At 40.9% G+C, this 72,089-nt stretch overlaps 2 pseudogenes; both read right to left on the minus strand.

Moving 5' to 3' along the window:
• Positions 1-13,665: 13,665 nt before the first annotated feature.
• LOC109675341 (stromal cell-derived factor 2-like) lies at positions 13,666-14,441 on the minus strand (annotated as a pseudogene).
• A 1,506-nt stretch (positions 14,442-15,947) lies between these two features.
• Positions 15,948-18,398, minus strand: LOC109675340 (transducin-like enhancer protein 4 pseudogene; annotated as a pseudogene).
• Between the last annotated feature and the right edge of the window lie 53,691 nt (positions 18,399-72,089).

Consider the following 72,089-nt stretch of genomic DNA (forward strand, 5'->3'; position numbering starts at 1 on the left):
AGAACTGGGCAAGGCTGGAGCACCATTAGACCTCAATAGAAGTGTGACCTCTACGTGAAGGAGAGAGGGGAAGAAGGTTATTGGAAGTGTCCTTGACTTCTGCGCAGACTAACATTGGTTGATGAAGCTGCCTGGAATCTTGAGTCAGAGTCTACCATGAGGAAAGTTGTTTCTTCTAGCAATGGGCTATCTTAAGCCCCCCCACCACACTTGGTCAGCAGCAGGCAACATGGCCTCAGTGCAAATACTTTGACAGATTCCAGAGACAGCCACTGGGCCCGTTGGTCACCCATGCTCTCTACTTAGAGGTCTGGAAGGTATATCCTAATGGCTGTCAGAGGCCAGGACAAATATTTCTCTTAGGATCTCCTATTTAAGAATCACCTATTTTCACCATGGGAATTGATGAACCAGTTGACTTTCAGCTTTGTCTTTTTTTATTTTCAGTGCTGGGGATGGAACCCAGGGCTTTCACATAATAGGCAAGGGTTCTACCGCTGAGCTTCACCCCCAGTCCCTGTCTTGTCTTAACTAATCTCTATTTGCTTAAATCAACTATTTACAAAGTGGTACATAGTACATTTCCTGGGGGGGTTAATTATTCAGAGCTAACTTTTGTGTTATTGCTATGATATTGTTAATAAGGCAACCCTTTCTGTTGTTGTTAAGAGAATTAAACTGGTGAACTTTGGCAATTGAAATCAAGTTTCTGGTGTGCAGATGAAGCAAATCAAGTTAAGAAATATTCCATATAACATAGATTCTGACAAGGCCTGCATCTTTGGGTGTGTAAACATGGCCTAAGTACCGGTATGGAAAAAGACCAAGGCCAAAAGATGGTGGAGTAGTGGTAAGCTGATGAAGGAAAGGTAAAAGTAGACTCCTGGGTGAAGCTGAAAATGCATATGAGAAAAATAGCGGACCCTCATGGGGAGTGGAAATTCTCCAACTCTGCCAAATCTCTTCAGTCTGCTCTAAGGGCTGTGAACTGGGGCAGAACTGCAGTGCTTCAGCAAAATCCCTCTGAAGAGGACTAGGAATGCTTTATTTGCATACATTTGAGCTAGAGTTTGTCTCCTATTTCATGGTTCATTCTTCTAGTTTGTATGAGAACAGGAGATTAGAAAACTCAGCACATTCACGAGAATGGACTACAATGCTTGTCTGTGAAATGAAACCCAGAGAGACTGGGGTTTTTTCTTCAATGTGGAGTACTGGCTTGACCTACACAGCTCCCCTGATAGCTGTATGAATAAAACTCAGAATCCACTTATCAGAGCATTGGCAGTTTCTTACCTCTCAGCACTTTCATGAAAGTTTCAATAAACATGGCTCAAGTCTTCTTTCTACATCCAAAGCCATTTTGAAAGAATGTAAAACTGCAGCAAGAAAAAGGTTTCTGGAATTTGTGGTTCTGCACTTATCCATTTAAAATTTATTTACTTTTAACTTTTAAATTTATTTGTAGATAGAAAAATTGCAAAATGTACAAAAGGATATGCCATAGAAAGTACTGCTCCTTCTTTCTCCATTGACAACATAGAACTTCACCCAAGCCCTGTACATCTGGAAAACAGCAGGAAGCTCAGAAATCCCCCACCCTTCTGTGTTCCAGGAAATGGCTTAGTACAAAGAATCACCTTTCCCCATACAAATTTCATAAGACTAGGACAAGGTCAGACACAGACTCCTCAAATCCCTCTTCTTTACCTTAAAAATAAATAGCTGAACTCTTTTGTCCCCACTGATCAATTGTTAATCATAGCTTGGTCTGGCTTCTTTCTTCCCAAGTCCCAGAACTTTGACCAACCTGAGCCAGTGCACAGTCTCCTCCTGAGATCAGGCTGGCCTCTGGGTAAAGCCTTCTCTGGTCTACTGTCTAGTGGTGACTTTCCCAATCATTCTATTTTCCTAACTGTGGTTCTTTTTAGCCTTACTTACTTCTCCCTGTAGAAAGAGAAAATGGTTTTTTGCCTGCACTTTGAAAAATTTCTAGGTCTATACTCGGCACGTTTTCTCTATTGCAATAGTTCCTTTCCCTCTTTCAATAATCATACTCTAGTTACTAAATATGAATTTGTTTTTAATTTGATACCAGTCTCCTCATTATAATAATTTTCTTATAGACCCTTACCAAGACAGTCTGTGTATTTATTAAAACGTGTTCATAAATACTTACACTGTTCCTACCATCCTTATTTTCATCTAATAATGTAGTTTACTGATTGTTCCTTACTGTGTTTAAAAGCTGTCAAGTCTTCTATAGCATTTTATGGGTGCACCCTCATTTACTTAACCAGCCCTGTATTGATGGACATTTAGGTTGTTGCACAAACTGCAATGTAATGAATTTTGTATATATTTGTCATTTTGCACATGTGTATGTTTGGGACTTCCTGGGTCAGTGCACTTAGATACTATTTTCATTTTGGTGCCTAGTGCTGAAGTTGGGCCCCAGCTCAGATTTACTAAATCAAAATTTGCATTTTGTCAAAGTCCAAGGTGATTTGCATGTCCATTAAAGTTTGAGAAGCTGCTTCTAAAGTAGCAGTTCTCACCCCTGGCTATATGCAGGAGTAGGCAGGACTGAGGATGCTATTCAAGGGTCTTAATATCTGAAGGTGGAAGGGAGGGCACAGAAAGTGAGGCCGGAGAATATTCTTGAAATTGTAACACCACTGTTCTCCCTCTTTTCCGTCAACAGTTGAATGAAGTGGAAGAATAAGTGGTATTTTAAAGTTACTGACTTTTGAAGGAGTTATATTGCCTTTTTGTTGTGACACTGGGGTTTGAACTCTGGACCTCATGCTTGCTAGGCAGGTGCTGTTACCATTGGAGCCACTCTGCCAGCCTACCTTGTTTTGTTGTTGTTGTTTCTATGTTGAGATTTGTATATCTGTTGGGATGGGATGGGTAGTATCTTTTTCACTTTTATGTGAGGGCTTTCTTAATGAGCAGTCTTCTCTTGATATGTTCTGGGATATCAGTTTGTTGTTCAGTGCTGAGTTTAATTACAACTGGACATCATAGCATAGTTTCCTTGTGGCTTTTTTGGTTGTGGTTAGTGGGTTTTGCTACTGTAAATAGTATGTCAGAACCTGAAGGTCCCACTTTCTCTGCAGATCTCACAGGAGTAGGGTCCCTCTGGTAGTTCAGGCAGGTGTGATGTAGGTAGCAGAAAATATGGGGTACACCCTCTGCAGATATTACTCCAGACTTGTCATCAATGTGTTTTCTGATAGGTGTTGGAGCAACCTATACTGAGATCCTTCAAGGTGCAGTGGCTGCAATCTATATGTTATTTCTTTCTCAGTTGCTGTGGGACTTAATGTCCAGGAGTGGGTCTTCAGGTGCCTTCTGCCCCTTACCCCCCAACCCATACCTTCTTGGGGCTGTGTTATCAGCTGGTGACTATTCTCTCCCCTATTCTTTATGTTGAAGTATGCATAAGGGTTGGATCAGGGCTAGGTTGTGGTTGAGTAAGGTATGATTTTTCCCAGGTAGGCTGGGAGTAGTTCATTGGCCAAGCATCCATTCAATGTGCTGGAAGTATTGGACTGGACCCCCCAATACTACATAGAAAAAGAAAGTCAAACAACACCAACAAGAAGAAGCCTGGTGCTGGTGGTTCATGCCTGTAATCCTAGTTACTTGAGAGGCTGAGATCAGGAAAATTGAGGTTTGAGGCCAGCCTGGGCAAATAGCTCATGAGATCCCATCTCCAAAAAATAATTTGAGGAAAAATTGATAAGAGGTGTGACTCAAGTGATAGAGTACCTGCTTTGCAAGCACAAAGCCCTGAGTTCAAAACCCCAGTCCCACCAAAACAACAACAGCAACAACAAATAAAAGCAAACCAGATAAAAAACAAAGTAAAAAACAAGTAAAAATTAGCAATGCTCACCACCAACAACAGAAAAAAAGGGGCCAAAACAATATAGAACTAAAATGTTTTTAAAAGTGAAAATAAGATTGATTTTAAAAGGAGGAAAATAAGAAAAGAAAAAAGGGGAGAAGAAGAAAAAGTTTAAAAATTCATAAAAGAGAAAAAAGAAATAAGAAAGAAAAGAAAATGGGGAAGTAGAAGTAATGTAAAAAGTAAAAAAATATATAAAGGATGAAAGGCAGGAGAAAAAGAAAACAAATATTAAAAGGAAAAGAAAAAAGAGAATGAGTATATACATACATATATGTAGATATACAAGCAAAACAATAATAAACAAAGTAGTCTTAACAGAAAATAAAAATTTCCTCTGCTGAGATTGTGGGGAGCAAGAGTGGATGTTTGCAACCCATATTCTTCAGAGCTTCCTTCTGTGCACTGCACCCTTTGGATGGAGCAAAGGCTCAGGGATAGTCACCCCTTTTTTCATTCTTTCATTTTTCTTGCCAGGTGCCAGCAGAAGTGCTATGTGGCTGGGGAGTCAGTTGCAATATCTCTCAGCTGCCCTACTTGCCAGTATGAGCGAGGGAGGAATGTGGAGCTCTCCAACAACAATTCACTCCAGAGCTATTCACTTTGTACACTCCAAGGGCAAGGTCACGCCATGTCAGGGTCCCTGGTGCCTTTTGTGCTGCCCACTTGGAAGACACGGAGACTCTATAGAGGTTCTTTTTTTATCCATGCCATGAGGAAGGGTTCCAGTGGGCTCCATGCAATCCACCACCCATGAGTCTGGTATTCTGAGACCCAGTTTCCACATGATATCACACTCCTGATGAGGCTCTCACTGACTAACTATGGTAACATTTGAGTTTTAATAGTCATAGGTGCAATGGGTTGAAATTCATCAAGTCTGTTTAAAATCTGTGAGTTCATAATCGTATTTAGGATGATGATGATGATGATTGGTCACCTTTAGAGAAGGATGGAAAACCCATTTGTTGTCTTCAAAACTGATCAATAAATAAAGGAAATGAATCAACCATTTGTCCCACCTGTCGTCTATGAACTGTACCACTGGGTAACAAATAGTAGATGAGAAGAAACATCTTTCTATAAAAATATTCCAACTGATAAGTAAAAAAGAAGGGTACAATTAGGGAATAATTATTTGCAATCTCCAGTGAATGCGTAGCTACATGCAATAAACACTAATTGCTGGCAACATCATTAAAAGGGAGCCTTCCGATAGGAAAACACACCGCCATCCTGTGGTCTTGCCAATGGGCTCTCACCTGAGTGACAGGTCTCTAGATCTAGAAACTGATTTTCAGGAAATACAAAGAGGAATGTATTGAATTACACCAAGAGTATTGCATTATTTATTTATTGCAGCATCACAAATTTCTCCGAACTTAGTGACTTAAAACAATCCTCACTTATTGTTCTCATGGAATCTGTGAGTCAGGAATTCAGGAGAGTAGTTTAGCAGGGTAGTTCTGGCTCACAGTCACACATGAGGTCACAGTCCAGCTGTCAGTTGAGGGTGGAGTCCTCTGAAGTGTCAACTGTGGCTAACAGGACTGCTTTATCCTCCATTCAGGTGGCTCACCAACTCAGGTGGTTGGTGGGAGGCCTCTACTACATAAGCCTCTCCCCGAGATGTGTGAGTGTCCTCCTGACATGGTAACTGGCTTTCCCTGGTGAACAATTCGAGAGAGAAAAACAAAAGCAGCACAATACCTTTTATGATGAAGCCTCAGAAGCCATGCACTATTGCTTTAGCGATTCCATATTGATACCACATTGGAGGGGCCTTCTGCTATAGGAATATCAGGAGGTGTAGATCATGGGTAGCCATCTGGAAATCTGGAAACCACAGCACAAATTGGCAAACTCCACTCAGTGAAAACTGCTGTTCAAATAGTCTAGGTTCTTCATCAGACAAGTTGTAGGGAAAAGAAAGGTATAGACAGGGATGTAGATTGGCAGAGACTGAAAAGAAAAATCAACTTAAAATATATGGGCAATACCATCCACAGTATCTAGGGACATGTACTTGGCTAATAAAGCTGCCTATATCTAAAAACACAAAGAAGGGATAAGTTGAAAACATAGAATTGTGGTTCTTTGAAGGGAGGAGAGAAGGGACTGCCACTGGGATTGGGCACATTGGCAGGGACTTGTGGGGTGGCTAGAAAAATTCTTTCTTGACTTGGGAATGGTTACAAAGGGCCTTCACTTAGAACTCTTAGTCAAGGCATGCATTTGCATTATATAATTTCTGGTACTTATGTCTTATTTTATAATGAAAATACCTTAAAAACTAAAAATTCTAATGTTGAGGTACAAGATTAAATGTTCTTCAGGTTATTTGACTTGATGCAGAAGGCACAGTTCCTTTCAATACTAATAAATTAGGGCCAGAGCACAAAATCTTTTATGCTATTTTTGACAGTATGAAATGAAATGAAATATACACATGCCAACATACTTACATCTCTACTCTTGTTTTTTCCCTCCCACCATTCTTCAAGGTAGTAAAAATAGGAATTTCAAATGATTTCTCATGAGCTATCCCAGCATAAATATTCTCCTTTTCCCCAAACCAGGTTATTGTTTTGAAATAGGAATGGGAAATTGAATATGATGGAATGCCCTGCCACCTGTCATTTAATTCATGAGAGGAATTGTTATTGCAAGAAGCACCAGAATTGAGACCCTCCATTTTGAATATAAGAAGGAAGTCCATCTCCGTCCTCCTTCTCTGTCTAAAGGCATTAGTTTTCCCAAACATTAACAGAGACAACCTTCCATTAAAAGATGTAGGCCCTCAGATTTCCTTAAAACCCCTGAGCAGGGGGAATAAATCACCCTAATTCCAAATAACTCCAGAGCTGTACAACTACAACAGAAAATTGAATCAAGGAAAAACCCACCTTTTTCTTAAGTGGCAACAGTTTTACAGTAGGAGCTCATGTTATTTGTACTGGTAGATGACTGAGTGAGTTGCCCCCAGGCGGTTAGTTTCCCTAACTGAATTAGTCGATAAGAGTGTCATTCATGTCATTATTACTACAATTTATTATTATATATGAATTTAATCCAAATCAATTCAGTAAACATCAAAACTATTTTATATGTCAGGGTTTTTAAAGGCACCAAATATACAACATCAATATGGCATATTTCACCAATGGCATTTCTAGTAGGGCTTCCATGTATAGAAGCAAGTTCTCAAACCAAGGACACTTCCGAAGGTCAGCAGCTTACAGAAACAGATGGAATCTGGATTCTGACCAATGAGACTCCGCTGTGTCCAGGACACATGTCTAGGCAGAGGAGGGAGGTTGCCCATTAAAAATGCCCCTTTGTTGGTTTCCCCTACTTTAATCAGAGGCCACATCTGCCATGCCTGGGTGAGCTAACTGTTAACACACCACAAGACTGATAAATAGTAGGGTGGAGTGGCAGTCCAGCTGTGCTCACTGGAGAGGATAGTTTGGAATTCATTCTTATTGAAAAATTTTGAGAAAAATATTTGGGGAAGCTTACTTAAACAGTACATGGTTCATCCATTACTCTAGGTTAGGGTTTCTCAAAGGAGTTCTGCATCATAACCATCTGGTAAGGGAGTTAAGATTATATGTTCCAGCACATTGACTTTGCAGTCTATGGCGGGGGGGGGGGGGGGGGGCGGGGTCTAGACAGGTGAAGTTAGAGAAAACTCCCTAGATAGCTCTTATGATTACACATGGTGTAATCATGAAGCCTCTGTTCTTCATGAGGGTCCCACCCTAATTCATGTGAGGGAGTCAGGGAAGACTCATTGTTTATACACTGGGGGACAAGCATCAAATCTCAGAGGATGATAGCAATGGGAAGGGAGCGTGCTTATGTATTTTTGTGGTCTTCGGACTTGCTAGGCAGTTGCTCTACTGCTTGAGCCATGCCTCCAGCCCTTTCTCTTCTGGTTATTTTAGAGATTGGGTCTCACTTTTGCCCAGGCTGACCTGGACCACAAACCTCTTATTTTAAACTTCCCACCATAGCTGGGATGACAGACAGCCACCATCACATCCAGCTTTTTTCTGTTGAGATGGAGTTTTATGAATGTACAACATTTCACATTTGTCTTATTTTATTTATTTTTGCAGTATTGGGGATTGAACCCAAGTCCTTGCACATGCTAAGTGCTCTACCACTTGAGTCACGGCCCCAGCCCTTTTGTTTGTGTTTTGTTTTTGAGATAGGGAGGATCTTTCTAACTTTGCCCAGATTGGCTTTGAAGTGGTGGTTCTCCTCCCTCTGCCTCCTGCATAGCTGGGATTACAGGTGTGTATTACCATGTCTGGCTACATTTGTCTTAAGTCCATACTTGAAAGATAGCCCAACATAAATAAATAAAAATGACAGATAGATAAATTGTTTCCTGGATATATTGATGAAATACTTGGTAACTGAAAAGGAACATGGCTGATTGTTGAAAGAGAAGTGGGATCCAATAAACATTTACTTTAGTCAGTGGCATTTCTGCATGGTTTCCACCTAGGGTCTCTGAAAAGATGATCACTTGGGGGAAATGGAGACATTTGAATGCTTTTTAAATTTAAAATAACTTGGGTCTGTCTGCTCAGCTGTATCCAAACTAATGACCCTAATCTAGGGCTCTTGCTGATATTTACTCATCATCGTCTCTGGTGTGTTCTTTATATTAATGGGGAGCCCACAGGAAAAAAGTTTCATTTTTTGTTCTTACTCTTTCTGTCTGTTAAGTGTATTCCTTTTCTAATAAACTTTACTCTTTTACTACATCTTTTGCATCTTGCTTGAGTTCTTCTCCTTTCAGATGCAAAAACCAAGGTAATTATCATTTCTCTGGTAACAATAAAACGTCTTGAATCTTTAAAAAAAAGTTTCATTTTTGCATACACACTCACACATATGCATATGCATATATGTTGCATGAGCTGTATTTTAAGAAGCATCATACTTAAAAGGGGCCATTCCTCTCTAACGATATTCCTATTCCTCCTTCGTATACCCAATTATGGTAAAGGTGTATGCATTTTCTTTAAAAATCAAAGAATAGCTATTCCAAGAAAATTTGCTTTGAATCTGGATTTAGTTTCTTCTCTACTCTGGTGAGATCCTTTATAATGTGCTATAAAATGAGGCTCTGATTTCCTCAGCCTATAAAATATCTAGAGGTATTCAAAGCTGCCATCAACATGTTAGAAACCACAGCATCTGAGACCCAGAGGAATGGCCTGGGCCTCACGGATGGAAAGATTTTTAAGATCCATGTCATAGTGCATGGTTTTCCTTCACTCTAGAAATCTTGCTTTCATTTGTGTGAAATGTGTCCTGTTGGAAACAGGTTGTGTGATGCTGGAGGGGACTCCTGAGCCACATAACAGAACTTGAAGATGATGAATTTGCATGGCAGAGTTTAGTCAGTGTGAATTATGTTCCATTCCATTCAGAGTACTGATTTTAATAGGCCAGGCCTCCTGGGGATGTCAGACAACAACCAGAAATGCTCTAGGGACATACTGAGTGAAAAGAAAAGAGCACAAAAGCCTGTTTTCTCTCAGACCAGTGCTGTACAGTGGAAGTTTCTGTGATGATGGAAGTGTGCTTTGTGTGCTCTGTCCTATATGGTAGCCACTAGCCATGTGTGGCTATTGAGCACTTGACACGTGGCTAGTGCAACAGAGGGAAGGAATATTTCATTTTAATTAATTTAAATTTGAATCATCATGTAAGGATAATGTCTTGGATAGTACAGCCTTAGGCAGTTTCATGAGGGCAATGAAGTATGATTTGGCACATGAAAAATGCTAGGCCTCTTTGGGATATATTTCTTAGCTACTTTCCATGTGTCTAAGGCTGTGGTCCCTGAAGATTTGTATCATTCAAAACAAGTATGTCTGTGCTCCAGCTTGTCCATCTCTGTCATTCTTGCTATAGGTCCTTCCTCTACAAACAGACTTGTTTTCTTTCTTCCCAGCCTACTTTGGGAACAGAGAGCCAGAAAACAGGGCTGCCTGCCAGCATGCTACACCCTCCCCCCCTCCAAAGGCTTAATTCAGAAAGGATGAGAGCTTGTCCCTTGGGGAGGATTTGCTGAGACAGATCTCTCCATCAGGGAGGGCTGGAGCAATCTGCCATAATAAGACTCAGTTACCTTCTCCAAACAAAGTGCCAGGTGAATTTAAATTACTTACAGATGAAGAATGTAGGTCAGCAGCAAAGCAAGGTTTTGAACACAGTGTAAGCTTGACAACAGCTACTTTGAGTTTAACTCCAGCCAGGGCTATGTGGCTGTTGAAAATCAAATACAGGACCTTCAGTTTGGATGCACTCACTTTAATGCCCTGCAAGTGGTAACTCTGGCAGTCTCTGCCTAATTAGGAATTTGGCTCAGAATACAAGCTGTGGTAAACCATTATGACCACATTTTGAGCTCTGGTTTGGGCCACAACATGGCCTCCAAATTACAAAATCAGATGGTAGCAGCTAAAAGCTAGATCTACAGTGCATGAAAAAGAACATGTGTATATCTATTAATAAAAGGATTCATTAAAAGCATGGATTAAGTGGTTACTATATGTCAGGCCACCAGCTGGGAGCTGGAGATGCAGAAAGGAAGAAACAAAACATCTGCCTTCAAGTTGCTCACTGTCCAGTGGATGAAATAGCAGAAAAAGCACAAATATTGCAATAGACTTGCAATGGCAAGACAGTCACCACAGAGTGAATGGAATACTAGGGTTGTGGAGCCTGGATTGAACGTGGACTTCTCCAAGGGAGGCTTCTTGGAGGAGGTGGCATGCGAGCAAGGAAATTCTGGACAGTGACATTTGTCCAAAGGCACAGAAGCAGGAGAAGCTTGGTGGTATATTTGGACCACTATGATGTCAAATATGCTTATTGTAATGATTTGGAACCACACAGAGCTATCTAAAATAGAAAGTCAGATGAACCCTTTTGACTCAAATTCCATGACCAAGATCTAACCACTGTAAACTGTTCAATGTGTCTGTATAGACCATATGTACAACTTTTAGAAATAGCACTTTGTATGTAGTAACTGCTCAATAAAGTTGATTCAATCAATGTCAACTCTCTGTGTGTGAACACAATACGTATAGAATGGCCACAAAGTCCAGATGAGGCTCCTCCATTCTCCCTCAAACATGACCTTCTGGTGTTCTTGATGTCTCCCTCCAGTCCTGTACCTAAGAAGAGTCAGAGCAAGTGTTGGCAGTAGATTCAGGGTCTTGTTGGCAGATAGTCTCAGGCATGGAGCTTTCTGGCCACTGGGGATTATGGTTTTGCTGAGAGATTGGTTTTAAAACCTTCCACCAGGAATCCCATCCTGTCCGCAGTTATACCCCATTTGAACTCTGAAGGAACTTCCCCCAGTAGGGCTGCCTGGGAAGCCATAAACTGCAATTTTAAGTGATTCTATTAGATTAGTCCCTCACTAATCATAGTGTGGTCCATGGACCAGCAGCATCAGCACAGACTGGAGCTCATTAGGAATGCAGGCACTACTGAATCTGCAAGCCTACCAAACCCCAGGCAACTTGTGTGCCCATGTCACAGTTCAAGTAGTTCCAGCTCAGTACAGGCAACCTGGTTCTCTCACAGAAACAAAAATGCTGGCCTTTGACCTCAGATCAGCCAGCCCCTTCCATTCTCCTTTACTTGCTCTGGCTTTTGGGATGAAGCTAAACAGAAAATGATGAATTTCTGGAGGCTCTGTTGTAGCTAATGTCTTCTTGTTGTAGATAGGAATCCCTCATTCTCTTCCTGACCCTTCATGGACCCCCAGTTCTCCTTGGAATTGCCACTCTGCACCATGAGCCTCTGCTGGTCCAGTGTGGCTTCTGTCTTTTGCATCTCCTTCACAGGAGTGTATGATCCATGGTGCTCACCTGCCATGTTTCCAACCCCTACTAGTGTCATGGCCTTGGGCAAGTTACACACCTCTCTATGCCTCATATGTAAAAATGGGGGCACTGATAACTCATGCCTTGTGGAGCTGTTATGGAGAAGATTAAATGAGTTAGTAATTACAGAGTGTGTTCCAAGCTCTTTGTGGCAAAGATTGCTAGCTAAACACCAAAATCTACTTTTCTCCCTTCTTTCTGACATATAATGAAACTTAAAATTTGGGCATGTGGCTAAATCTTCCAGCTTTCCTTGCAGTTAGGTGTGGCCATGAGAGTGAGTTGAGTTATGGGAGTGTGAACAGAAGTGAAGAACATTATTTCCAGGCCTGGCTCATAAAAACCATCTCCCATCTCCCATGTATGTTTCTTCATTTTCTTCCACTTGGCTTGAACGGAGACTGCCTCTGGGGTGGACTTGGAAGCTACATGTTGAAAGAGCAGAGACTGCATTAGCTGTTCACTCATTCTGAACTATTATAGAAGGAAGAAATAGATCTTTTTGTGTTGAAACCATTATACATTTGTGAGTCTTCTTGTTACAGCAGGGAGCCTATCCTATGTAATATGCTATCATTGTGGGCTTTGGTTAGCTCTCCTGCATTCCTTGTCCTTCTGCACCATCCCTCAGATTTGGCATTATCTTATTTCAGCTGCCTCCAACCATTATATGGCTGTCTTTATTGTTCACAGTATACTTAAGGGTCTTCAAACTTCTGTAAAGGAGTGGAGAGTAAATATTTTGGGTTTTATAGGCTAGACAGTCTTCTTGCCACTCTATCATTGTAGCATGAAAGTAATGATAGCCAATGTGTAAACGAATGGGTATGGTTGTGTTCCAATAAAACTTTATTTACCAAAACAGGAAGTAGGCCAGATTTGATCTGTAGGTCATAGCTTGCCAGCCCCTGCTTTAGCTCCTGTTTTGGTTGAAACTAGTGCCTTAGAGAATTATATTTGACTTGATTGGCTTTTATAACTGCCATGCTAATCATATGTGCATTTCCTCCCAGAATCCAGAAACTTTACACTCTCAATCCCTGATCTAGTGAGTAGTTATGAATCTCTGCTATAGACTCAGCTTGCTTTTCTAAGATAGATGATAAAAAACCTATAGTAAACATATCACTCTGTTTATTTCACTTTTTATTTTGTAAAGTAGCTATTGCCATTTCCTCATTTTTCTACATTGTTCTCTGTCAAAAAAGTTATTCTGAAAGAGGCTACATTTCTCAGAAGACTGTTCCCTCTGTGGCTATAGGTTACTTTTGGTCCAAAGAGGAACTTGTGTGAGATTGGAAGGGCATAAGCGAAGCAGTAGCTCTTACCCCTGAAAAGTCTTTGAGGCCATAGAAGGTGATGGACAGACGTGGAGGTTCCCAGCAGCTTCTGGCTTATCATTTCTCTACATCACTGAATCTAGCTCTTCTTTTTTTAAATTCTTTTTTCTATATCATTTTGGAGAAGGAAAAATAGGGGAAAAGCCACACACATTAACAATCCATGATGCCAAGGTCCTGAGGAATAAAGAATTTCCAACAAAGAGGTAAGATCTCCTATTTTCTTTTATCAGTATGAATAAAACACATCTTTACCTTCACCAGCAAGTCCTCTACTCAGAACTGACTCAAGTCTGGAAGAGCAACTAATTCACTGTGAAAGGCTACAGCTTCCAAACACAGCCACTGCTTTCTTTGTGAATATTTGTCTCCATAGAGAATCTGACCTCTGCCCAGGGAACTTGCAACAGAGATCCCAAAGCGAAGCAGCAACAGATGTCTATGAACACTTTATGATGACAGTGGCTCGGAGCATCTAGACTCATAGCTCTATGTGGTAGGTTTCTGCCTTCAACTCACTGGGCTTCATGAAGATGGACTTCCAGTAGTTTTTCTGGCTTTGCTGGGCCATGCCATGTATCTCTTTTGCCCACTGATGGATTGACCATTTTGCTCTCCTGTGACAGATAGCAGTACCTGAGTAGAAGAATGTTTGAATCACAGCTTACCGTCTCTTAGCCAGCAGGGCCCATTTCAGAGCACTATCTAATCATCCAGGTCATCAACTTCAGCTTCCTCATCAAAAACACTTACTTTCCATTCTGTCTTCTCTCCCCATTTCTTGATTTGGTCTCAATGTCTCCATTTTTCCCAGAAATAATTTTTGTCAATTTATGAAACAGTCATTTCTCTAGGTTTGTAGAAAAGAGATCATTTATACCTGGTTTCCAGAAAGAAATGAAGTGAAATGGTGACTATGAAGCTTTTGTCCAGTATTGACATGTGTCAGCCAGATGGGCTGGCCACATTTTGTGGGGGTTCCCCTGTCACACACTGTGGTGGTTTTCCCCTGTATCCTCCAGTAATCATTGCTGTCATCCACAGAGATTATACCTGTTACTGGCTGCTGCCCACTACCTCAAATGTAGTGTATATTGTGTGAGTCAGCGGGCGCTGTGTTGACTAGTGAGTAGCTTCACCATCAGAGCAACAAATGATGACTACCAGATTGGATGTTCCCACAGTGCTCCACAAACCTTTGAACAACAGTACCGGCATGATGGCCCTAGCTCTTCTTAACTCCTAGCTGCTGATCATCACCAGTCCCAAGTCCACTACTAGACACTGGTCTGCATATCCAGAGGACTGGCCATTACTAGAGGCAGCTGCTGCCTGTAGACCTCACTGTAGCCTGCCCTTTTGCACTCTGGACACTTTGTTTTTAATGCTTAAAAGTCTGAATGCACAAACAATCTACCATAATAGAAGTACTGGTGGTCAATACAATGCATTAGAACTATGTACAATGCACAGTTTAGTATCAAAATCTTTCCACACTGTAGAGTTTTTACGACATCAAACACTAAGCACTTAAGACACCCTTTTTTTTTCTGCTACCACATTAGGAACGTCAATGGATAGTCCATTTCAACTTGCAGCATCCATCCATTTCTAGTATGAAATGAAGTAATTTTCTACTTATACAATAAAGTTTATCTACACGGTTCTTTTGATTTTGATCCATAGCAGCAAAGGCACTGTACATCAGCAGATCCACAGACTTAAAAGATTTTTTTAAAGCATTCAAACAAAAAATAATAATAAAAAAGGAGTCACATATTATAGTTTAACAGCAACAACAACAACATAAAAGATAACACAATGTTTCTGGCACAATGGCACAGCCTGTGTCCATTTCAGGGACATCCAACTAAGACATGGAAGGAACTGGTGGTAAAGAAAGCAAGTCCTCATCCCAGGAGAGAGTCCATTCTTTGTGTCTTTCAGAGAGAGGTCTCTGCATACCCTCCTCTGCTGTCCTTGTTTTGTGAAAGACTTGACTTGCACAGCAGTAGGAGTCCTTCCCTTATCTGTGCAGCTCCCAAAGAGCATGACACAAAATAGCGCATAATTTCTCACAACAACAAAACTGCCTAAAGATATACATCTCCCTTTGCAAAGAAATGTGGCAAAAATATCCAGAAGGGATTAAGTTCTCTCTTTGAGGCCCAATTTAATTTGTTCATCTGTCTATAATACAATAAAAAAGGGAATTAAAAACATATTACAAAGACACTTGTCAACAAGTCAAAAAAAGAAAAAAGAAAAGTCCAAGTACTTTTGCCGAATATAATCTAAAGCTATAGATATATTGGTTAAAGTTGTCCAAATAGATTCAACTGAATAAGACTTGGCCAGTCAGGTTCTAATTGTTCAGTCAAATTTCCAAACATATTTAAAATGAGTAGAAGACAAAAGCAAAAAACCTAGTAACAACACAGCAACATATTGCTTCCATGTGTAATTATACATTTCACATCTCTGTACAGTCAATAGTCTACATTTAGTGACATTTTTAATCAATTTTTTAAGCCTTCCTTTCCCAAAAAAGGGGGGAGGGTATCAAATACAATGCACCTTCATTATCAATGCAGGAGCAGACAGCTTTATTTAGTCAGTCATTGTTAGAAAGCCTTCTTTAAATGAAATAAATATATTACAGATATAATACATAATTAAAGACTCCGTTCACTGTTAAGTATGCTTATTGCATGTTCTTCCAAGTAGATAGCTGAAGATTTGGTACCACAGGTTCTTAATGAGTATTCACAATTAATAGCAAGGAGGAAGAAGGGTTAAGAAAAGGAATTAAACTCCACAACTGCAATAAGTATTTGAAATCCTTGGTTTTAGATGTAAGGGGAGGGGTGAACAAAAAAGAATGACATCGCAAAGTGCTACAAGCAGAAGGAGTCCAGTTTGCATGAAGATTTGTCCCTAATAAGTAACTTCATAAACCATGGCCTTCTTATCCCCAGAGCCAGTGACAATGTATTTGTCATCCACAGAGATGTCACAGCTAAGCACCGATGAGGATTCTTTGGACTGGAATATACTGGCTCCATAAGGTGTCCTCCAGGCATTCAGAAGGTTGTCCTTTCCAGTACTTACAAACCATTTGCCACAGTGGGCAAACTTGAGTGACAGCACACAGCTCTCATGAAGATGCAACTGGTATTTGTCTGGCTTGGTGACATGCAACACTTCCACATTACTGTTCTCCATCCCCACTGCAAGCCACTCTCCAGTAGGGCAGTAGCCCAGAGAAAATATCTGTGAGGTGAAGTCATGCTGCTGCAGCTGCCGCCCTTCGTGCAGGTCCCAAGACCTGACCGTGTTGTCCAAACCTCCTGTCCAGAGCTTGGTGCCATCATTAGAAATGTCAATACAGCTGGCTCCATCTGTGTGGCCCTGGAATTGCCTAACCAGGGTCTGGTTGTGCAGGTCTCACACAGCAACATTGCCATCGCTGCAGCACGAGAAGCAGACTTTGGAGTCGGGGCTGATGGCCAAGGCGTAGCAGGCAGGGGCTGAGGATGTCAACTCTGCCTTGATGCGTGGGGTTGGAGCCGCCAGGTCCCAAATAGACAGAGTACTGGCTTCCCCTCCAACAATTAGGGTGTGACCATCAGGGAGCAATCTGCAGGAACGGATGTAGTTATTCCTGTTCAGACAGTCTAGCTGAGAGACGGGGCTCTTGTTGCCAGGGTGGCTGATGTCCCAGACCTTGACGCAGCCCTTGCCACCCGTGTACACGTGTCTCGTGGGGTTGCTGATGGTCACTGCACACACCACCTCCCCGTGGTTGAGGGTGTTGATCTGGCGAGCGTGTCGGGGGATTCCAGGTCCAATGAGGGCATCAGGGGGAAAAGGGACAGGTTGCATCTGGCCGTCTGCACGAACATGGAAGGAGTATGCTGGCTTTCCTCCCAGAATGCCTGTCAGGTTTGGAGGTATTGCTGGCACACGCATATGATGATGTGGGTCAAATCCCACCACTGGTGATCATCCATAGGCTGCGGTGGCGGTGGCAGCAGCAGCGGCTGCACTCATCTGTGGGGAGATATTGTGCAGTCACGCATAGGCAGCTCTAGGACTGGTCAGCTCCCCATTCATCCCAGCATGGGGTACAATCCCAAATGGGGTCGGATATGGACAAGGTACAGCCATTGGGGTCCTTAGGCTGGATGCCAAGGGGTCCACTCCTGGTGGTTTTCCAGGAACAGGCCTCAATCCTGGAGTGGAGTTACTGCCTGGGGTGGGCGCATCAGTTCGAGGAGTAGGGGTACTGGACTTCGAAACAGGGGTAGTAGATTTTTCATTAAGGCTAAGTTCTTTGGATTTGGAGGAAGGAGTACTGCTGGAAGACACAATGGAGGCGGGGCTGATGGGGGCATCTTTCTTGAGCAGACATGTCTTGTCCAGGCCATTCTCCCGTGGAGAGTGTGCTGGGCTTCCTCCGGGGGAAAGCGGATCCTCATTGGAAACATCAACCACCAAGTTGTCATCACTCTTCTCACCATCACTGTCATAGCGAGCTGTGATTTCCTTTTCTTCTGTTTTCTGCTTTTTGCTCTCTGAGGAGTAGTCAGCGGAAACTGGCTGATGGGGACACCGAAGAGCTCTTGATGGAGTCTCTGTCTCTTTGGTGATCATTGTCATGGTGCTTTTTCTCATCTTTAATTGGAAGGTGAGATTGACCTCCCAGGGCACTGGAGAGGGCCAGAAGCCCGGCACTGCTACCAGTGGGTGGAATGGCAGGGGGCTGAAGTCCTGAAGGGGTGTGGAGTCAAAGGCACAGGCAGACCATGTCCATGTGATAAATGCTGAGCCTGAAGTTGTTGCTGCCCAATGATGGCGTTCAGTTCTGCCACGGTCACCTGCTTGGCCCGTTCCATAGCCTGCACCACTTGTTGCTGGTGCTCTTGGGACAGGAAAGGAATGACTTGTGCACAGATAGCATTCAGCCTCTTGACAATCTCTGCCTGCTTGTGCATTTCTATATTCAAACCATAGGACATTTCATAATACATGACATAATGCCGCTGCATCTCCGTCTTCTCACTGGCCAGTTTCTCACATTCCAGCTTTAGACTGTGGTATTGAGCCTGTAAAAACTGAAACTCTTCCTTAATCCAATCACAGGATTCGGAAATTGTAAATTTAAAGGGTGGAGCAGGCTGATGCGGTGCCGGGGAGTCGCGGCGCGGGGAAGGCCAACGGCTCCACGAGGCTTCCAGGGGCTTCAAAGACAACAACAAGAATCCACTCTGGACATTTTGAAGGTGGATGATCTTGGCCTCTCAGGTTCCTTGGTTAGTGACTTGTCACCTGATCCTCCAACTCCTACTTTGGACCTCTACTTACCTAGCCAACCCTCTCCCACCATAACTACATAATGAATGAACCCTAGTACACCCACAAGAGTTACAAGACCTGGTAGGAAATATAAATGGAACATGTGGGTTAAGACAAGTTCCTGGATTAGATTGCTAATTACTAGTGTTTTAGTTTTGCTGGCTTGGGTCTTTAGACCCCTGTCCCAATGATGGTCCCATCTATTGGTCCCCAGTCCTAATCCACTCCTGCTCCTTGGTGTTTACTGCTTGGTTCTTTTCTGCCCAGCACCTTATCATGTCCTCTCTCTTTGTTTTCTCAGACATATGTCCACACTGGTATCTAAATCCTAGCTCCTATATGGTTCTAAGCGGGCCAACTCAACCATACGTATGATCTCCCATGTAAATGTGACTCATGGAAAACCATTCCAGAGATAATAGATTCATTGTTTTCCAGATTGTGATTTCTGTAGACTGCCTAGCTATCGGCCCTATCCACACAAGGGTAACCAATTATTATTTTTTTTTCTTTTATTATTCATATGTGCATGCAAGGCGTTGGTCATTTATCCCCCCTGCCCCCACCCCCTCCCTTACCACCCTTGCTATACAGGGCATTGACTCACATTGATTTCCTGTGCATGTGTGTTACCTTCTAGGTTAATTCTTTTTGATCTAATGTCCACATATGAGGGAGAACATACGATTTTTGGTCTTTTGGGCCAGGCTAACCTCACTCAGAATGATGTTCTCCAATTCCATCCATTTACCAGCGAATGATAACATTTCGTTCTTCTTCATGGCTGCATAAAATTACATTGTGTATAGATACCACATTTTCTTAATCCATTCGTCAGTGGTGGGGCATCTTGGCTGTTTCCATAACTTGGCTAATGTGAATAGTGCTGCAATAAACATGGGTGTGCAGGTGCCTCTGGAGTAACCTGTGTCACAGTCTTTTGGGTATATCCCCAAGAGTGGTATGGCTGGATCAAATGGTAGATCAATGTCTAGCTTTTTAAGTAGCCTCCAAATTTTTTTCCAGAGGTAACCAATTATTTTTGTTGGTACTACTTAGACCTCAAGTGACTATTTCAGCCACTTTGGTAGCTTGCTTCTCAGAGAACCACAGGCTTTGATGAAGTTAGGTTCATGCATACTTTCCTGGCATTTTGTTTATCCAAAGTGGTGAGAAGATGCACAAAGCTGGATCTGGATACACTAAGAACTACCCAGATCTGTCATTTTGCTGCTGTATAAAATGTGTAGATATATATTTCAATTTTAAAAGGAAAGTTCTTCAAAAACCAATTACATGTACATGTTTATAATTAACCTCCTTGAAGTAAGACACTGAGAAATGTAACCCAAGCTTAACCAAACTGGCAAAAGAACAATGCAGTGTGAGGTGGCAAGAGGGTGGGGTTGTGGGAGTGGAGAAGGGGTGGCTACAACTGCCACAGAGAAAAGTGAAACAATCACAGAATCAAAGTGTGTTTGTGTGTGTGTTTGTATATGCATGTGTGTATTTAAGAGGTAAGCATTGCTTTATTCATGTAAACAATTCTGAAATTCAGCAGGATTTTCACTACTGATTAACCTAAAGAAAGAATTCAATCACCTGCCTAAAAAGAAATCAGATGATAGTGATGCCTAGTTGCTGCTCACTCAAAACTCTTCTTCACTGCAGGGATGAAAGTGTTTTTGTATCAGGAAGAAACACATTGTCAGGCCACTCATTGTCCCTCTTGTCATGAGACATAAGTCTCTTACATAAACCTTGAACTTTAATTCACAATGATATCTCTATGGCTTTTGAGAATTATGGATTGATCCTAATAAATATAAAGTGAAGGTTAAGGAAATAACCCACGTTCAGCTTCTTATCAGTTGTGTGGCCTGTGGCTTTTTAATTTCATTAAGTAGCCTAGGAGTTGAATGTAAAGTTCTTTGCATCAAAATGTCATATTGCCATGGATGAATCTTAAAAACATTATGTTCAGTGAAAGAAGACAGATATAAAGACCACATATTGTATTATTACACTTATGAGAAATTTCCAGAAAAGGCAAATCTATAGACAGAAACTAAATTGGTGGCTCCCTGGGACTGGGGGTGGAAATGGGGGTAACCAAAGATGAATAATTTGGGCCTTTTGGAGTGATGGATATATTCTTAAACTGGATTGTGGGGATGGAGGTACAACTCAGTAGATTTATTAAAAAATATTGCATTGTACCCTTTAAATGGGAGAATTTTATGATGTGAAATTTTACCTCAACAAATTCACACTTGCTGCACTCCCCCACCTATGGCATGAAGGTGACTTTCTTTTGGACTCAATGAAATTGCTGCTGCTCACCTCAGCCTTTTAGCTATACATTTTTTGTCTTTTGATCACCACTTTTAATTAGCAAAATGCACAGTGAATGTGGGGTGATTTGGAATTTGGGGAGAGCAGTTGGTATTGGAGACATGTCTTCTGTGTAGTATTTAGTGGATTTTGAGGACCCAGGTGCTATTATCTGAAGGTGTCCCCCAAAATTCATGTGTTGGAAACTTAATCCCTAGTGCAACAGCATCAAGAGGTGGGGCTTATTAGGTCATGAGGGCTCTGCTTTCATGAATGGACTAATGCTGCTATAAAATTACTTGCAAAAATGGACTTGCACTGTTCTGCTCTTCTGCCATAGGAGGACACAGCATTCATCATCATCATCACCCTCCTCCTTCTTTTCTCTCCCTCCCTCCCTCGCTCTCTCCCCCTTCTTCTCTTTCTCCCCCTCCCTCTGTCTCCCCTCTCCCTCTTTCTCTCTCTCTTCCTCCCCCACTCCATCTCCCCCCTTTACCTTCATCCATGTGAGGACACATTAAAGAAGGCCCCTGCAAAATGCTGGTGCCTAGTTCTTGGACTTCCCAAAATCCATAACTGTGAGAAATTAACTTCTATTCTTTATAAATTACCCAGTCTCATGAATTCTTTTATAGCAGCACAAAATGGACTAAGACACCTAAAATGGGGAATGAAATTGTTCTGGCAGCTGGAAGCTTATTTTTTCCACTTGTGTCCTTCTCTATGTGGGGCTAGATTCTGAGCTAAAAATTGTTGGAAAATGATGGGCATTCCTGTAAGAGAGCACATGGTTTATAGAAAGAGTCATGAGATGCCTGATGTGTCTAGTTCCCTTAATTCTCCTATTCCCTTTCAGAAATTTGTCAGTTCATACGACTGAACTGCTAATAAGTTTGGAAGGACTTGAGGGGAAATCCTGATGTCCAAACCTCACTTCACTGTTGTTAAAAATGATGTGCCACTGTTGCTTGGAAGTTATGTATGATCTATAGTTGCTATTTTGCTTTTCCTTACCCCAGTGTGATTTGTCAAGGGGCTTGGCTGCCAAACTTTCTCCCTACTTTGGGGAATAATTTTATAGCACATAAAACTAAGAGATAAAAAACACGTAGGATGCCTTAATTAATAGTGCAGAATATGTGCCAGAATGGATTTCAGAGCAAATAAAAGTGATAGATAAGAGAAGCAGTTTCTTCTTGTGGAACATCTTGGCAGTCCTTTATTTATATAATCCAGCAGATATTCGGGTAGTACATAAACTTGTCTTTTCTTAGTGACCTGAAATGTTTAGCAATAGCTGCAAGAATTTTTCTATAACCTAGTTTCCTTAGCTTTTGAAATACTCTTGATTTTAATCTTAACACAGTAATCTTGAGCACTTTCTGAAATTATCATTTTGTCAACATCTCTCATAACTAAAGACCTCCTTCAGTGTCTTTGGGACCAAGTCAGCCGTTGAAACCGTGAATGGTCTGAGATGTCATCCATCTTATAAGCCAAAAAAACTGGCCTGCCATAGTCTCCTCGAGGTGGACAGAATATGGAGACTCTGGGTTAGAAACAAAGGATTTGATTACTCACAGGGCATTGTAGGCAACATGAGTTTCCTTTTTGCATTAGTTCTTCTTGCTGCCAAATCCCACAGGGTGACATGGAGGTAGGCCCAGGTAGATACCACATATGTAGTGCCTCTGTGTCAAAGCCCAAGAATCCTGAGCTTAGGATTCACCCTCCACAACCTACTGCAAGCAAACCCGCTCAACTTTTGCCATGAGGGAGACATTATCTTTGTTATGCTGAATGTGTGTTATGCTCCGCCCTGTGCCTCAGAGAAAGGCACCATCTCTATCTTCCAAGACAGTTTGCTATACAAACATTGTTTGACAGAGAATGTGGAAAAAAAGCTGTCAATGCCTTTGCTTAAAAGATGGGCAGAAATGCAAGAGACCTGTGGAGAATTGTCTCCAAACATCACCATCCTCATTAGGAGTCTATTCGAATCACCCCTATCACCTATCCCCCTACTTTGCTTTATTTTTCTATACAGCACCTATCATATCATGATATCACATTACAGAGTTATCATTTTTCCTCCACTGGAATTCAGACCCTATGTGGGCTCCCCTATACACTGATTACTTAATACTCACAATTATAGGCTTTTTTTCAGAGCTGAGTGTACCCAATATACCCATCACTCCCTTGTTTAAGAATGACTTTGGATTCATAAAGAAGCTTCAAAAGATTGAGTTGATACTTCCACTGAAAATAAGAGGAATAGGTATCTGTTTAGAAAAACATAGTGTTCCATTTAATAAGCTATTGTGCCTCAGCCCCCCAGTCACTCTTCTACATTTCTGCCTTGCTAATTGCTTCCTGGTAGGCTCTGTCATGAAGGGACCCTAGAGGGATGTGGCAAGACTGGAAGAAAGATAAGGGTGTCTTCCTTCTTGTTTATTGAGATCCCTGTTAATGTCTAACCAAGGATGGTTCTTCCTAGAAGTTGATTTCAATTATTGATTTTCCCCCTACATAATCAGAACAGTTTTGTTCCACTCATTCCGCTATATCAGAAATGTAAGATTTCTCCCCTCTGATCTCTGGGTAGCAGCCTATGGGGACCCTCCTCCAATCTTCTAGGTTTGGGTAACCCCAACCTCTTCTCCCTGTTCCCATAAGCCCTAGGGGTAGTGGCTGCTTCATGCAGTTAAAATATCTGAGATAACCCAGGGGTCCCTTTATTTGTTTTCAGTCTGCCAACACTGGTTTAACCAATTGCTTATATTAAATTCATTCTGTTAAAATAACTGGTATGGGTTCTGTTTTCCTGATGTGACTCTGGCTAAGACAGGGAGTATGATGTTGAAGATTGGTTTTAAAAAAAGTCATGGTATTTGTTCACATGAGTGAAACATCAATGGCCTCTTCTTAGTTGATTTTTTTAACTTTTAAAATAGATGCATGAAGCTAGTGATTTTAGAGGGATCGACTTCATCCATGAACATCAGCTCATTCACCTGAATTGTATTTTTCCTACTTATTTCATTGAATCAGTGAAGAAGTGATTATTGAGTACTTTATTCATCGTGGGATGCAAGTAAAGAATCCTATGGTCTAGTTATAACAGTTTCAGTACATAAGTCTTACATTGCAAAAGGCCATGCATTTTCATCATATCACAAAGAACTGTGTCTGTGCCAAATGTACCTATGCTCTAAGTTTTTTCTAGATGACAGGCATTTCTATTTAAGAAAAATCCATATAAAACTAGTGGAAAAGGAAAACTATTCACAGAAATGTAAGGGAAAGGAGACCTTTAGCAATTACAAGTTCACATTCCTGTTTTTTTGCACTTCAGGAAGGCTTCCTCAACCATATTTTCTGGATTTCCTCTGGGTGGCATTACCTAATCACAGATGGTCTCCTCAGGGGTTGGGGATGTAATACTTAAGCCAATATTTCACACCTGAAAACAGACAACATACATTTTTCTTATAAAAATGGCTCAAGAGAAAATGAAATGGAATATGTCCCCCGAGACAAGAACACACCACCACCTACAGACTTGCCAAAGCCATTGAACTTGAGTTCATGTAGACCTCTGGATTCAGATGTCAGTGGGAGAGAGTAAGGACAAAGAACTGCTTATGAATAGGAAACAGCAAAATCCAGAAATTGAGAAATTTTATGTCATTTGCCTTGGTTTTTCGACAAATAAACTGTTAGGAAAGAGGGATTGAGGAAAACCTATGGTTTCAGAGAGATTAAAAGACTTAGTAATTTTTCAACAAATGAGAAAGATCAAACTCCAATATCTATGGGTAGCCACCATGTGATACAATGATAAAGAAATGCAAGGAATTGATGTCTGTGGAAATGAATATAGTGGCTACTTTTGAGACTGTGACTAAGACAGGGCCCCTGAAGGGCTTCTGGGATGACTGGCAAAGCTCTATTTCTTGACTTGCGTGGGATGTTTATTTTATTAAAAAATCCATTAAATTATACCTTCCTTATGTGTAGGCATTTGTTTCTGTATTTTATTTCATGTATGGATTTTTTTTATTATTGTGCTGGGTGGGGGTACACTGTAGCATTTACAAAGGTTCTTACAATGTATCACATATAGGGAAGAGCATTCTCTGACAGTCTGGCATGATCAGTAGGCCAAAGCTGGCCTGGCACAGTTGGGGCTTGTTCTCTTATGAAATGTAAATATTTCCCATCAATGTCAGATAAGAACACTATGTGACTGTGATGGATAAATAGAAACAACAGTGCCCTGTAGTCACATGTCACAGAAGAAAAAATGTGAGTATTTTAAGGACATAAAATGACCAAATGTGTTCCTCTCATGGATAATAATAATGATCCATGCTTCTCCACTTACAGATTTAGCCTCAATTTAGTCCATTGCTTAATAAATACAATTTAAGATACCCAATAATAAAATCATCCTTGTTTCTAAACAGCAAAGCCCTACTTTCTTCAACCTTCCCTTGAATCACCTAACACAGCCCACCTAACACAGCCCACATTCCCCAACAACTCCTTTCTAAAAAGGAGTCCCCAAACTCCTTGTGCTGTGTAGGCTCCTATGTTGCAAGAACGAACAATCCAACAGACTATACAGGTGTTCCTAATGGACCTGAGCCGGCAGAGGGGTCTTTCACAAGATGGAAAAATCCAATAACTCCCCCCGAAGAATGAAACAAATAGAGGTGCAAAAAGCTCAAAGGCTAGCAGTCCCTGTCTGTCTGAGAAAGAATGTTCTATGCATCCAAAAACCTCTCCAAGTCACTGTGCATGTTTTCTGTGACTGGGGGTATATGATGCTGTGTGCTAAAACATTTCTATTTCCTGATTATTTGGGGGAAATGGAGAAATACCACTGCAGTTGAGTGTAAATTGGAAAACATGTTCAAAACATCTCCAGAAATATCTGGCTTTTCTACTAGTTTCATCCAGAGGGAGGAAGCCAGACTGCTTTGGACTAATCAGCAAATCATTTAAAAATGACCTGGTGGTTACCAAATTTAGGAATCTGAGTTAGTATGGGTCCCAATACAGACATATCCTGAAATATTCCCATTGATTTCAGGTTCAAAAAGCTATGTGCACATCGTATTCACAGTTCCTTACATTTGTGAAGCTTTATAGATCATAAAGAGTTTGCATATATCTTGTATTATTTTATTTTCAGAACCCTGAGAAAAACTGAAAGCACATTTTCATCCCTATTTTACAGATGGAGAAAACAGAAATGTGAATTGAAAATATGAGGTAAACCTGCTAAAATCACCATAAAAAGGGGACTAAGGTAGAAAGAAGAAAAATAGAGGGAGGAACCAATTCAGGTTGTAATACATATATACACGGAAATGTCACAATGAAACACCCTGTATAGCTATCTTAAACAAACAAAAATGTAATTTTTTAAAAAAATGGAGAATGGAAGGCAAAATAGGTCCTGTCTGGGAGTTGGTACCAGTGGAAGGAGGGAGGATATAAGGAAAGGGTGTAGGAGGGTGAATATGGTAGAAAGATTATATATACATGTATGACTATGAGACCTGTTGAAACTATTCCAGGAATGGGGAGAAGGAGGGATAAAGGAGAATGATGGAGGGGGTGAATTCAGCTATGATATATTGTAAGCACTTTTGTGAAAGTCACAATGTATTTTCAGTACAACAATAATTAAAAAAACTTAAAAAAAAATATGAGGTACACCTAACTAGCCAGGGCACAAGCCAGGCCTCTGAACCTCTTCACTTCTTAATTTTGGAACCGCTCAGCCATGGCAAGTCTTGATTCTTTCAGGGTTGATTTGATTGCTCAAAAGAGTCACATTTCTTTTCAACTAAGTCTGGCCAATGAAGCGAGTAATAGTTTTTATGGTTAAGAATTGTAGACGTTGCTATCCTTAGCAATAAGACTGAGTTTTTTTTGTATGATGATTTCTGGTTCATTGGTCAATTCTCTTTCCTAAACAGCATGCAGTCTCCAGGGGGATAATTTAAACTCTCTGCTTTGGCAGGGAATGAGGGATTCACAGGGAAACATGCTGCCCACGTTCTCACTTCATTGCTCTTCAGGGATTTGTGAACATGAACCCACAAAATAAATTTTATGGAAACAATATGACGGGACAATATTTGCTTCCAGAACTTTCTGTACACACACTCAAGGAGTGTAGTGTGACCAGGCCATACTAGCAGGACCTCTTGGTTCTGTGGTGACTGTGAGGCTCTGAGAACATCATACAACTTCCCTGAATTTCAGTTTCCTCTTTAGTACAGTGGGAGGTGGAACTAGAGGGGTTTAGGGTGGCTTCCAGCTGGGCTCTACAATACTGCGAGTCAGCAGGACTCCACAGCTAACACTTGCTCATGTCTGATGATGCAAAGCCTAGGTGCTCACTTTTCCTTCACACTGAGGCACACTGCTAGACAGTAGGTCTCCACCTGGTAGGGCAGCTGTCCTTTTATGACAAATAGTTCAAAACACCTACTCCCCGATGCTTACATGAAACTCAGAGACAATATAACCTATCTTTGCATAAATTTCCCCAAAATTGGTATGATGGTCCTACAAAAAGGAATAAAATTAATGTAAACCATAAAAAAATTTATTGTAATATGCAAATAGTCAAACATCACAACACTAGAAGGTCTCTGCCCTCTGTCCATTAGAAAACAATTTAAAGTCTCCATGATCAAATAAATTATGACATTTTAAAAATAATTTGAAAAGAGTTATGTCAAACTCTCCCTTTTTTCAGGTATAAAATGTCTTTGTTCTCTATTAAAATGTAAATAATCCCACTCTTCATAGCTGAAATTAAGGGTGAATTACAAATGGCTGGGGCCTGCAGGTGTGGGTGCTGCTGGACCTCTGCCTCCTGGATACCTCTTTTCTCTCTGTGGGCTTTCACTCTGATGTCCTGCACACATTCAGCACTGCACTTCATTGTCAATCTCTCTATCTTCTTTCTTAGTTCAGTTTTTTTTCTCCCTTTCCCATTGCTTGACATAAGACAAGGATTAATTCCAGCACATTGCTGTAAAGAAGACAGTTCTCTTTACCATCCATCCACTCCAACTTCTCATCTTCAGGAAACCAAATGACTTTTATACCTGAATAAAACTTTAACTAATGGAGTCTAACCTCCTTGGGGTCTTTTTTCTTTAGAAGATAGAAACCCACTCTACCATCCTGTGTTCTCTTCCTTGGTATGGGTCTACTTTGCATCTGACTATGGTGTTTGGAGGTGGGGCCTTTAGGAGAGGATTAGGATGAGATAAGGTCATCAGGATGAAGCCTCCATGATGGAATCCTGGTAGTTTTATAAGAGGAAGAGACCAAAAGAGATACACAAACACGCAGGTATACTCCCTGTCTTTCACCGTGTGATGCCCTGCACTGCCTTGGGACTCCATCAAGAAGGCCAACCCCAGATGTAAACCATTTAATCTCCAGAACTGTAAATTAAGTAAATCTCTTTTCTTTAAAACTTACCCAGTCTATGGTGTTGTGTTCTAAACAACAGAAAAATAGACAAGAACATAAGGGCTCCGAGGCCACTTTAAGCTTCCTGCTGATACATGTGTTTTTTGCCCCCTCAACAAGCTGGGTATGGGGAACCCTGGGTTCTTCCTGTCCATTTACCATGAACAGGGCCTAGGTCCCCTGGTCATTCAGCTCCTTAAACCTAGGATGGTCTTCCAATATTTCCACCTCTTTGTCCTAGCTTGGCTTGGTCAAGGGCACAGATCTCTTTGGAGAGCCGTGGCATCTAAATGATTCTCATTTACCTTGCAACTCCCTTCCTGCTGCATAGCCAACTAGTCTCCAAGCTTGAGCATGGAACAACTGTGCCCTTTTGACCATGTACTCTTCCAGATCGTTGCATCAAGTCCAGGCCTAGGCTTTGGGAACTTGAAACTTTAATCACTTGGTTAGTTGCTTTTGCCTTTATCATCCCTGCCCCCAGGCAACCAAGGCTAACTGCCCAGAAAGTAATAAGGGTATGCCTGGAAAGAAAGAGCAGAACAAGGAGCAGAGGTAAATAATGAGAAGTATCATGCTATCGCATGGTTCAACGTCTTCTGCTCATAGCTGTGAGTCAGAGAGCAAAGAACCTACATATCAAAGTTTGCTGGCTGCCTTTATGAAATAGGAGCCAATGTATAGATGGAGAGGAAATTGGGGTGTTTTACTAGCTATGATTCACATCACACAGTTAATTATTTTAACAATATTAAACGAATATTTCTAATTTTGTTACAGTAGCAATAAGAGTCACCATGTTTGCCTCCAAATGAAGCTGAAGATGATGCTAAAACAGGGAATGTCATAGAAAAGAGACCACCAACTTTCCAAAGTGATAGGCTGAATTTTTGTTCATTTCCTGTTTGCCTGGGTATGGAAAGTGTGGAAGGGAGGTGACTGTATTTGTGGGTCAGGATGTAATGGTATTTTGGTTATTGTTTACATTTGTCTGTAGGAGTGTTAGTGATTCCATTGGCCTGGAAAGTACTCTTTCAGGTCTCAGCCTTTGGGGTGTACCATAAAGGTTTGTGGGATCTGGTTTGCTTATAATGCAAGCATATTTCATGTTTTTTATTCATGTTTGCAGCTTCTGGAAAGGGCTTCAGTAGTTAGTAATTTATGGAATCAGATTTAATATATGCCATCATCATTAGAAAAAAAATTCCAGTGAGCTGCTGTCTTGCTGTGGGAGTTTTGAAGGGAAAGTGTGGCCATCATTTTGTTTTCATGACTTGAAATGGTCCTGAAATGGTACTTTACTTGGGTTTGAAATTGGTTTCAGGACATGGAAAGTAGGACATGAGATGTCAGATCAAGAAGTTATAGGGGAGCTGGTGTGACTATGGCACTCTTATGATCCTCTACTGTTTGGTGGCAAATCCCAGGATGAACAAAGGAAGCTATGATCATGTATGTTAGCTGTGTTTAAGGCAGAAAGAGAAAGAGGTGAAAGAAAGATGGCTGGTCTCCACTGGTACTTTTGTTCCCAGCCCTTCCTCTAAGGTTTTTTGATTTATTAGGCTAAAGGGGCTCCAAATTTTATATGTAACAGCCAGTTAGTAAATATTTGAGACTCTGTGAACCAGATGGTCTCTGTTGCAACTATTCAACTTTGCCATAGTAGGACAAAGGCAGCTGTAGACAATATGTAAATAAAGGATCATGACTGTGTTCCAATAAAACACAGTTTATTATGAACACAGGTAGTGCACAGGATTTGACTCTAGGCCACAGTTTGACCACCTTTTTGTTAAGTCATGTGTATGATGCAAAGACTCCTTTCGGTCAGGCCACAGGCAGGCCTAAGGAATGATTAAAGGCCACCTTCTTGGCCCTCTTTTTTGTTTTGTCTCATTATTGTTTTGGTGAAAAAAGGTAATGATTCACATTGGAAGTTCTCCAAGATAAAGAGTAGTTTTCCCTGACACTGGCCAAGGTGTCCAGCTCAGGTACCATCTGGGTTTCTTCATGTATTTCAGAGAATGGAACTCCCTGACCTTCTTACCCTTTTTGGTTTTATAGGAGAGTTTAATACAGGAGACTTCAAAACAAAGGGTAAATCCAGAAGTTGGATCCAATGACCCACCACAGCGTTTGGAGAGCTGAACTCATCACACTGCTGATGAGTTCACAATTTTACAGACAAAAAGCCCATGAGGAACACATTTTTGTCCTTGACCACCCTCATATGTGCAAGGAAAGAGTAGAAGAAAGAAACATGGAGTTTCACTAGAGAGGTGGTTCTCGAACATTTTCAACCATGGTAGTCACTATTAATCTTATATTCATAATGTCCTCTGCTGTCTTCTATCCTCTGCTGGTTGAAACTCACAAAGTGGTTTCACTGGCAACCAGTGTGCCAGGACTAGATGGTCACAGCAGATTGAATTCCAGGGACTCTTACATTTGCTATTCCTTCTGAATCTCAGAAAGGCCAGGATACCCTTAGTTCCTTAGAATTCTTGGAATTGGCCTTTGGACTCATGGTTCATCCCTACCACGATCCTACCTATTTAGGACTCTAGACATGTAGGAGTTAGTAGCAAATCTGGAAGTAGAGTGACCAGCTGGAGATTTGCCCTAGTTTCATAGGTCAACTGGCATTTCAGTTAGCTCTATGGTTGGAGAAAATGAGTGAATTCAATCTATGTTTCAATGGCCTATAAAAGCAAGAAGTAATCGAGTTGTCCTTGGTCAATTCACCTCCCTCCCCAACACCTGATTGGAAAAGGGAACACTGTTGGCATGTCCTAAGGATGGCATCACCTGAACCAAGCCTGGACAGAGGCTGTTCATAATGGCATAGAGCAACAATTATCACATCACATATCAAATTGACTTCATGAAACTAAGAACAAAATTACTGCAAATATCCTCTGAGTAATTATAATCCCACATCTGAAAAGCTGGATCCCACCAGTTCTCACAGACTTGGGTGGTCTCCACTGCAGCAGTTAAAAATCAAAGCGTTGGTTACTTAACACATGTGAGATTCTTTGGACCATGAGGGACTTGAACTCTCTGCATTTCCCACAGGAAGCAGCATGCTGGTGAGAGTGGAGAACACACAAGGCCCCCAGACTCAGATCTGAGGCTCATTAATCAGACACTACTGCGAATATATATCTCTAAGGACAGAGAATTTCCCCTGAAGTTTGCCTTTATTTTAATTACCTAATTCCCCCAGATAGATGTAAAATTATTGTAATTCATAGTGATCTGGATTTGACTTTCATGTGGCCAACAGATGTGTCTGGGGGGTTATAAAATATATATGTCTAAAATAAGACCATACAATGGTAAAAGAAATTGAAAAGTACACCCATACTATAGCACCCCAACTTCTACCCCAAGCAAAGCATTCTCCAGGCAATTTTCTTCAGGCCTCAATTAAATATTAGGCAAGCTCTGTGTGAATTGAATGGAGACATTGGCAGGACGTTGGGTTTTTAAACATGTGTGTGTGTGTGTGTGTGTGCATGTGTGACTCAAGGAGATTGTTTGTACAGGATTGCTCTCAGCCCTCTATTGTGTACTCTTTTGAGAACTTGGAAAAATCAGGACTGGGAGTGTGCAAACTCTTAGAATCCAAGCTTTGATAAGCTGGAGTTCACTAGTGTGCAAACCATCCAGCAAAAGAACATATAGCCTTCCCATTCTTGCTGGGCCCATTCAGGCAATTTGCAGTCTGGTGCATGTGCTCCAAATTCTGGAAGCTCAGACAGTGTCAGGAAAACTGCTTTATTTTACATCACAAACTCAATTATTGAGAATCACACTAGGAAGTCTTCTTTTATGTTTTGATTCTTAGTCAAACTTCTCAATAAAAGATACCTGCTTTCATCTTTTCTCCATCTTTCTCACTAACGTGATTTCTTTTGTTCAACCTCTACAGGTTGGGATTTCTTCGCACTTTGTCTTAGGCTTTCTGCTCTTTGCTTTCAATTTAAATGCTCTCATTGGAAAAAATAAATGGGAACATTTTTCTCTTCCACTTAAAATCCATCAATATTTTCTCATTGTACATCCAATAAGATCTGCAGTCTACAAGGCCTTACCAGGCTCACTTCCACCTCCTCTTGGGTTTTACTGAAAGGACCCTCACTGATATATACTGTTTGCCCCAGAAGTGGTACTTCTAGGAATTTATCTACAGATGAACTCCTACACATGTGAAATGAGTAAATCCAAAGTTACATGTTCTAGCATTATTTGAAATAGTAAAAGATTTCAAACATCTATATGTCAATTAATGATTTACTAGTTAATAAACTATTCTAATTGCATGCAATAGAATACTATGCACCTGTGGCAAAGAATGAGGAAGTTCTGTATATACAATTGATATGATAAGAACTCCAAACCATCATCTCCACCCTCACCTTGCTGGGAAGGGACTTCTCATCCCTTCAGCTGCTGGAAGTGTTGGCAAATGACACTTTACAGCTGAGTTCCCCTCTAGAGATTAACTTTTTTTTAAAATTAATTAATTTATTTTATTATTCATTTATTCACATGTGCATACATTGGGTCATTTCTCCCCCCTGCCCCCCCTCCCCCACCCTCTCCCCCCTTCCCCCTTCTGTTCCAGGTAGGTCCTGTTCTGCCTTTATCACTAGTTTTGTTGAAGAAAGACAAAGCGTTTTTGCTAGTTGAGTTGAGGATAGCTATACAGAAATATTCCCAGCATTGCTTTCATGTATACGTGTTATGACCCATGTTGATTCATCTCTAACTGATCTTTACCTTGGTTACTGATCCCCTTCTCATGATAACCTCTGTTGCTTTAAGGTTTCTGTATTAGTTCCTCTGGAGTGGGGACATCAAACGCTTTCATGTTTTGGGTTTTCTTCCTATTCCTATATCTCCTGTATGTGCTCTCCCCTTGTCATGTGACCCAAGTCCAACCACATTGCTGTATTTGCCCTAGATCTGAAGTCCGCATATGAGGGAGAACATATGATTTTTGGTCTTCTGAGCCTGGCTGACCTTGCTCAGAATGATGTTCTCTAGTTCCATCCATTTACCTGCAAATGATAAGATTTCATTCTTCTTCACGACTGAGTAAAATTCCACTGTGTATAAGTACCACATTTTCTTAATCCATTCATCAATAGTGGGGCATCTTGGTTGTTTCCATAACTTGGCTATTGTGAATAGCACTGCAATACACATGGGTGTGCAGGTGCCTCTGGAGTAACCTGGGTTGCATTCCTTTGGGTATATCCCCAGGAGTGGGATTGTTGGATCATATGGCACATCTATGTTTAGATTTTTAAGAAGTCTCCAAATTTTTTTCCAGAGTGGTTGTACCAGCTTGCATTCCCACCAGCAGTGGATTAGGGTTCCTTTTTTCCCACATCCTCGCCAACACATGTTGTTGTTGGTGTTTTTGATGATGGCTATTCTAACGGGTGAGGTGGAATCTTAGTGTGGTTTTGATTTGCATTTCCTTTATGGCTAGAAATGGTGAGCATTTTTTCATGTTTTTTTTTGCCATTTGAATTTCTTCTTTTGAGAAAGTTCTGTTTAGTTCAGTTGCCCATTTTTTAATTGGTTCATTGATTTTAGGAGAGTTTAGTTTCTTAAGTTCCCTGTATATTCTGGTTGTCAGTCCTTTGATGTATAGCTGGAGAATATTTTCTCCCACTCTGTGGGTGGTCTCTTCAGTTTAGAGACCATTTCTTTTGTTGTGCAGAAGCTTTTTAATTTTATGAAGTCTCATTTGTCCATCCTTTCTCTTAGATGCTGGGCTGCTGGGGTAATATTGAGGAAGTCCTTGACTATACCTTTTAGTTCCAGAGTGTTTCCTGCTCCTTCCTGTAGTAACTTCAGAGTTTCAGGTCTGATATTTAGGTCCTTGATACATTTTGAGTTGATACTAGTATAGAGTGATAGACATGGATCTAGTTTCAGTTTTTTGCAGTCAGCTAACCACTTTTCCCAGCAACATTTGTTGAAGAGGCTGTCTTTTCTCCATCGTATGTTTTTGGCACCTTTGTCAAAAATGAGGTGGGTATAGTTGTGTGGATTCATATCTGGATCTTCTATTCTGTTCCACTGGTCTTCGTGTCTGTTTTTATGCCAGTACCATGCTGTTTTTATTGCTATTGCTTTCTAATATTGTTTGAAGTCGGGTATTGTGATACCTCCAGCATTGCTTTTTTTGCTGAGTATTGCCTTGGCTATTTGCAGACTCTGGTGTTTCCAAACGAACTTTAGAGTAGATTTTTCAGTCTCTGTGATGTAAGTCATTGGGATTTTGATGGGACTTGCATTAAACATGTAGATTGCTTTCGGTAGTATAACCATTTTTACTATGTTGATTCTACAGATCCATGTAGTCCATGAGAAGACTACATCTTCTGTAGTCTTCCTCGATCTCTTTCTTCAGGAGTTTGTAATTCTCCTTGTATAGTTCATTCACTTCCTTTGTTAAATTTATTCCTAGGTGTTTGATTTTTTTTAGGCTATTGTGAATGGAATTGTTTCCATATATTACTTCTCAGTTTGTTCATTGTTGGTGTATAGAAAAGCTAATGATTTTGTATCTTGCTGCTTACTGTAGTTGTTTATGGTGTCTAAGAGTTTTTGGGTAGAGTTTTTTGGGTCTTTAAAGTATAGGATCATATCGTCTGCAAATAAGGATATGTTGACAGTTTCTTTACCTATTTGTATTCCTTTTATTTCTTTTCATTTCTTCTTCTTGCCTAATTGCTCTGGGTAGGAATTCTAGAACTATGTTGAATTGAAGTGGGGATAGTGGACACCCTTGTCTCATTCCTGATTTTAGGGGGAATGGTTTCAGTTTTTCACCATTAAGTATGATGTTGGCTGTAGGTTTGTCATAAATAGCCTTTACAATGTTGAGGTACATTCCTTCTATTCCTAGTTTTCTTAGAGCTTTTATCATGAAATGGTGTTGGATCTTATCAAAGGCTTTTTCTGCATATATTGAGATGATCAAGTGGTTTTTGTCTTTGCTTCTATTGATGTGCTGTATTACATTTATAGATTTGCATATGTTGAACCACCCCTGCATCCCTGGGATGAAGCCAACTTGGTCATGGTATACGATCTTTCCGATGTGTTGTTGGATTCAGTTTGCCATTATTTTATTGAGGATTTTTGCATCGATATTCATTAAGGAAACTGGCCTATAATTCTCCTTTTTGGATGTGTCTTTGTCTGGTTTTGGGATGAGAGTAATATTGGCTTCATAGAATGAGTTAGGCAGTGTTCCTTTCCTTTCTATTTCTTAGAACAGTTTAAGGAGAGTTGGTATTATTTCTTCTTTAAATGTCTGATAGAATTCAGCAATGAATCCATCAGGTCCTGCACTTTTCTTTTTTGGGACACTCTTGATTGCTGCTTCAATTTCTTTTTGTGTTATAGTTCTATTCAGGTGATTAATAGCTTCTTGGTTCAGTTTTGGGTGGTTGTAAGTTTCTAGAAATCTGTCCATTTCTTCAAGATTTTCAAATTTATTAGAGCATAGTCTCTCAAAATAGTCTGATTTCCTGGATTTCCATGGTGTTTGTTGTTATCTCCCCTTTTGCATTTCTGATTTTACTGATTTGGGTTTTTTCTCTCCTCATTTTAGTCAAGTTTGCCAGGGGTCTGTCAATCTTATTTATTTTTTCAAAGAACCAGCTTTTTGTTTCATTGATTCTTTGTATGTTTTCTTTTTGTTTCTATTTCATGGATTTCAGCCCTGATTTTAATTATTTCTTTCCTTCTGCTTGTTTTGGGATTTGCTTGTTCTTGTTTTTGTAGGAGTTTGAGCCGTAGTATTAGGTCACTGATTTGAGATCTTTCTGTTCTTTTAATATATGCTCTCATGGCTATAAACTTTCCTTTTAGGACTGCCTTTGCTGTGTCCCATGGGTTCTGGTAGGTCATGTTTTCATTTTCATTAACTTCCAGGAACCTTTTAATTTCCTCTTTTATTTCATGTATGACCTATTTGTCATTGAGCAATGTGTTGTTCAGCTTCCAATTGTTTGCATGTTTTTGACTGCTGTTTCTGTTGTTGATTTCTAGTTTTAATGCATTGTGGTCAGATAGAATGCATGGGATTATTTCTATTTTCTTATATTTGCTGAGGCTTGCTTTTTGCCCTAAGATGTAATCAATTTTGGAGAAGGTTCCATGGGCTGCTGAGAAGAATGAGTATTGTGCAGAAGTTGGATGAAATATTCTGTAGACATCAGCTAGGTCCATTTGATCTATGGTGGTGTGATTTAGTTCTAAGGTTTCTTTATTGATTTTTTGTTTGGATGACCTATCTATTGGTGATGGGGAATATTAAGGTCTCCCATTATCACTGTGTTGGAGTTTATATATGTTTTTAGGTCCTTCAGAGTATGACTGATGAAATTGGGTGCATTGACGTTGGGTGCATATAGGTTGGTAATTGTTATTTCCTTTTGGTGTATTTCCCCTTTTATTAGTATGGAGTGTCCTTCTTTATCTCATTTGATCAAAGTAGGTTTGAAGTCTACTTTGTCAGAGATAAGTATTGCTACTCCTGCCTGTTTTCGGGGACCATTGGCTTGGTAAATCTTCTTCCAGCCTTTCACTCTCAGCCAGTGCTTATTTCTGTCGATGAGGTGGGTCTCCTGTAGGAAGCAGATTGTTGGATCTTCCTTTTTAATCCAGTTTGCCAGTCAGCGTCTTTTGATGAGGGAATGTAGTCCATTAACATTCAGTGTTAGTATTGATAAATATGTGGTGATCCCTGTCATGTAGTTGTCTTTGTTGATTAAGAGTTTGATTATGTGTAGCTGAATCAATGTTACTCTTTACTTTCTTGCCTTTCCTTCTCCTGTGGTTTGGTATTGCCTGCCCTTTCATGGTTTTGTTTGCTTTCATTATCTGTGTGCAGAATTCCTTGGAGAACCTTTTGTAGTGGTGGCTTGGTGGTCATATATTGTTTTAATTTCTGCTTATCATGGAAGACTTTTATTGCTCCATCTATTTTGAATGATAGTTTTGCTGGGTAAAGTATCCTAGGATTGAAGTTATTTTCATTCAGTGCCCGGAAGATCTCTCCCCATGCTCTTCTTGCTTTTAATGGTTCTGTTGAGAAGTCTGCTGTGATTTTGATGGGTTTACCTTTGTATGTTACTTGTTTTTTCTCTCTTACAGCCTTCAATATTCTTTCTCTAGTCTTTGTACTTGTTGTTTTAATGATAATATGTTATGAGGTAGCTCTATTTTGGTCAGGTCTGTTCAGTGTTCTAGAGGCTTCCTGTACCTGTATGGGCATAGTTTTCTCTAGATTTGGGAAATTTTCTGTTATTATTTTGTTGAATATATTACACATTCCTTTTGCTTGCACCTCTTCTCCTTTTTCAATGCCCATGATTCTCAGGTTTGGTCTTTTGATGGAGTCAGTGAATTCTTGCATTTTCTTTTCACAGGTCTTGAGTTTTTTAACTAATAGTTCTTCAGTTTTTCCTTGATTGCCATTTCATCTTCAAGTTCTGAGATTCTGTGTTCTGTTTTTTCTATTCTGCTGGAATGGCATTCCATTTTGTTTTGTATTTCTGTTTCACTCTTTTTTCTGAGGTTTTCCATATCATCGGTTACTTCTTTAATATTGTCAATTTTTGCCCTTAATTCATTTGTCTCTCTGCTTATGGTGATCTTTGTTTCAGTTTGGTGTTTATTTAAGGCTCCTGTGATTTCATTTATTTCTTTCTGTGTTTTCTCATATTCTTGAGTTTTGTTGTCTTGGATTTCTTGAGTGTCTCCTGTATGTTTTGGTTGACCATGTCTATTAGGATCTCTATGAAATTCTCATTAATTACTTGTAGAATTTCTTCTTTCAGGGTGTTCTTGTGGTCTTTGTTGGGTTCCTTGGTATAGCTTATCTTTGTTTTGTTGGAGTTGGATCTGGGTATCCGTTTTCTTCATTTCACTCTAAATCCTGTACTACTTTATTTTTTGGGGGGAGAATGGTGTCCATCCCTTTTTCTTCTTCCTGTAGTTCTACTAGGTACTGTTTCTGTACCTCAACTATGTGTAATTTGGTATTAGCTGGGTTACAATATTAATATTAACAAAATCTTGAGAGAAGGATAAAAAAGAGAAATAGAAGGAAAGATAAAAGGAAGAGAGAAGAGAGGAAAAAAAAGGAAGAAAGAAAAAAATGGGAAAGGTGGTAGGTGATCAAACAGCAAACCAGGCTGCCAAACCCTTAAAGAAGGGAGAAAAAGAAAAAAAAAATCACCAGATCTGGAACAGTAGGATTGCAGGCTTAGTTGTTTTTAGTTCTTTAGTGTCCAGTCCAGTCTGTGAGTGTCTCTTAGGCAGGCTTGGAGCCCTCTAGTGGGGGATGGAGCGGGAGCCTGGTGGAGCGTTATCTGGGAAGCCTGTAGAGCTGGGGCCGGCTCCACCTAAGCGGCCAGGTTCCTGGCAGGCTGGTGGGTGTGGCTGTCTCTCGCCAGGCTGGTGCCTGTCACTGTGGGGCAGGGCTCCAGTTGTTCCACGTGGGGCTGGAGCCTGGCAGGGCCTGATGGGTGGGGAGAGTCTGAGTGGCGGGGGTCTGGTCATCCCACGCATAGCTGGGGCTCAGCAGGGCCTGAAGGCCGGTGGGCTCTTGCGGGGGGTATCCCGGGGAGCTGTGGGACTGGCTCCAGGTTGGCGTCCAGTGCCGGTGGGTGGCGGGGATCCCGGTGGTTGTGGATACAGCGGCACAGCCGAGGGGTGGGTATCCCCGCATGATGTTGGTCTGAGTGCTGGAGGCTGGCAGGGGCAGGTATCCCGCCGTGTGAGGGTCTGGTGTGGGACTGTGGCCTGGTGCAGCCAGAGGGGAGGAGAGCCTGGCAGAGCGGAGCAGTGGCTCTGCAGACCTATGGGGCGGGAATTTACCAGGCCGGCTGTTCTTTTATTAGATCGTGGCATGGAGAAGCCTTCCACAATCTAAGTGTTTAGAGTGCCGTGTTTTTGGCTCTCTCTGGAGCTTTACCTCAGGTGTGTCTCCAGCTTCTTGGCAGGGTCTCTGGGTCAGGAGCTCATGAGGTCTGCAGCTCTGTCTCTGTTGTCATCTTTAGAGATTATCTTTAACTGAATAAAGCCACTTCTCCAAGTTCATGACCCCTTTTGGGGCAACCCACGCCTAATGACTGATCAATGTGAGGGTAAAAAGGCCTAGCCTTTTTGCCTGAATTTGGGACTCTTCAGGACTTTCTGAGTCCTGAGTTCTCCTGGGATCATCTAGGTCTTTGTCCTAACTGCACTGCAACCCAAACCTTCCCTTCACCAGCCCCACTTCCTTTAATCTCCTAGGAATGTTGATCCTTAGGCTTCTGCCAATGGACTCCCTGGGTACAAATGTTCACCTCTCAGTAAACAAACTATGATAATGGTCAGATGCAAAAAATAAGGTGTCTCTCAGTGTGTGTCATGTGTACCATTTGTATTAAAGAAGAGGGGAAAAGGCTCTAAAACCTGTGTTATGGCCTTCATGCTTAGCCTCTAAGGAGTTTATACCTAAATCAGTATGTTTTCATTATGCTTTTGTAGAGCAATGTTTTCCTTTGAAAAGCAGTAGTGTTTTTGGAAAGTATGAGAAACTGAGTGCAGGCTAGAGTGACCCTTTCATGATTGGACTGCAGAAGTGTCTTGGGAGTTTCTTCTCACAGCCTGCTGTGGGACAGATGGATCCCAGTGGTGCCATCCAGACGGTCAGTCTCCCTTGAGGGAGACTGGTTCCAAAACCTCATGTTCAGAGCTGTCCACTGAGAAGATGAATGATCCTTTAGCTTGGAAGTGCCTCTCGTTTTGCTGCCAAATTTCTTTCTTGACCTCTGACTAAAACTTGGTCTCCTCTCTTTTCATTTATTATGGGCTACACTTCCATAATAAATTCTTTACATTAAGTTCCTGGGTTTTCTTCTTTCCTCAACACAATAGTCCTAAGATTTGCTTCAGAAGTTGTAAGCTGTAACTCACATTTTCATTCATTTATTCATACATTTGTTCATTAATTCAGCAATTACTTACAATATCCCCTACATGCCACACTGTTCTAAGATGCAAATAATTTACACTCTGGTGCAAATATTCAAGTTTTCCTCTTCTGGGAAAATGGCTCCTGGCTCCTGCCTCCCCCTCAAGCTATTATCTCTTCCATTTTCTGCCAAAATACCAGTCTCAAACCAGTGTCTCTTTCTCGTCTCTCCTTTTAATTCAATCCCTTAACAATCTAGCCACTGTCTCCTTCACTCTGTTAAAATTCTTCTCTGCTATGCCACTATATTAAGTTAACAAACACTAGACATAACAAACAACTGCCAGTTCTCAGGGGCTTAATACAATAAATGTTTATCTTTTGTTCTTGTCACAGTCCAGTGTTGGGTGAGTGGCACTCTTGGGCCGCTGTCCTCGGATGGCTCAGGTTACAGGTTCCTTCCATTTTGTGGCTTCACCTTCCAATATTCTGTGAGGGATCCTTTGCATTCAGACAGCCTCCAAGTTTGAGAGGCAGAAAAGGCTCGTGCAGGGAGTTTTATGATCAATCAGAATCACTTCCTCTTACATCCCATTGTTTAGCAATCTGTCACATGGCCCAACTAGTTGCAAGGAAGGCTGGGAAATATAGACTGCCTATGTGCCCTGGAAATACAACCAGGGAGTATCTTGATGGAATCTTCCATATAAATAGTGACCTCTTTGCCAGCCTAGTGGTTGACCTCCCTGTGGTATTACTCACTTTTGACTACCCCTCCCTTAGGTAACCTGCCTTCTGTTGTTCCCTTCCTGCCTCTTTCTGTCTGTCTGCCTGGTTAGCTGTTAGTTCTCATCTCCTTCATAGTCTCATCTTCTGCTGTTTTCATCATGGCCACATCTCTCTTACACAGAAAACAAGGGCAGGGACCTTTCCTTATTCATTTTGTACACCTATTCTTTTTTTGTACTTCTATGTTTCACAGTGACTGACACTTAGCAGGTGCTTAATATATGTTTGTAAATTCAATTAGATTTGTTGAGTGGTCCTCTGTCACCAGCACAAGTACAAAAATAATTTTAAAGGCAGTATAGGTAAAGTGTGAACCAAAGCAGAATGGGTAGGTGTCTTAGTCTGTTTTCTTTTGCCATAACTGAATGCCACAGACTGGGTAATTTATAAAAAAAATAGAAATTACTTAACTCATGGTTCTAGAGGTGGGCAAGTCCAAGAACATGGCTCTAGCACCTGGTGAGGGCCTTCTGGCTGCATCACAACATGGCAGAGGTCATCACATAGAGAAACAGAGCAAGCATGCTATCTTGGGTCTCTTCCTCTCATAAAGCCACTAGTACCATCATGGGGACCCCTCCCGCATAGCCTCATCTAATCCTAATTACCTTCCAAAGTCCTTCCTTAAGATATCATTAACCTGAATTTGAGGATTAAGTCCAACACATGAACTTTTCGAGGACACATTCAAACCATTTGCAAGAAAATGGATGGAACTGGTGAGAATCATGTTAAGCAAAGTAAGGCAGGCTCAGAAAGACAAATATCACTTATTTTCCCTCACATACAAAATCTAGATTTTGAGGATGGAGACTAGGGGGAGGGAGGGCAAGAGAGTAATGAATATTATCAAAATATATTATATGTATCTATTAAAATGTCCAACAAAAATTGCACTCAAATACCTCTTCCCCCAGACCTCTGTTACATACAGGGCAAAGGCAGTCCATTAAAATGTACTGTTTTAATCTCTCTGGGTAAGTATTGTCTGGGACCCACATCCTACACCCACCTCCATGCAAACACTGTGCATGGAAACATGTTATCTGGAGGCCACATATCTAAGCCCCAAACTGAACTTCATTGCTCATAAACTGAATGGCTATAATAAGTCACTTAACTTCTTGTAATCACCTGATACAATGAAGAGAACAATACCTAATTTATAGCTGAGGTGAAATTTAAGGGAAAGAGCGGTAAGAAAAAAATGAAGAAAAATACTTAGCAAATAGTGAATACTTGAGAGGTTTATAAAATTAAATGGCAGGAGGTCGATGTGGTGTATTACTCCTACCATTTCCTTGATTTGAGAAAGTAATATACTGCAGCTGGCAAAAGTTCTAATGGGACAAGAGTAGAAAATAACCCACAGCCCCTCTTCCCCTAACTCAGAGGATTGCTATGTTCAGTTTTTTTTTTCTTTTGGCAGTACTGGGATTTGAACTCAGGGGTGCTCTACAATGTAAGCGACTCTGTCAGCCCTTTTTGTGTATCAGCTATTTTTGAGATAAGGTCTCTCAAACTGTTTGCCTGGGTTGGCCTTGAACTGCGATCTTCTTAATCTCTGCCTCTTGTGTAGTTAGGATTACAGGTGCGAGTCCCTGGAGCCTGGCTCTATGCAGTTTCATGTGTATCCTTCAAGATAATCTCTTTGCACATATACAAAAACTGCAATATTTGCATCCACCCTTTCAAAAATGTAATTTACTTTGGAATCGCTCCATGTCCATATGTTAGATATCTGGCTTCATTACTACTGTTATTTGAAGAGGCCTCACCTCAGTCTTGACTCCCATTTCCTTAGAATCTTAGAATTGAGATCTATCATGCTTGCAATGAATTTAATGACCACATAGTCCAAACTTCCCATTTTACTAAAGAGGAAGTGAGGTTTGCAATTTGGAGGAAGGAGTAATGTATTAATTTGAACCTAGTTTTCATGCAGTGTCTTTGTCTTCTGTTTATAAGAGCAGCAGATTCATCTTAGAAAAATTAGAAAACAGAAAAATATGAAAGTGAATATAAAACAATTTTTCCTAGCTAACCCTTTACTTGGGTTATACCTGGAATTTCATACAATCTCAAAAGAGCAGTTGATTCTTTATGGACTCACTTATTTGGAAGGCGTCCAGAGTCTATCAGAGTGGAGGTGATTCCAAAAGGCAGGAGAACAAATAATGAAATTAAACTGCCAAAGCAATGTGATTTACTCTGGTATAGTTCACTGAAGTGTAGCTTTCTTTATGGAGGATCCTGCTTGTCTAGAAGCCCCCAGTAGACTTCCCTTCAGACCATACTGGACCAAATTAGGTTTGAAGTGCATCTTGGCTTGGTGATAGGGCAAGTAAAAAGACTAGTCATAGTCATAGTCACACATCCTTTGACGTGTGCTTGGTTTTCTATAAAACAAATAAATAAGCATGAGGCATATTCATAGGATCAAGGAGCTAATGGTAGGTAGGAAGATGCAGCATCTTGGTGCTTTGCTCACAGAAATATACCTAAAGTGAGGAGTCTCAGCAGACACTGTGGTGCACAAGACCATTAGGGCAGAGGAGCCAAGAAATTTAGATATCCTCCTTCACTGATCATTTTAGGCTAGGGATCAGGGTGTCAGCCTTAGGACTATACAAAGATATTTTGCTGCTTGACATTAATATAGATTAGCTACTTATACACTGTACTCATATTTTCTGGCCAATCTCTTGAACCTTGGGATATCTGTGCTTTATTTGGCTTGGTCTGAGTCCCAAGAGAGATTATTCTGATGAAATTGAAACAAATAGGGCTGGGAGGGAGAGATGGAGAATGACTGCTTAATGAGCATGGTATTTCTTTTGGGGGTGATAAAAATGTCATGGAACTAGATAGAGGTGATGACTGCATAACATTGTGAGATACTAAATGTCACTGAACTGTACACATTAAAATAGTTGATTTTGTGAATTTCACCTCAATAAAAATAAATAACAACTAGGGCCACTTTTGGAATTGGGGGAAAGATTGATTTCTCCCAAACTGCATGGCTGTTTCAGAATGTGGGCTGGAAGGATTATGTGTTAGGTGGATAATCTGGTGTTCATCTGCTGCAAAAATCTTATTAGAGAAGAACTAGCAGCAAAAGGGAAGAGGACAAGTTTTTAGGCCACAAAGTCTTGAGATCCAGTAGTGGCCTAGTAATTATCACTTCATCACTGTGTGACTTTGAGAAAAGTACACAACTGCTTTAAGGTGCACCTGTTAGATGGGGATAGTAATACTGACCCTGTGTATGGGTGTCTTGGGGATTAAATGGGGTAGCTATAAATCCCCCCAGTGCACAGAATACACAGTAAGTAGTCAGTGTAGATCCACTTACAGCAGCTAGGAATTGAAGTCATCAGGCTGTGTAGACTGGCAATGAAGAAAAACCTTAAGTTTCTGGCTTTGGGATTGGTAGATCAAGATGTACTGACTGAGGCCAGGAAGAGAAGTTCCCAGGGGAAATTGAAGAGCCCTGTTTTAGCTATGTTGAACTTGGGCTGCCATGGGACAGTCACATGGAACTTTCTAAGTGGGCAGTGGAATATATTAATCTGAAAGAGTCCTAAGGCTAGGGATGCAGAGTTGAGCATCATCATTTATAAGCAACAGTAAGTCATCCACATAAGTGGACGAAAATATGCAACAAGATTATATAGAAAGCAAAGCAGTGGACCATGGCTGACATTGCTTTCCCTTAAGTCTTAAAGAGTAGACATAGGAGAGCATACAAAAGGTATGTAGGGAAAGCAGGTGAGAGAGGAGGATTGTGAAATGAGTAAAACGGCAATGAGCACATGGCAATAGTAGTATATACAACTAAGAGGTCACTAAGAAATAAGCCAAAAGAGGTACTGATTTGTGAGATGAGCTTTGGTGGAGTGATCAGGACAGAGTGCAGACTGCAGAGTAAAGGGAGGTGAAGGAGGTAGTGACAGCAAGTTTATATGACCCTTGTAAAGGAGCCGAGAAGAGTAGGCAGAAATAGGCTGTGCCTAGTGTCCAGTGGAGGATAAGGGAAAGCATCTTAGAGTGTGTGTTGGGGGGGAGAGGCAAAAGTGGATGTATTGGTCTGTAGAAAATGCCAGTGGAGAGGAAGAAGATGAAGACAGATTAAGGAGCTGTCCTTGGGAAGAGATACCTCCTCATCCTTGGGGACTGATGAGTGGGAGGTAAGGATGAGCTCAGATCCAATTAATTCATTGGTTGGAAAGGAGAAGACTGGAAGCAGTGCTGAATGGCCTAGGAGTCAGTGAAGTTTTTCAATCAAGAGTCAGATAGTGACTATTTTAGGTCCACAAAATCTCCATGACAACTACTTAGCCTTTCCTTTGTAGCACAAAAGCATCCATAGACGAAAGGTAAATGAATGGGAATGGCTTTGTTCCAATAAAACTTTATAAAAACAGATTGAGCAAAACACTAAACGTTTCAACGAATCAGGGGGAGACGATGAGGAAACTGAGCACAGATAAAAAGTTTCACCATCTCTGAGGGACCAACTGTGGTTGGAGCCTTGTGACTACACCAACTTGCCCTACTACAGTTGGAGGAATTGCCTTTAGTGGGTATAAAAGTGCAAGGCAGATTGAGAAACCTGATTTGGGATTTCATGGGTTGCATTTGGTGGTAGGGCAGTGGTACAAAGGAGCTGGTTATGTTGAGAGGATGTTCAATGCCAGCCACATAATCTACACTGGGTAGACAAATCAGGCCCGGGCTTCTAGACTGTAGGAAAATGGGACTCTCCATAAACATGAAGAAAAAGCCTGCTGGTGATGAGGCAAGGATAGGAACCTGGATCTGATATTTTTAAGAGGCTAGGTGGAGCAATGATGGGTAGAGCTGATCCAAAGATGGGCTGTGGAAGATGACTGCTCTTGGAGAGTAGAAGTGATCATTGGTGGGCTTTCTTTGACGATGCTCAGCTTTCCCAGTTCACTCTAATTGTACAAATTGATGCCTGCAGTCCATTTTTAGTAAGGCCATTCTTATTTTTATTAGCCTCCATCTTTTACTGATGTAAGATAGTTTGTCTAGTGAACTTCCTACATAATTTGTTTAGCTTGACAAAATAACCCATAATAAATTTGTGTCTGTTGCATATACATCTTAAATAACTTGTCCAGGCCCAGAAACTTGGAGGGCTAGCTTCCCAGTCTATTGTCTTGGTGATTGTTGAATCATGATGGACTAGCCAAGTCCATTTTCTGTAATGAAACTCAGGCATTACTATTTTTTAAAAATCTATTACTGTTTTCAGGTGTATTTGCTTTGTGCGCTGCAATTTTGTTGATCTTGCAATGTTAGACACACTAATGACTTCCAGAGAAAGTTGAAAAATGCTTTCTAATATTTCACCACATAAAATAACTCATTTGGGAGACTGTGAGGTCTATTTGAATGTCTTCCTATGATGAATTATTACTTTAGCACCGGTGACATTTTCATATTGGAAAGACTGATCCCATTACCTAAGTATGGAGCTTGGCCTTAGCAACTGACAGTTTTTCTAGCAACCTATTCATCTTACTTCATCACCGTCTTTCACACGAGGATGATATGACTTGAACAGGGAGTATATGTTCAGCTGGGGCCTTCCACCAAATTAGGAAACACAAGCAAGGGAAACCTTAGATCCATTCTGCCTTTTCACCATGAGTCCTGGAATGAAAGGCATTGATTCTCCACTTGATTTTAACCTTTGACACCTTATTCTGAAAAAAATTCAACTCATCTAGACAACAGAGAAAATATATTTAGTCTTCTCTGTTAACCACTAGTGTGAGAGGACATAGCTGTGTTAGAATGATATGTCAACATGTCTGAATAAATTGCTCTTGGTTGCATTATTCATGTTTTATTTAACTGAGTTTATACCTTGTTATAATTATTTGCAGTTTTTCCACTTAGAGTTAATTCATGGTAGATTTCCCTTCTTTGTGATAGCATCCTCATCAAAAGACAGCAAAGTGTTGTAATAAAAGTTCTTACCTCATTCTCAGAGGCCTTGTTTTCTTAAAGGCTCAAAAGTCCACACGCCTGTACTGGCCTGGTTAGTATTCTCTTGGGCCATGCAGCAAGGGCGACATCTGCTGACCAAAATTCAGACATGTTTATTTTGGAAAGTACCAGAGAGGACACTTGCCTTCTTAAAAATTAAGTCGTCTTTGTTGTTTTTATTGTTGTTACTTATCTTAAAAATAGCTTGTCATGCTTACACAGCATCCTTAGTAGATAGAAAGGCTTGGCAGGAGCTCAGGTCAGAATTGGAGGAAGGGTGAACTAGATCCATAATTTGGGGAGGGGGGCTCAGAGTAAAAGGAAAATGTGGGGTTCCTTGTTCACAAATTAAGATTTTCAAAAGGCCAACCCAGAGCATCAAGCCAAGTGCAGAGCCCTTCGGAGTGAGGGGGCCTTGGATGTCTGCACAAGTCACGTGCCTCCTTCTAGAAGGAGATAGAAGAAGGAGCCTGGTTCTTTGCTTCTGAAGGCAGAGGATGTGGGTGACAGTTCAATGACTTTGGAACCTACAAATGGTTCCAGGGCCATGTTTCACCCTTATTGAGGAGGAACTGAGAAGAAAGTGGCCTAAATTAAAGAGGTGACTAAGTTATAAATTAGGGGTGGCCATGTATTTTCCACATCATTTTCTTCCTTTTCCTGAAGTCTTGGCATGAGGCCAAGAAAGGGAGTACAGGAGAGGGGGGCATCTGGATTCCTTTAGATGTAGCTCCCTAGAAGAAGGGACTGTGTGTACACATATTCCTGTTGTCTCTTCTGTCTCTAAGATTCCTTGGACCGTTAAAATTTTCCCAGTCATTGAATGAGGAAGGAGAAAGCAGGGGTCTGAGAAGCCATCTTTTCTTTCAAAGTGTCCCTGCAGTCTCTTGATTCAGCTTTAATAATCACAGCATCTAATATTTACTTCATAACTATTGTACTTATGGCCAGAAGTGGCAGAAGAACTGATCCAGACTGAGGGTTTACTGTGTGTTCAGTACTAGTTCAAGTGCTTAGTATTAAGTGCTAAGTCTATGTACTATCTCGTGGAATTCTGCCAGCAATCCTGTGAGGTAGGTCCTTTCTACAGATAAGGAAACTGAAATCCAGAGGTCATGAAGAACTCACCCAAGGTCATAAAGCAAGTAGAGACTGAGCCAAAATGAAGAACCAAGGTGGTATGACTTTTCCATAAGTATTGTATACTACACATTGCCTGCTAGGTTCAAGTTGATGTAACAGGTATGTGTGTGGGCAGGGGGGGGGGATGGGGAGCTTGAAAATTCATAAATAATACATTTCAGAATTTCTTCTCATTATTTAGAAAGTCTTACAATTTATTTGTCAGAATACTCAGATAAGAGGTTAACATTTTTTTTCTATAAAGGGACAAATAAATACTTTAGGCTTTGAGGGCATGGGGACTCTGTCCTTGTAGTGTGAAAGCTGCCAGAGACAATATGTAAATAAATGGGCATGGCCATTTGACAATAAAATGTTATATACAAAAAAGCAGGCCTCAGGCCTATTGTTCTAGACCAGTGGTTCTCAAACATTCCCAGGCATCAGCATCACCTGGAGGACTTGTTAAAATGCAAAGGCTGCTTGTGATCCCACCAGTTCTGTCTGAAAGTGCAAAGCCTTGGGCAGGGGGCAGGGGTGAGGAGAGAGAGAGAGAGAGAGAGAGAGAGAGAGAGAGAGAGAGAGGAGAAATGGGGAAAGAAGATGTAGTTAGAGTGCCAGATACGATTTGCAATGTGACATTCATTTGAATATTAAAGACTTCTGGAAATGTGACAGGACTTTGTGTACAGAGTGGGATTATGAGCCAGAAACCAAAGTATTTAAAAGCTTCCTGGAATTTCTAATTTGGAGACTAAGAATCCCTAGATGACTTATAAACAGGCCTCAGGGAGCCACAAAAACCTGAAAATATATACTAAACAACACTTGTATATGTGTTTGCATGTTTTATTAGGGAAGTGTCTGTTCAATTAAGTTTATAGGAGGCCACTGTTTTGGAATGGTCTCCTGTGTAAGGCCCCCACAGATGAGATCAAACTAGAATGGAGCCTCTTGATGCTGAATGCACGTAATCAAACTGCACTTTGAAGTAGACAATTTTCCAAAACCAGGAGATTCCAGCCTACCTGAGTCAGTGCAATAGGGAAGTCCCCTCAGTTCTAATCCTATAAAGGAGAGTGACTTTGAAACAATGAATCTGCTTTCTGCTCTGCTTCTGCTCTCTTCAGTCCTTTCCTGCCTATGAAATCAAACTCTTCCATGCTCATCAGAACACTCTGTTTTACAGAATGAAGCATTGCCTGATTCTAGAATCACCAATAAAAGCCAATTAGATCTTTAAATTAAGTTTGGTGTAGTTGTGTCTTTTGACAGTTCCTTAAGTTCTGTCAGTTTCTCAAAGGGATCATGACCCTCCAAATTCAGTAACCTCAACTCTCAAACAGCACCAAGAGGCCATTCTGTAATGATGACAAATGATTTGTGTTTGTGCTGCCAATATACCAACATGGTAGCCACTAGGCATATGGAGCCATTGTACACTGGAACATGGCCAGTGGGAGTAGTAGTTGCAGTTGAGGGATTTTTTTTTCTTTTATTATTCATATGTGCATACAATGCTTGGGTCATTTCTCCACCCTGCCCCCACTCCCTCCCTTACCACCCACTCCGCCCCCTCCCTTCCCCCCCACCCCCTCAATACCCAGCAGAAACTATTTTGCCCTTATTTCTAATTTTGTTGTAGAGAGAGTATAAGCAATAACAGGAAGGAACAAGGGTTTTTGCTGGTTGAGATAAGGATAGCTATACAGGGAGTTGACTCACATTGATTTCCTGTGGGTGTGTGTTACCTTCTAGGTTAATTCTTTTTGATCTAACCTTTTCTCTAGTTCCTGGTCCCCTTTTCCTATTGGCCTCAGTTGCCTTTAAGGTATCTGCTTTAGTTTCTCTGTGTTAAGGGCAACAAATGCTAGCTAATTTTTTAGGTGTCTTACCTATCCTCATATCTCCCTTGTGTGCTCTCGCTTTTATCATGTGATCAAAGTCCAATCCCCTTGTTGTGTTTGCCCTTGATCTAATGTCCACATATGAGGGAGAACATACGATTTTTGGTCTTTTGGGCCAGGCTAACCTCACTCAGAATGATGTTCTCCAATTCCATCCATTTACCAGCGAATGATAACATTTCGTTCTTCTTCATGGCTGCCTAAAATTCCATTGTGTATAGATACCACATTTTCTTAATGAGGGATTTTTTTTTTGGTGCTAAAGATTAAACCCAGAGCCTCACAAATACTAGGCAAGCATTCTACCACTGAGCCACACCTCAGCTATACACTTTAAATTTAATTAATTGAAATTGACATAGAAATAAATATTGAACTCTATGTAAATGGTTTACAGAAAACACATTTTTGTATGTTTCAGCAATAAGGGTCAATTTTGCTCATAGTGTCTTTACAAATGACATCTCTGTTTTCGTACTCTTCTATTTTGATGTGCTTTCTTCAATTGTGTAAGACTTAGTGTCTATGTTTTAGAGTCCCTCACATGTTGGTTTATTTTCCCTACTAATGTGTTCTTTTCGTGCTTTTGATGCTGTGTATATTGTCGATGTACATTTTCATGTCTTGTTTTCTTTATCAGTCCTTTAGAGATAAACAGGGAGGGTTCCAAGAGACTTTGTAAACCCTCTGAAACCTAGAGTGGCTGTAGGTCCTATGAATTAACAGCAAAAAATCTGTCGTGGCCTGATTCTCTGAACTTTTTAGTATTCTCCCTACACTGCTGCACGTCTTCTCTGAGTGTCCCTTTCCACTACCATTAACAAAAGCTAACAAGGATGAGGAAAAAGAGCCCTCTAAGAAATATAAAACCACAGTCCTTTTCAAAAAATCCTTCCAAATTCAATCAAATGCTTCAGCCTGACCCCAGGGTTGTCCACAGTGAAACATTCTTTGTTCTCTCTTCTCACTCAGTGCTTTCCTTCTTTCCTTCCCCAGTTTCATCCACATTTTCTCACTTCTTGCTGTTTCTCACATTGAGTCTCCTTGCCTCCCTTTCACCTTTCTGGATCCTATGAATCTTTTAAGAATCCAAACACACAAAAAGCCATTTTTTTTCTAAGAACTGTTCTCTGATTTCTTTCTAAATATAACTCCTTGGCCCTTTTCATTATATCTCTTTTCATAAGGCATGATATTTTAAAATAGTATAGTCTTCTTAATTAGGTTAAGCTCCTTAAAGGTGAGTATTCTATCTTCTCCTTTTGTCTTTTTTTATTTTGTTTTTGTATCCTGCCTCATTTGAAAAAGTATTCAAGGTGTTTTTCAAAGACATATAAAAGTATATTTGACAGAAACATCAACCATGAAAGAACAAACAATGAGCAAACTCTCTGTCTCTGAGATCTAAATTTCATGTAAAAAGAGCCACTCTCTTCATGTATTGATTACAGTGAGTTGATGTGGGCAATTGAATGTTATCGGTGTGGCCATCCAAACATCCAAATGGAGCCATTTAATCCCCTAAAATATATGGAAAACAAGCCAGTTTTATAACAAGGACATAGAGCTGCTTTTGCTAAAGTCACTGATTCTTTACGCAGGCCTGCAGATCCCTAATGGGTAACTAAAAACAGGATAAAGCTTGACATCTTTGCCTTTATTTTGTGTCTGTTTCCTTTACCTTAAACTTGCATCAGATCTCTGTTCAACTCTGCATACAGGAGTGTTTATTTAAAGCTGTAATCCTCCCCCCTTCAAAGTGAAAGACACCAAGATAAGAGTAACTATGGTATTTCCAACAGATTGCTGACTGCCAGCTTTTACAATGTCCTGTTCCAGACCCCTTCTAGGAACAGTGGAGCCTTGCAGGCAGATCACCCGATATGAGACTGGCCCCCTAAGCAGAAGTAATCATCCCATGCAAACCGAATCACAGGTCTGATAGATAAAATATACTGTGAAACAAATGGAGATTGCCCCTGAGGAGGACAATTGCCTTGACACCAATAAGACCCTGTGTGACAAGAACTGAGATAATGATCAACCAGACCAAACTTTGACTAAGGCTCTTTGACTGTACATATGTCTTACCTCCCTTTCCTGTGTAATCTTGGAGCTCATGTCAACACCACTGAACTAAGATTTTTGATCTCCTTTATCTTCCTAATATAGCAAAATTGATTACATTTCTTTCTTGCCTTTCACCATTCCTTGTCAGTGTCATTTCTAGTGAGAGTAGCTGGACCTAATTTGTTGGGATGCCCCAAAGTTAGGCCCTCTATAGCCAAGGACTCTGGTAACAGTTTCAAATCCTGTGTAGACATGGACCCTGATTCAGCAGTGGCTGGAAGAAGAGCCCCCTAGGAAGCAAGCCACTCTGTGGAGAGGACAGAGGCAAAGTCTGTTCTCTTGACAGAGGTGCTCTTTGTTTGCCATCTTCAGTTCCTTACATGCGTGTTTCCTTGGCAGGCTCATCAGCAAGTGTGGACAGTAAACGTATGTGTGTTTTGCAACTGCCGGCAGTATTTATTTTGAGTAAAGATATGCTGCTGCCTTTTTCTTGTCAGTGTCAAGTGTGTGTGCTTTTGTTTTCCTTTGCTTACAGTCAAGCATTGAGCAAATAGACATCAATGTTTTCCTTTAAGCTAGCTTTATTGTCGCTTTGTTCTCATGACATGTGGTGGCATCACACATTTTAGAAAATAGACATAATTTCGTGTATTGTAAAGGTAGTTATGTGGTATTGTATTTAGTTGGCGTAAAATGCTACATAACCACCACTACCCGGCCACTCAGATGAGGCTTTTTAAAAACTTGCTTTTCCAGTGTTCCAACCTGCCCATTGTGGCTTCCTTTCCCACACCCACATCTGTCTCAGCTTTAGAAAGACTCATTATCTCCCTGCCTTCCGTTACACTGACTCTGCCTGCTTTTGCTGGATGCAAAGAAATTCAGCTGCAGGAAGAAGAGCTTAAGAGTTGGAAGTGACAGTTGGGGTCTTTGTACTGATCAGAAATTTTCAGCCTGGGCAGGACTGTCAGAATGATAAGCTTTGGGATATTCACTGTCATGTTCATGAATAAAAGAAGAAAATGCTTATCTTTGTAAGAGGAGAGCCACACAGCTGAAATAAAGTAAAACAATTGGTTACTGATTGTTCACCCTGAACTGGTTTGTGAAGAAGCAAATTTAATATTTACTACTTGAGAATCTATAGAAAGCAAACATCACTCACTACATAGAAAACAGCAGCAGAGAGCCTTTGTTGCTGGCTGTTGGGAGGTAATTTTCCATGGATCTTTCGAGATTTGTCTTGCCAGCGTAAGTGCTGACAGCCTTTGTTCCCAACTTAGTTTCATCAGAGGTGTTTGTATAGCATCTTTGAGAGGTAGAGATAGCATCTACTACCAAAGCAGAGGGTGGTGACTTTGCTTTTCATTATAATAAAGATAATATTTCTCTCTGAGGCAAAAATCAGGCAGGTTTACTTAGTAGCCTTTGTAAAATATTGGGGTCCCTAAGCTCAAGGCTACTTAGTTGTCATACCCTCTGCATGCATAGCACCTACCTGGGCTGCGCTCAGTAGCTTCCGTGGGACTTGGGGGGAACAAGAAGGATCTGATGTGAATATGAACCACATCCTGCTGTGGTTCTTTGACCTAGGAATCTCATGTGTCCTGCCAGCCCAGCATCAATGAAACTGTGGTAGACTAAGTCATGACCTTGCTGGTAGGGTCAATTCTCAGATCCTTCATAGTTTGTGACCCTGCCAAAATGCTGGTTTCATCCACTCCCTGAGTTCCAATTTGGTATATTGGTTTGAAGTTGAGATGTGGTTTCTGTTGAGCATGTCAGAATATGCTTGAATCAATGCAAAAGACAATGATGCTGAACTTCGAGGCCCAAGCATTGATCAATGGTTAAAAGGGAGGTGTTATGACAGAAGCAGAAGTTAAGGATATGATCAGGGTCCTGACTCTTGCAATGTACCCCACCTCAGGAGCTAGCCCTTTCCCTAAGCCCCAATTTGCTGGCTGGAACTGTCTTACCATTGCCTGACTTTATGCAAACAGCCTGGTTTTACAGTAGAAGTCTTTACCATCCTAGATTCCCAGCTGTTCTGTCCCCATGCCTGGCAGGACAAAGTGTTTTTGGCAGGGCCATTTGTGCTGACTGACGTTTTGAATTGTGACTGTAGTTTAACTCATCCCTCACTCTCCAGCCTGACTGAACCTTGAATGGGGACTGGCTTGCTCCCCAGTATTGATCTGCTCTAGGTTGGGTTCTGTGCCAAGCTTCTTTCTTAGCCACCCTGTTATTGTGCCAAAGTTCTGTCAGATCTAGACATTCAAAACTGGGTTGGCAAATAAGGGCAGATGTAAATATGGAAGCCAAAGCAGAGTCAAAAGGGGGTGGAAAAAGCCAGGGGATCATGGCCAAAATAGAAGTGACCTTAGGGTATGGCTTCTGTACCTTGACACTATTGCTATTTGGGGCCTGATCACTCTTTGTGGTGGGAATCTGTCTGGCCTATGGTAGGATGTTTAGCAGCAGCAGCAACTCACCTCCCAGGTAGCAATTCACCTCCCCAGTTGTGACAAGGAAAAATGCCTCCAGACATTACCAAATGTCACTGAGGGCAAAAACACCCCCTGCTGAGAATCACTGATCTATATTATTAAAGCCTCCTGCCCCATGCTTCTTCACAAAGTCTAAACTTTGTGGAGATGGTTGGTTTTGATCAAGGATTCTCAACCTCAAGACCCTTTCTTGTGTGTGTGTGTGTGTGTGTGTGTGTGTGTGTGTGTGTGTGTCGGGGGAGGGACTGTCCTGTGCATTCCAGGGTGTTTAGCAGCAACTCTGGCCTCCACCCACTTCATGCCAGTTGTACTCCTTCCATTGGACAACAAAAATGTCCCTAGCCATTGCCAAATATCTCCTGGGGGAGCAAAAAAAATTGCCTGTGACTGAGAGTCAGTGTTTCAGCCCAATGCTCACTTTTACTACTGGTATACACGGAGGGGAGGGAGCATAAAGGGACTAGAAGGAAGCAGACAGTTGGAGAAAGATTCTGGAAGGAAGCTGTTTTCAACTGATTATTTCAAAACTGAGAAATTTCAAAACCACAGCAGTTTGTTTTATTAATTAGCAAACAAAGTGTGAGTCTGTATTAGTGCTTCCCAACCAGGAGTGATTTTTGCCCCTCAGAGGGCATTTGACAATGTTTGTAGACATTTTTGGTTGTCATAACTAGAGGGTGGAGATGCTCTGGCATCTAGTGAATAAAGCCCAGAGACACTGCTAAACATTCTACAGTGCACAGGACAAGCCTCAACAAAATACCAAATGTTGGTAACACCAAGGTGGAGAAACCCTGATATATATGAATGTCATTCATTTCAATTTGATTGTAGTCATAGTGAAATCCACCACTTTTGGACTCACTTCAAAACAACCTTCATGGACAATGGTAGGACACTCATTTCAACTCTGCGTGAATACCTGTTCTGTTTATATTTGTGAAGAGCCGGCAAATTGTACTGACAAGGCCAAAGTCAATCTAAAGAGAAAAAGAGAATGAAATTAGCATCAATGAACAATGGACCAACCTGTGAGGCAATTCAGGCTCTTGGTTCCAGTCTGGTTTGAGCCTAATTGCACCTCTGAACTTAACGTTGAGTAACCCAAGCAGATCAATCCTCTTGTGGCCAACTTGGATTCTGTCACTTGAGTCCAAAAGGGTTTAAATAAAATGCATATGCTTGAAATCAGAAATGTTTAGAAAAATCTGTTTGCAGATACTTCAACTACGACCCTTTGATAGCGGCATGAATTTAGCTAAGTGTCCCTGTGGCAAGGTACCATGTAAAGTGTAAGAAGAGATATAAGCACAAGATAATACAGAAGATGGTGGTGGAGCACTGGTTTCTCTAGTCCCTGCCCATGGCCCTTTCTCCCTCCATTAAAGGCCATTTATGGAGCCTCTAGTAATGGCATTTTTCTCAAACAAGTGAAATATACTTGCATGGTAATATATAATTTCTAGGTGCTTTCTGAAATATAGGAAAAAACCACCTTTGAATATAAAAGCCAGGCAGAGGGCAACTGTTGAAGCATTAATATCTATGTTATTTGCAGCCTTTTATTTATCGTCATTTCTATATGCAAAACATTAATTATAACTGTGATTAAGTTTCCCTGGTAGGTTGCATTTAGATTAGCTCTAAGGCGAATAAATGTCTGGGTCAATTATTTCATATTGCAGTTAATTCACAGACCCTCAGGAAACACATTGAGTTACATAACTAATCTTTCATCAGAATTGTTCATGTGTATTTATTTTAAATTCTTTATGCAATATTTGTGAGCAAAGCCATTGAGTTTTATCTCTTTATATGAGAGCTGTATTTCTTTTCTTCACCAAAGAAATGAATTGAGGTATCTAATAACATGCCCAAATTGGTGCACTGGGAAAGGACAGGAAAATAAATGAAGATGCTGGCCAGAGCATGTTTCGATCTGAGGAAGGCCCTGCATCTCAAAAAGTGCTTTCATTTCTAGGCAAACTGTCCCTACAAGTGAAGCTCCCAGGCCCCCTCCTAAGCCAGATGTCAGCAACCACGTGAATGAATGGACTTTTGATGGCCGTTTGTGCCAACCCCCAAGTTTCTCTCATCCAACACAGAACTCAGACTGCTCGAAATCCCAGGGAAGTCTTCACTATTTAATGCAGAGAATATTTCTTTGTTTTACTTGGAATTTGAACATTTCCTTTGAAATTAAAAACAGAAAATCTCAGGTGACAGCAGAGGGCGCCCTTGCCTCAGCTATTCTGTTGACATGTCAGCCTCTGAAGGAGGAAGGATTGTGTTCGTTTTTTCTGGGTTCCTGGGGTTGACTATGGACGTACATTCCAGGTTGAGGATACCTGTTGCTGTTTCATCGTTTCCATCCATTGCCCAATTTTCCTTTTCTGTTCTAGCTAGGAGACCTTATATTTGGAGAGACCCAGAATAAAAGGAGTGATCACCAAGCAGTTGCTTTGAGTCCAGCAGGAAATATCTAAGCAGAGCAATGAGTTATTTCTTGCTTTCAGGGCTCCCAAAAGGACTAGAAGTATTGCTTCTCTACAGAAGCCTGAATGGGGTTGAGATCCGTGTTGGGCTGCTCCTCCCGGTCTGCCCCTAAGGGACAGTGATGGGAAGCTATCAGACCCAGGGTGTTCACACCCTTACCCTTCTTTCTCTTTTTTGCCTTGTGAGAGGCTGACACCATCCCTGGTGTCTGTAGGCCATAATGGATGCTACAGAGCGCATGTTGGAGTGGTGCTTGAGGAATATCAGTTCAGAGAATTGCGGGTGAATGTAACCCACTTAGTCTCCCCTATTAAGAAGAGCTGGCTCAGCAATGACTGTGGAATGCAGACAGTCAGCATTATGGCTGACTGAACGTGCAAAGCATCTGTATGTATAGAAAAGTGGAAGGTTCTAAGTATTTTCCTTCGAGATCTTCAAAAAGCAATGGTATGGAACTATTTAGTTCTTGGATAGGCTGTTTTCTACATTTATTCCCATTTCCTTTATCTGATTCTCTTTATTTTTTGCCAGCTATTGTGGTTTGGGTCTGAACTTTTCATTCTTCCCCACTCAAAGAGGGCAATAGCAATTCCCAAATAAGGCAACAGCTTCCTGCCTGTCACAGCATGTGGTCATAGCTGGGCTTTGTGTGACAGGGAGCCTAGGAAACAGAAAAACCATAGCCTTTTTGGGAAAGTCTCCTGCTTTCTGCCTCAAGAACGTGAGGATTGCCTGGGTGACTCATCTCACAGTTGAGAGAAGGCCAATTTTGGCTTGCACCGTCTTTGGGAGCTTTCGTGGTGAAAGTTGTCAGAGCAGGGCATATATTTATCATCATTCATCCAGATTTGGAGAGAAATGTCTTCTGTCACTGTTCTCTTCCCTCAGACTGTCCATCATTCTCTTTCTTATAGTGACAGCATCTGCTAGCTAGGGAGGAGGGACTGGTGAAGGGGGAGTACATAAAAATAACCATCATAGCTCACAAACCCCTGACACCCGAGTGAGGACCATGGACGGAAATGACACTTCTCTTGCTGAAACAAGAATAGTAAAGTTTGCATGTCCAAATCTCTATCTCTGTAGAGAGATAGAATACTAAAATGTGGTAATAAAACTCTAACCAGGTAAGAGTAACTAGACAGCTCTAACAACTTTTTAAAAATTTATTGTTGTGTTGAGTGGGGGTACATTGTGGCATTTACCAAAGTTCTTACAATATATCAAATATATACTTGAATTTACTCCCTCAGCTCTAACAACTTATTGCAACCGACTTGCAATTTCAGTGCATTGTGTAATTGCCAAAAGCAACAGTCACAGGCTCTCTGTAGTCCCACAATCTTATTCACGACATTTAGTCAAGCGCAGTTTTAAAATGGTTTCCTGCTTTAGTTACTGCAATTCAGCACTCTGCAACGTGAAAAAGAACAGGTACAATTGAGCTGTCGGGTGATTTATTTGGCTCTTCATATTGTCAGGAGAGCACACATCATTACTGAACATACATATAACCTTAAGGTGCACGTAAAAGTAAAGGAAATTCAAATGGCACCCCCACCTCCATTAAGTGAAGGATACTGTGAAGTCAAATGGAGAGAAAAAATGTAAGAAACAAGGCCAAGACAAAGTTGAAATCTCAGCCTCCTTTCTGATATTCCGTGTGCTGAAACTGGGGATGACTGAACAGAACCAGCTGCAGTCAGATCTGACTGCAGAATCATGGACCAAAGGGGACTGCAGATACTCAGGGAATCTTTTCCCTCTTCATTCCTGTTCATGTAATGAAATTCTTAGCCTTGTGAGACGATTTTAAAAATAGCATCCCTGAATGCATTGGCAGGGGACTTGTTGACAAGCTAAAACTGTTAGACGCTTGCTTTCTCCAGAGATGGGGAAAATCAACAGAGACTTGAAAACGGAGGCTATATGGCCTGGGGAAAGTCCTAGGAGTGCTAGCCTGCCAGGTGAATGCAGTCTTCCTTGCATATTCCCTTCTCTGTGCTCAGTCTTGCTTTCCAGTTCCAAGATTTGATGGATAAGATTTATTTTTAGGGCCTAAAGGAACCTTCTGCTGTGCTTCAGAATGCTCTCTAACAGAGGTAGGCCAACTTTCTCTGGAAAGGACCAGATAATAGATATTTTAGGCTTCACAGGCAGGCAGTCTGTCACAACTACTTAACTCGGCAATGGTGACACAAGCACAGCAATAGACAGTGCAGAAGCAAAGTGGCACGACTGGGCTCCACTTAAACTTTATTTACAAAAATAAGCTGGGTTTTGTCTGTCTGTGGGCAGCTGTTTGCACATCCCTTCTTTATATCTTGACTGAATAGTAGTTTCACGTACATAAGGAAAATTTCCTCAGGCTGTGGTATGCTGAAGATTTTGCATATTGGGGTGGAAGCATTCATTTAAAAAATGAAATAAAACTTTCCTTTTTAAAATAAGCACAGTGCCACAGTGTCTGGTGAATCCTTTTGAAATTGTCATCTGCGTTGAATAGGATATTGATTCAGCAAAGTGTAACAGGAATCCATAACGACTCTCTCTTCTTCTTCCCCTCTCCCCTCCTCCTCCCCCTCCTTTCTCAGTTGCTTTCTCTCTTAGCTTGTTCCTTGTGTCTACATGGGAAGGAAATAGGAAAAGGGGGACGTGGGCACATGGCACACTCTTTCTTCTTTCATCCCACTGGTCAGAATCTAGCCACTTGACCCATCTACCTGTAAAGAATGAATGTGGATGACCATGAATCAAACACAGACTGGCCATTCTGTTATTGTGGAAGAAAGGAAAGACAGTTAAAGGAGTCAGCTAGCAGTCTGACCTTTGTGTACCTGGAATATGGTGCCTATTTTCCCTATGACTTTTACAAAGCAGTCGTTTGGATTCTCTGTTGACTATTCTAGTAAGTAAGTTTGGGAATGTTTTTCCTGTTTGTCATCTTTTTTTTGTTTATGGTGATTTTCATCATGCAGGACTTAAAAAAATGAGTATGCAGTTTAATTTATTAGTTGTTTTCTTGATGGCTTATGAGTTTTGATTTATAGTTAGAAAAGCTTCCTCCATTTGGAGTTGGAAAGAATCTTCCTATGCTTAGCCTAGTACTTTTTGGCACCTTTTTTTACCTTCAAAGTTAGTTACATCTGAATATAGTTTTACATATTACTTTTTCTCCCAAATATCTACTCGTTGTTCCTAACTACCTTTTACTGATTTTATTTTTTTCTGGGGTATTGGGGTTTGAACTCAGGTGCTCTACCTGTCGAGCCATACCCTCAGTCCTTTTTCGCTTTAGTTATTTTTCAGGTAGGGACTTGAATTTTCACCCAAAATGGGTCTCAGACTACTATCCTCCTACCTGATACTACAGGCATGTACCACTAAGCCCAGCTTATTAATTGAGATGGGGGTCTCACTAACTTTTTGCTCGGGCTGACCTAGAAACCATGATCCTCCTGATCTCCTCCTTCTTAGTAGCTGGGGTTACAGGCATAAACCACAATGCCCAGTGGGAATTATCTTAAAAGTAAAGCAGTTGGTAAATCATTGCTAATAAAATAAGGTCGTTTAAAGGTTAGAATACCCTATAAGGGAGAATGCAGTTTCATATTTGAGCAATTAAACAGTCCTGGATTTGCCTAGTACAGATCTTGCAAAGTCTTTCTTTCTGAGCACAAATAGTTTTAAAAGTTAGATTTGTTTATGGGACCAATTCCTTTGGAATGAATAGGTGGTGTGATTATAGGTTTATTCAGGGAATACGGGTGGGTACAGAACTGTTAATTGACTTCCTAGAGAGTCCTCATCAGCAGCACATCTGGTGGCAGCATGGTGAGAGCTGAGTGTATTTCACGGCACCTGGGCTGATGTGGCATGGACATTTCACCCCAGTTTTGTTTTGTAGCACTAGCCTTGTTCTCTTAGGACTTTGAATGTCCCAGCATTAAATCTGGATTCATCAAAGGCATCCTATGACCCTTTGGAGGCCTGATAATAATCATAGAACCGTCCTCTTGGGGACCAAGTGGAGGTCAGTGCACACGGCCACTCGGTCTTTCATCATCTTCATGCTGCCAGCCAAAGAGAAACTGAGAAGGCTGTCTGGGGGTCTGAACAGTTGTCCATGACAGATCGGATAGAGATTGCCTTCTCTGTGGTTCCTGACAACTGGGAATAAATCCAGGCTGCCGACCCAGACGGGAAGGCTGCCCAGTATGTAAATGGTCAGTCATCATTCTGGTCTCGCTGGACAGCTTCAATAAGATTCATCATCCCAAATTGTCCGGCATCCCAGCCAGGTGTCTCTTCAGGAGAGTCCCTAGTGTCCCATTATGACCTCAGCTCCCTACTCACAAACTTCCCTAAATCAACTCTGCAACTAATGCCAAGTATTTGCTACAAAGTACAAATGCAGCAAATGCACAGCCCTTCTTTGGGATTGATTTCATTAGATGAGAGAAGAGGAGAGGGAGGAGGGACAATGAGAAACAAGACAACCTGGACAATGGCATGTTCTATGTTCATTGCAAAAGAAGGTGTGTGTGTGCGTGTGCGCGCATGCATTTTCGGTTTCAGCTCTGACTTATCAATCTGTTAGCAATGAAACCTCACATAACCAAGTTCCAAAGCATAAATGCTCTCATTTGGGTGCAAGTGAATAGAATAATCTGTATACATTTATTACCCTTTGTAAAAATAAGGCTGTCTTTAATTTCTCTATTATTTATTTAATCTTTTTATTACGATGTTTTATTATTCACATGCAAATGTAATCATAAAACGATAATAATTTAACAGATTGCTTTTAAAATATAAAGGCTAACATTTTAAATTTAGATAGACAAAGCATATGGGATATAGGAATTTTTCAAGGAATTCCCATTTTCCTGTATCTTTACATCACTCCCAACATTATTAATCACTGAGTAATTATTGGGATATTGAGTTTACTCTTTCTACACAGATTGTTTTTAAGGGCCCACAGTCTCCTTCTGCCATTGAAGTCTACATGTAGGAAGGTCAATTGTTTCCTTCGATAGACTGTTCTATTGCTACTCAACTGGCTTTAGACCATTTAACCTTGAAGCAGCTGTGTCTGTACCACCCCACCCCACCCCCATAGTCAATATGTTAGCTTAATATTAATGCATGGGAAATGACATCTTCATCAAGTGTTGAAGAGAGGGACTATACCCTCAAATTGCTAAAATCAGAGCTCCTAAGGGTGGAAGGGGGCTATTCCAATGTTGTTTAAAGAAATTGAACATGTGAGTTTACATAGAAGTTGGGAGTACTGTTTTGTAATCCCCATATGGTCTTTCTATTAAGTTGGTATTTCATACAGAATTTCCTGTCAATTTAGGCCTCAAGTTCTGTGTGTGGTTGCTAAGTGACAGCTTCCCAATCTGATTGCTTGGAGATTGTGGTGGAGGACTCTGAATTGGAGATTAACTATCATCTGGATATTATTGGTGCCTGGATCCAGCCAGTCAAGGTTTATTTTGGGCTGGATCTTTCAACCCATCCCCCAACCCATACTCAGCTTTTTTTTGCCACCTGTGAATTTTGTAAGCCAATATAACAAGGTGATCCTGGGTAGGACTGGACCTTAATTTCACTTTAGAGAAACCTCTAAGAGCAAAACGCTGAGAAAATATATAGTTAAATGTATGGGGGGGGGAGTGAATTTTGTGACTTACAAGTAAAGATCTGGATTTACTTTTGAGGTAAGCTATCCCTTTGTTTTGAGAAAACTATTCCTCTTAATTCTGCACATACAAAGCAAATGATACCTATTGTTACTGGGAAAGACTTCAGACATAGATTTTCTTGGAAATCTCTATATTGTTCCCATCTGACTGCATGTGTATGCATTTTAGTTATATCATTTTCCTGTTTCTGAGCTGGTTCTCTGCAGATTTTATAGGTCCTGGGAAATGAGCCACACCTTTTCTTAGTAAGTTTAGCTTGTTTGGGAGGATTAGTATATGCTCTTGTTCTAGGTGCTATTTACAGGAAACTGAAAGTGGAGACCCTGCAAAAGCTGGGAAGGACCTGAAGGCATGAGTTCTATTTCAGCCTGAACCATCACTATTATTTAATGTTGAATCCTCCCAACCTTGGGAAATGTACTATCAAACTATTTGCTTCTGATCATATTTTGGACCCATGTTTCTAGGGTGTTGTCCTTCTGTATTTAATCATGGATAGAGTTTAACTTTAAAAGAGAAAATAAGGATTGAGGAAGGAGACCTTGAACTTGAGTGATGGAAAATCTCCTCCAATTCAACCTTCAATTGGTTCAGTAGTTGTCTATTCCTCTGTTTGCCATCTTCTCTGAAGCAGAGGTGCCTGCTTTGCTTATCACTGTATCTCCACGCCTAGCATGCAGCGAACAATAAGTCGAGTGAGGGATAGAATAAATTAATACTAAAAATGCTGACCAGAGTATGGTTAAAGATATAGCACTCTTAAAGTAATTATACCTTAAATGACAAGACTTCTTTCTTACTCTCATTATGCATAAGACAAAAGATTTTTGTAGGAAACCCAAAAAGGTATGGTTCAACATGTCACCCAGCTTTAAATGAATCAGTATTTGGCTCCTATTTGTAGTGTGTTTTCTGTAGCTGGATAGAAATACATTGGTTTTACTTTCCAATGTATGGAGACAAGGTTTGGAAAGTGGATTTCAAGACTCATTGAAATAAAAATGAAAGCAAGTTCAGCTTTCAAATAATCTTCTTTCCTCTTCGTAACAAAGAATTGGCATCTTAATGCTGGACCCTGAAGCATAAGTCTACAGAGGGATCAATTGTGCCTCACCCAAGCCTGTTTCCTTCCAGAAGCAGGAGGTCTTTTTTTAGGCTTTCAGCCTTCCCAGCGGAAGATGCGATCCCTGCAAAAGTGGCTTTGAGAGTACTTATTCTAGGTGGCTCTGTGGCGCAATGGATAGCGCATTGGACTTCTAGTGACGAGAGTACTTATTCTTCCAGAAAGTACACCATGTCTGTTTCTGGTTTGGCTTTTCAGTCTCCTGGAGTTGTACTTTTGAACAGAAGGAGCAGAACCTTGCTAAATACTGCAGCTGATTCAAACACCAGCCTTGAATCCCCTTTTCAGAGCATGGAACTCCCTTAGATCTTGTGAACTTTCCCTTGGTTCACTGTGGAGGGTGGGCCGTTGTCCCAGGAGACTTCTCACATTCTGTTGTTAAAACAGCTGTTTCCAGAGGCCTGTTATCCTCACACCCACACAAGTCTGAAAATAGCAGCCCTGTCCCTCCCTGTACACTCTGTGCTTTCAAAGGCACAGTTTGCTCAGTTCTGCCTTTCAGTTTTCTTTCTGGTAAATAAAGAATTGGGGTATTCTCTTTGGTTGATTACAAGTTATTTTCAAAACACTTCAACCATGGCAAGCAGTGGAATACATAAATGTGATAGATGTAAATCAGGGAAACAACAAACTCTTTCAATGCTGGCTTTTTTGGACAGTGTGGGCTCTTCCAGCATAAAGGGGATTGTTCTGTTGCCCTAGTGTCTGCATCAGAGATGAGCAGAGCTTCTTTCTGAGGACTTGTGGAAAATGGCTCCCTGCTGCAGTGGTAGCTTCTTCCTAAGACATTTATTTTTTAAAGTGTTTTCTGTCACTGATCTTTTTGAATTTTTAGGTTTTTATATTGAGTTGAAATTCACAGGACATAAGATTAACTATTTGAAAGCAAACGGTCTAGAGGCATTTAGTACATTCACAATGTTGTAAAACCACTACCTCTAGTTCTAAAACATTTTTGTCACCCCAAAGAAACTTGTGTACTTACTAAACAGTCACTCCCTCTTCCTCTTTCTTCCCCTCAACCCCTGACAACAATTATTCTTTTTTTTTATCTCTGTGAATTTACCTATTCTGGATATTTCATATAAATGGAATCATATATGATGTTTTATGTCTGGTTTCATATTTTCAGGGTTCATCCATGTTGTAGCATGTATCAGTACTTCATTCCTTTTAATGACTGAATACAATTTCAATGTGTAGATAAGCCATATCTTGTTTATCCATTTGTTTGTTGACAGGTATTTAGATTATTTACACTATTGGGATATTACAAATAATGCTACTATAAACATTGGTGTACAAGTGACTGTTTGAATCTTTGTTTTCCATTCTCTTGAGTACATACCTAGGATTGATCTTGCTGGACATATGGTAATTCTATGTTTAACTTTTTGAGGAACTCCAAAACCATTTCTACAGAGTGGCTGCACTATTTAATTAATAATTAATTAATAGTAATGCACAGGGTTCCAATTTCTCCACATCCTCACCAGCACTTACTGTTTTCTGTTCTTTTCATTATAGTTATCCTCATGCATTTGAAGTAGTGTCTCATTGTGCTTTTGATTAGCATTTCCCTGGTGACTAATGATGTTGAGCACCTTTTCAGGTACTTGTTGCCATTTGTATATCTTTGGATAAAAGTCTGTTCTAGTCCTTTGCCTAATTTTAATTGGACTATTTGTCTTTTTTGTTGTTGAGGTGTAGGAGCTCTTTATATATTCAGGATACTAGATCATTACCAGATAATTGTTTTGCAAATATTTTCTTCCATTCTGTAAGTTGTCTTTTTACTTTCTTGATAAATGTCCTTTTTTTTTTAAATTTTGAGACAAGCTCTCTCTAAGTAGTCCAGACTGGCTTCAAATTCACAGTCCTCCTGCCTCAGCCTCTCAAGTGTTGGGATTACAGGAACACACCACCACACTTGACTGACAAAAGTCCTTTGATGCACAGAAGTTTTTTTTTTTATTTGGGTGAAGTCCAGTTTCACTGATCCTGTCTTAAAGATGTGGAGGTATAGATGGAGAAGAGCTAGTTATTCCTGGATCTAGCTCACCAGCTATCTTCTTCCACCCTTAGAATATTGTTAGGATAAGTTAATCCTAGTTGTAAAATTGCAGCCACCAATTTCATTTAAAGACAAATTTTATTTAAAACAATAATGCTTTTATAGTTTACCAATTTATAGATTGCTTTAATGTTAATTGTGAATCTAGATCTTCTTTTCTAGAGCATGTCATTTACCATTGGTACTTAAACAATGTGATTGTTTAGAAAGAATAGAGTATGTAGTTGATGTCACCTAATATTGTGTCTCCAGCTTGGACCTGTCTTCTGTACTCTGGATTCATATGTCCAATTTCCTGCATGACATCTCTGTAGAGGTGTTTAATAGGCACCACAAATTTAGAACATTTCAGATCAAACCCTCATTTTTCTATCCTTTGCATTACATTGCTGGGCTCCTTCAGTTTTCTACATCTCAGTAAATGTCAGTTTCGTTCCTCCAGTAACTACACCACACACATAGATTCATCCTTGATTCTTTTCTTTCACATTCTACATCCAGATCATTAGCAGATTCTGTTTACTCAACCATGAAAATTTGGATATATCTTGAGTTCCCCATGGTTAAGCCAACCTTACTAGCCTGGATTCTTAGGTCCTCATTGGTCTCCTGTTTCCCCTCTACAGGGTATTTTCCACACAAGCCAGAGGAATCCTTTCAAAGGGATCATCCAGTCACGGTACTCTTGTATTCAACACCCTCTAGGGATTCCTGTCTCCTCACTCAGAGTGAAGAAGACCCAACATGTTTTGCCCTCCTTCATCCCCACCATCTGCTCTGATATCCTCTCATCTGCTCTCCCCCTGACTCACTGTGATCTAGCCCCAAGCCTCCTAACTGTTTCTTGAGGACTCCATGGCTTTGTATTGCTGTCCCTTTTGCCTAGAACGCTGTTCCTTCTGCCAGGAACATTGTCCCTCCTTGCAGCTGCAGAACTCACCCCTTGTAGCCCTCAAGGGCCTGCTCAAGGTCTACCCTATCTTAGAGTCTTGCTTGACTTGTTCATCTAAGAGAGCAACTCTTTCCACCTTGCCCTCTCATACCCCCTGCCTCCCAGCCTGCCCCACCCTCCTTCTCCTGCTTCCTTTTTCTGCAGCATGTTTTGCACATGGCTATTTTTACATAGCATGTAAGACATTTATTATTTGTCACTATTTGTTTCTCCCAACACACACACACACACGGACATGCACATGCAAATTGAAGGCCACATGAATGGCTAAACAAAGAAAAATCCTACATTTCACATACATTGAAACATTAACACAAAGATTAAATGGACTGGATCCATGGCAGCTCCGTTTCAAGGTCTGCACTGCAGTACTCTTTCTGAATTACCCAGCTTATTAATTTTTAAACAAGAGTGCCTCCATTTATGTGATGCTGTCCATTGTGCTCCTAATCCACTCATTAGGCACTCCCAAGTATGCATTCATACAATACATTGTACCAAAGTACAATGGTACTTTGAAGAAACCATCATGGATTTCCATGTGAAGTCCCAGAGGATTAAAATAAAGCTTTGAAGCTCATGGGAAGTGCCCCAATCTTGTGATTTGTCAGCCCCTCTGAGGCAGCTTGGCAATTTATGATTCCAACTAACAAGATTCCAGGAACTGTGATCAGATCAAATGACAGAGAGTGTCTACCACAAGAGCAATGACTCTTTTTGCTTCCTTTTTTTCCTTTTTTTTTTTTGCAACACAAAGGAAACTCAAGCAAATGTTTTTGGGTGTTGCTGACTTTCTCTCTCAGCTGGGGACAGAGTCTGGCCTCTATATCCTGGGTCATAAATGCATTCTGGGTAAAACACTCAGAAGGCCAGTGGAAGTGCTAGAGTGATCACTGAAGCCCGTGACCTAGGTGGCGTGCTTGGGGTCCCAGACCTAAATATTGGTGCAATTGGTAGAGCAGCTTAGGGCTGGAAGTGACCTTTAAGATCTCACATTATATTGGTGGGAACTGAAGCAGAGCAGTTTAAGGCTGCTTGCCAGTGATCACACAACCATTCAGGGGAGAGCAGGGGCTACAACTGAGGCCTCCTAACTCCCTACCCAGCATTCTTTCCACGAAGTCATGAACTCCTGAGGGATCATCTCCAGAAACAAATAGTACAGTCCTTCCATTCCTTATGGAAATTCTCTGAGAGTGGTGGTGGTTGGTAGATGAGAAGAAGGCATTTATTTAGCTGAGTCAATGGGCTGATAAAATCAGCCTTTCTTCTTTTTTGATAATTCAACCTTCATTTTATTTAACCTTTGTAAATATGTCGATATGCAAATGCCCAGAGAATGAAGATACCCATGAGCTAGCTTTCCAAAGGCAATTAATTGCTTTTCAAAAATGTTTGCTTAGTGCAGTGGTCCTCAAAGTGTGGTCCTTGAATCAGCAGCATCACCATCACCTGGGAAATGCAACTGCTTAGGCCTCATCCCAGACTTACTGAATCAGACATTCTGGGGTGAGGTGCAACAATTTGTGTTTGACACATGCTCCATAGAGGACTGCAGTGCTCACTCAAGCTTAAGAAGTAAAAAGAGTCCTAGGATAGCAGGCAAGATACCAATAGCAGCTGCTAAAACAGCATTATAGGTGCTGTGTCTAAGAGCTCACACCTGAAACCTGCTCCTGGGGATGAAGGTTCAGCTTCCTCAACTGAACTGCTTGAAGTTCCCTCTAGCACACATGTGCAAGGTGGCTGGGAGCCAGAAACCGAAGGTGCAGGTTTCAAAGCCCCCATGGCCTCAAGATGGCAGAGCTTCCGGTGGGATTGGGCAGAGAGAGGCTGGACTTCCCCTGAAACCACATCTGTACTGATTCTCAATCCTGCTTTCCTCATTCCTTTATAGATTTCTCCTGCAAGCCACATCTAATAAATGAGTTGCCCAAGAACCATCAACTTAGGCTCTGCTTTTGGCAAGCTGACCCAATACAATTAGCAATTTCACCTCTCATGAATGAATGTGTGGGACTGAGCAATAGGAAAAATATTCTTAGGCTATGCAGAGTTGAGTAGCTCATTTTCCACATTGCTTTAAGACATATCTGTGGTTGTCACATAGCACGTATAATTTCAAAGGTTTCCCTGATAGATGGTAATTCAATCTCATGCAGATTTATCCTAGCTGAGAGCAACTACACAAAAGAAATCAGGAGATGGCTGCTGGTACCCTTTTAGCCAGTTCTAATTGCTACTGTAACATGCAGTTTGGTTTTGGTGAGGTAAGAAATAATTGGTAGATTAGATGTGGTCATCAGAGAGATCTATTGCATTTATTTTGGTTCACTTGTTCTCTGGAGGCATATATGGAATGTCCAAAGACCTAACCCCTTTCTAAGCGTTAGTTCTTCTGTGGGAAAAGGCCAAGTTTGAACTCCAAAGGTGCTTATTAAGCTTCTTCCCCAGCCCTAAAATCATGAGTAGAGGGAGCTCCAGGGACCTCTCCATCATGGAATGGAAACAGGATTCAATGAAGAGTTTATTCCCTGGATACTGTCCTGGGTCTCTGGGCTCTGGAATTCTTGGTTCCCAAAGATCTTCAAATGGTTGTACAAGTTTAATTCCTGGTGTATGGAATTTGAGCCAGCCTCCAAATGAAATTTACCTCTGGGTTGGCCAGGAGCCACCATTTCTAACATGTTTCCTTTTCTTCCTCTACATGACCCAGTGCAGGAGTCAAAGATCAGCATGAACGTCTTATGTATCCAGCATAATGGAAATGAATTGTCACAACTACCCATTGGGAAGAGTCTTATGCAGATTTTCCCATCCCTTAAGACTTGACAAAACAAGACTGTTTTACAAGAATCTATCCTCATAGGAATCCACCGCAAAAGCTACTTCACATTGTTCTGCATTCTTCTTAACAAACCTGAAAGTCTCACATGCAAATTAAGCTAATTTCTTTTTATTTAGCTTTTGTTGATAGTCCCTGCTCAAAAGCATTATGAGGAAAGGTCAATACTCTGTTGAGAGAAATATTAATGAAGTTTTGTTTTAAGGACGAGCAGGCTATTCATCTCTGGACACTCCACATTTTTTTTTCCTGGTGGACCACTGGAGAGCTGAATAATTATATTGTTGTAGGCCCCTGTGGAAAATTGGTTTTGCTGGAAGTGTATCTATATTGACCTATGTTAGCCTCTGGCAGAATGGTCTCTTAATAAATACCCCATACCACAGCAGCAGTCACATTTATTCTAGAAGTGAGGAAGACATGTCCCATGTGAAGACATGAATGTGGATATCCTTTCCGTTTTATGTGCTAGGAGAAACTTTACCTCCTCAGAATTACTGTCAAGCTTCCTTTCTTAGACAAGATGAATCAAACACTTGACTATATTTTCCTTTTTTGGGTGGGCCATTACAAAGTTTAGAGCCAAATTTTTGTTTCATCTTTGCAGTGGAGCCTGCATAATTTGTTTCTCCTCCCCCCCCCCCCCCCCGGTTTGGTCCATGTGTATTTTTGCAAGCCTCATGTTTTCAGTTTTGTATCTATTTTATCTTAAGAAGTCCTGGGAGACATCTAGAATATTTTATGTATCAAAGTAGGGAGGAAATATAACATAAGCATCACTTTCAATCTTGAAAAACTTTATCAAACCATTTCTTACTCATCTTTAATAAAACAAAAAATGCTAAATAAATCATGTGGGTAGCCTATATTCTGAATTGAGGCTAAAATTTACAAGGACAATTAAAATGTGAACCCTGGTTACAAGCTGAGGGAGGACCCAGATCTGGGATGACCAAGGAAGGCAAGATAGTATCTGCAAGTGTGCAAGAGAAAATGATCAGAAAAATCAATGTTTCTATATATTTAAGAGAACATTACCAACAAACACTGCAACAAGGTCAAAGGTCTGCAGATAGAGTGGTTAGGGGGAAAGTCCCATCAGACTTTGAAGCCTGGTTTCCTGGCAGCAGCCGGTGCCAATTAAAACCCTAAAGGACAGCAAGAGCACATCTACTGTAATAACAATGTGTAACGGATTCCAAACGATTTGTCTTTTTTTCTTTTTGTGGGTGTTGGGGGCTGGGATGGAACCCAGGGCCTCACACTTATTAGGCAAGTGCTCTACCAACTGAGCTATATCCCCAGCTCCAGTCTGTCTTTCCTTTGATAGATATGTGCAAGAACTGGTCTCATTATCTAAGCGAGGGCTTATTTTCCAATTCATGTAATGTTTACTTTCAATTGACTGTTTGAGGAAGCAGATCCAGTGGGAAAAGAGGTCTGGGTAAGAATGACAGGAGAGTGTTAGGGAATTGTTTATATTTTGCAGTGACCATGAATCTTTTTCTTTCTTTTTTTTGTTTGTTTGTTTCATTGTTTTTCAGCATGATACCCAGGAAACAGTTTTGAAGAAAAACTCAGAAAACCACAAACAAGAATAATATTTAATGAAAATACTGAGCTTGTAATAGTTTCCACATGGACTCTAACCATGCCTTGTGATATGAAAACTCAACTTTTGGAAAAACTCAGGCTGCAAAACACACATTGATAGTTTCAGGGGATAAGTGAACTTTGGACCTTTTGATAGAGTTGGGATGATATCAGCTGTAAATGAATGAGCGATTTCACCAAAACAGGTCCTTATTCATCAGCTTTAATTTAGCAGTTTCTCTGCTAGTCATTGATAATGCTGCTCAAGCTAAATTTAAAGACTCCAATTCTTTCACAGTGATTGCCTTTACATTGCTTTCACCAATCCTCTTTTGCCTCATGGTTCATCCTTGCCCATATCTTAAACAGGACTGAACCAGTTTCTCTGACCTTGTGTAGATGCCCAGTCCTTTCTGGGAAGGAGGCCTAATAGTCTGCTCTGCTTAAAGCTTTGGCCTCATCTGACCAGACAACTCAAACC

Source organism: Castor canadensis, chromosome X (genome assembly GCF_047511655.1).
Source record: "Castor canadensis chromosome X, mCasCan1.hap1v2, whole genome shotgun sequence".
Classification (NCBI taxonomy): Eukaryota; Metazoa; Chordata; class Mammalia; order Rodentia; family Castoridae; genus Castor; species Castor canadensis.